At 42.0% G+C, this 71,412-nt stretch overlaps 5 protein-coding genes and 1 pseudogene across 6 annotated transcripts in view; 4 read left to right on the top strand and 2 right to left on the bottom strand.

Moving 5' to 3' along the window:
- LOC117477907 (coagulation factor XI-like) overlaps nt 1–300 on the top strand; it is a 4,236-nt gene extending 3,936 nt beyond the window's left edge. The window contains exon 9 of the mRNA XM_034124705.1: nt 86–300. Within this exon, the coding sequence (XP_033980596.1) occupies nt 86–233 (148 nt within the window). The 3' untranslated portion in view covers nt 234–300. The remainder of the gene's footprint in view (nt 1–85) is intronic.
- A 4,134-nt stretch (nt 301–4,434) lies between these two features.
- heyl (hes related family bHLH transcription factor with YRPW motif like) lies at nt 4,435–8,639 on the bottom strand. Its single transcript, XM_034124397.1, has 5 exons — nt 8,125–8,639; nt 6,079–6,145; nt 5,906–5,989; nt 5,746–5,827; nt 4,435–5,518 (listed from the first exon to the last, which is right to left on the bottom strand). The coding sequence occupies exons 1-5, from the start codon at nt 8,202–8,204 to the stop codon at nt 4,833–4,835; spliced, it is 999 nt and encodes a 332-aa protein (XP_033980288.1). The 5' UTR covers nt 8,205–8,639; the 3' UTR covers nt 4,435–4,832.
- Nucleotides 8,640–20,994: 12,355 nt separating this feature from the next.
- Nucleotides 20,995–24,564, top strand: zbtb8b (zinc finger and BTB domain containing 8B). Of its 2 annotated transcripts, none has more exons than XM_034124942.1 (5): nt 20,995–21,093; nt 21,628–21,820; nt 22,220–23,117; nt 23,303–23,481; nt 24,168–24,564. In XM_034124942.1, exons 2-5 carry the CDS (start codon nt 21,647–21,649, stop codon nt 24,528–24,530), a joined length of 1,614 nt encoding a protein of 537 aa, XP_033980833.1. In that variant the 5' UTR covers nt 20,995–21,093; nt 21,628–21,646; the 3' UTR covers nt 24,531–24,564. The 2 variants fall into 2 exon arrangements, with proteins under 2 accessions (XP_033980833.1, XP_033980832.1); XM_034124941.1 differs by having other exon boundaries at nt 21,625–21,820.
- A 1,682-nt stretch (nt 24,565–26,246) lies between these two features.
- Nucleotides 26,247–29,460, top strand: LOC117478134 (annotated as a pseudogene).
- A 610-nt stretch (nt 29,461–30,070) lies between these two features.
- Nucleotides 30,071–34,673, top strand: LOC117478243 (tissue alpha-L-fucosidase-like). The gene is made up of 8 exons (XM_034125214.1): nt 30,071–30,585; nt 31,164–31,298; nt 31,579–31,716; nt 31,891–31,996; nt 32,507–32,707; nt 33,129–33,319; nt 33,663–33,762; nt 34,104–34,673. The coding sequence occupies exons 1-8, from the start codon at nt 30,245–30,247 to the stop codon at nt 34,236–34,238; spliced, it is 1,347 nt and encodes a 448-aa protein (XP_033981105.1). The 5' UTR covers nt 30,071–30,244; the 3' UTR covers nt 34,239–34,673.
- Nucleotides 34,674–41,854: 7,181 nt separating this feature from the next.
- Nucleotides 41,855–71,103, bottom strand: dlgap3 (discs, large (Drosophila) homolog-associated protein 3). The gene is made up of 13 exons (XM_034125460.1): nt 71,072–71,103; nt 60,591–61,550; nt 60,319–60,560; nt 53,770–53,984; nt 52,668–52,770; nt 52,360–52,576; nt 50,356–50,891; nt 45,477–45,571; nt 44,408–44,627; nt 43,478–43,772; nt 43,290–43,381; nt 42,823–42,969; nt 41,855–42,172 (listed from the first exon to the last, which is right to left on the bottom strand). Exons 2-13 carry the CDS (start codon nt 61,447–61,449, stop codon nt 41,855–41,857), a joined length of 3,339 nt encoding a protein of 1,112 aa, XP_033981351.1. The 5' UTR covers nt 61,450–61,550; nt 71,072–71,103.
- Nucleotides 71,104–71,412: the final 309 nt, after the last annotated feature.

Genomic DNA, 71,412 nt, shown 5'->3' with positions numbered 1-71,412 from the left:
AAATCCTCATTGTAACACACTTTATAATTTGATTACAGCTGTATTTATGGTGCATAATTGAGATTGTGTTGATTTTGTTTTCTAGGCGTCGCTGCTATTTCAAGCGTACCATCACCATGCCTGCTCCGCCTAAAATCACCAAACTTGAGAAGGTTACATCCGGCTTCCAGCTGAGGTCCTGTGTGTATACTGCTTCACCCACACGTCGTGTAGATGTAAGCAGCACCGTTTGATTTCTGTTTAAACTGCAGAGGATTCTTTTTGTGTGTAAACAAGAGTAATAAAACAGAAAGAAAACCAGTTTGCTTTCAGCCTGCTTTATTCAACTAAAAGCGAACTAATCACACAATCACTTTACAGAATTAATCGAGATTTTGAGGAAGATGTATGACAAGGAAAACTGTCTAATTTTGTCAGTTTAGCCGTTACATCTCCTTGTTCTCTCTTGTCCTTTCTCTTTTGAGCGCCGCTCTTGTGCTTTGGTTTGCTGTAGGCCTACATTATTAATGCAAGCTATTCAATTTGTTATAATGCTGCCAAACTTGCTGCTTCTAGCTACAGTACCTATAACTTTGAGGTTGATGAAACGGTAGCTCGTCACGCAAGGTATCACATGACATGAAAGGGAGCAAGGTCATTGGACAGACTAATTACAAATTAATTTAGGTTGCTTGGTTACTTTGAAGACTGCGTGAAGCGGTCAATACCATTGGGGCCCCCCCCCAAGAAAATATATAGCCTATATATTAAAATATATATATGGGCCCCTGGCCGGCTGCACCGTCGATAGCAAAGATATTAAAATAGTCCTTAGTGATTCTACACCTATATTTAGAAATGGTGCGCTGCTTGCGATTGAGAATAATAACACCTAGATTTGTTATCACACTTCAACACAACTTCACAATGTTATCATGGTTTCGTTTTTATTTTATATTCCTCCAGTAATATTGACCTCACTATTACCTGTTGCGTGCAATATTTGACAGCTGAAAACTCAGTGACTCAGCACTTTTCATGTACCTCTGCACACGTAGAGTAAACCAGCTCTGGCAATCATTAAACTGAACAGGCTGCGACTGTATAATGCATCCATGACGTGTTTACATATAATTTACACTTTCTTTGTGTATCTTTCTCTGATTCAGTGTTTGAACTCGAGAGTTTGAGTTGAGTAGCTGCCACTATCAAAGCTGTCATGTTTTGATGCATGAATCACAATTCATTCATTCAGGATCATTCCGAGTTATCTAGGAGGCTGTGGCTCAGTGGATAGTGTGCTGGACTTCGAATCAGGGGATAGCAAGTTCGAGTCCCACTGCAGTCAGCATGTCGTTGTGTCCCGGAAGACACTTCACCCCAAATTGCTCCTGTGGCGATTGTCCACAGTACTGAATGTATGTAAGTCGCTTTGGATAAAAGTGTCTAACAAATGACATGTAATCTAAGATTTGAAAAAAACATTGGGTCGTTTGATTGCACCGATGACATTCTACCTCTTCATATTGTTTCATTGCATTCCTAAAGTTCCAATTTTGTTGTCTTAATCGGTATGCAGGCTGTCTTTAGTTAAACGTGTTTGTCCTGGTTGTACCTCGAGTCCTGCACTTTTGTAGATTTGACAGCAGAGGGCACTGAACCACATGTTCCTGACATTCAGTTCCTCCAATGTACACCAAAACAGGAACTCCAATGTTTTTGCAATGTATATGAGGTCCCCAGTGAGACTCTTTCAGAAGGTTAAAGGTCACCTATTATGCAAAATCGACATTGTCATGTCTTTTAAACATAAAAGTGTAAAAAGATTCAGAAAGTTTCAGGAAAAAAGGTTCTCTCTTTTTGTCCTGATCCATTTATATAAAACCTGTCTGAAAATGAGCTGATCAGATTTTGGCCACTTTATGATGTCATCATGATTTTTTGGCTTGTGTAACCATTAGCCAATCACCAACCAAGGTAACCCCCCCCCACCTTATCACCTGAATCTCCTCCTAGAGCACCATTGTGTTCTTTTTAACCAAATATCTCTCAGAGGGGCGTGGGGAGGGGCTCCTTCTTTTCATCTGAAGTAACAGACAGAGAATCAGCACTTTTGAAACAGGGCTGAAACAGAGGGGATTATGGGATGCTGCAATGATCTGTTTGGTGTTTGGAGCCAAACACTTCAGAGACATGTTTTGTATATATCTGAGACCTATGATATATTGATGAAAAACAATATAATAAGAGACCTTGATGGACCCTTTTATCAACCCAGTGATGAACTGTTTTTTTACCCATATCTTGTCATTTACCCTGGGAGTCAAAGGCATACATCATTACTGTGGAAAAGCTGCTTCTCCCTGGGGTTGTTGTTTTAGTGTGTCATGTTCCAGAGTGCCTGTAGGGGGTGTAAAGGCCAGCAGCATCAGAGATGTGACACACCTGTACAGCCTGATCACCTGTATTTGAGACGGATGAAAACAATGCTCAACTAGTAGACCATGGCACTATACAAAAAGCTTCCTAGTAGAATAAGAAAACTCTTAGTTATGATGTTTGTCTAAGAATGTCCCCTTATACTTGCAACTAGATCCAGATCCTTATTCAATGCCACTACAAAAATGGCGTGTCTTCTTGAAGAACTAAGTGCTTTATACCAATGGTAAAAAAAAACTACACACATATAATCCAATGCATCAGCATGGAGGAGTGTATTTGCACACCGGTGCTTTTCAGGCTCTAGCTCCGAACCGGCCCTGGAACCGCGTTGGTGTGAAAGGGGCATCAGAGGACTTTCTCTTACTTCCGGATTTCAGACTCTTTTTTTTCTCACTTCTGCCTCCTCGCTGCATCTATTTCCTCTTTCAGCTTGAACAACAGTGTTAGTCTATGGCGTACACCCTCCCGTCACAAACACATGCTCACTTCCCTCCTTCTTTCTCCATCGGTCCCTCCCCTCCTTCCTCCCCTCCTGCCTCCCCTCCCCCGTGGGAAACCCAGTTCAGTGTGACTGTGGTTGTCCTTCCTGGAAGCTGTGGTGGTGACTCTGGCTCCTCCACTCAGAGGATAGAAAAGTGCCAGCCAGCCCGTGTGTGTCTATGTCTGAGAGTGTGTGTGTCTATGTGTGTGTGCACGCACCCTCCACAAACATTCCACCACCGTACCGTCCGTCCATTCGACCGCCGTCCGGCCTCGCACGAGAGCCACGCCGCCACCGCGGTTCAGTCTTGACGCCAGCCCTGAAGACTCACATTACACACACACACACACACACACACACACACACACACACACACACACACACACACACACACACACACACACACACACACACACACACACACACACACACACACACACACACACACGTGTGCGCACAACACTGCATAAACAAAACACTTGGCAAGACACAAACACCAAACACACACACACACACACACACACACACACACACACACACACGTACAAGGCAGCGAGCACACGAGACGGGCTTAAGCACACACCAGCACACTCACTCAAATAAACAATATGCACTTTGCAGAACACACACATTTTGGGCCCGCAGACCACAGACATTGCATCCTGAAGTAGATCAAAGCGTTCTCCAGCAGTAAACACACACAAGGCTCTTCTCTGCTCTCTCATCCCCGCGGAGCCGTTCTGGTGAAGCACGGCACAATTATGCTGATCCTCTTGAGGAACAACTCGTTGTCATTCATCATTGTTCGGGGGGTTTTCCTGTGCACCCTGTACGCGTTGGCGGACTCTCTGTGATTCACACTATTCCTCTCCCTTTCCTTTTTAAAACTTCACGATCCCTCTCATCTCTCCTCCACTCTGTCTCCTGCCTTCCCACCACCCTGTTATTGAACGTCTACGCCAAATCAGTCACCCAACCGCAGCCCTTCAGATCTTTTCCCTTTTGTTTTCCCCCTTCGCTCAGTCTCTCCATCCTCCCTCTCGCCCTCTCCTTCACTGTCTGTCCATTGTTGAGGAGACAGTGGCGCAGACAATCGGAGAGAGGAGATATCCGCTGGTGAACCACAGGATTGGAGAGAAAGAATGGCAGAGAGACAGCAGAGGAGAGGAAGATACATAGACTGATATGAGGGTAAAGTTAATTACAGGGGACTGCCAATTAGAGGGCACATTGATGGGTCTGTTTGCCTCGCCGCGGCATCCCAAAAACATCACCAACTCCCACCATGTTTATCCTCTGCAGCCACAAGACCACAGCTCCCATCAGCCATCACTGGAGACAGCGTACATACAGATGGGGTTACGGCTGGAGAACATGCAAGCAGTGTTTGCAGACATGGCTAATGAATGTAAGTGGGTAACATGTAGCTTTCAAACATTTGCATAGCAGATAGCGTGAAGCTGCATGTGCATGTGGCCATTTGTTTAAAGTTGGAAAAAACACGCAGAGAAATACATGAACAAAGGTAAAGGCACTTAGTCTTTATAGAGATTTTGTCAAACATTCTTGGAAAACATTATCAAATGTATAAATGATTTGGGGAAAAAACAACACATATCACAGTTCATCAGTAAAAACTCAACGTCACTCTGTTGAGCGTTATATATGGCTCTGTTAGACACCGTGCATTTGTCAAGCATGATCATAAACAGGAATTTATTCAAATCTTCTTTCACATTCCTTCATTTTCATTATATATGATTGTTTGTGATTATCTGAAACTCCACCCACAGTCTCATATGGCTTTTAGAGTCCCTCAAGGGCCGAGACAATCATCAAAGGTTGAGTCGTCTTTCTCCGACGGGTTCATATTTGCTACGTGGTGAACATGGATAGCTCCATGTCCAGAGTTCATTTGGAAACCAGACCCTCAGAAAGCTCCGATCTCAGTCCCCCACCCCTGGCCCGACTTGGCCGGTCCGCTCAAGCCCCTGCGCTGGGCTGTAGGAGACCCCAGAGGTGCGAAGGGCCTGAAAGAGACCTGCATTGGAGCAGAAGATGAAGAAGTAGAAGTAGAGGACGGGGTAGAAGGAGTGGAAGAGGAAGGGGTGGGGAGGGGAAGAGGCGAGGCCCTGGTGGCGCTGTGAGGGGAGCGCTGGGTCGGTCTGGAGGGGGCCATGGACGCAGAGGTTGCCAGGGAGGGCAACCTGTGGATGGTGGCCAGGGCGGAGGGGGCATGGAGCTGGGGAACGCCCTGATGGCAGCCAGCCAGGGGGCCGAGGCGCAGGGAGGCGTGCGACGGGTAGCTCCCCAGCAGCGCCATGTCCCTCCGCCCGCTGGGGAACGGTGAAGAGGAGGAGACCGGTGAGGCGGCGGAGATCTGAGGGAAGGACGCGAAGGGCCAAGGTGGAAAGGGTAAGGCGGCGGCCGGGGGCGACTGCATGAGGAGGGGGTCGAGCTCACTCGCACAGTGGGAAAGGTGGGAGACCAGGCGCGCTCCTATAGGGTCTGGGGACTCCCCGTCCAGGGAGCTGAGGTACCGCACCACCTCCCCAACACACTCCCTGAAGCCCAGGGTCCTGTAGTCCACTGCTAGGGCCCTCGCATCGAAGTAACCTTAGAAAGAAAGGAGATGTTAGTCATATATTGACTTCGAGTAATGGAATGCAGTTAGTCATGGCAACCATAATTAATCTACTGTGTGCTTTCTCTTTTCCAAAAAGGGTATAATAAATAATTTTACTTGGAATTGGCTTTAGATATTTTCCAGCATTATTCCAAAGGGCCTTTCGTGTCCATATTCCAAAAGACAAAAGAAGAAGCAACAAACTCAGAAATCTCACCTTTTCCTCCCATGGCGTGCAGGAGTTTGAGGTGGTCCACGGTCATCTGCAGGATTTCTGCCTTCTCTAGCTTCGATGAACCCTGCATGGAAATAAGCAACATGTTACCAAGTTGCAGCAGATTTTATTTAGCTGGTTATTTTTTTTTATGAGCAGTCACCTGTTTCTCAAAAGCACTGGGCACCAGCCTCCTGAGCTCCGACAGGCTGTGGTTGATCCGGTCTCTGCGCCTCTTCTCTATGATCTACACAACAAGAAGAGCAGAGGGACGGTCAGGGCCAAACTAAATGACAGGACTCAAAAGATTAAGATCCAAGGCCGTAATCCACTCACCCCTCGTCTCTTCTTTCGGGCCAGGATCTGCGAGGCGCTGCCAGGAGACATGGACCCGGTGACTGGGCTGTACCATGGAGATAGAGAAAAACAGGGATGAGGGAAATGGAGAGATGGTATTGGCAGAGAGAGTTCACTTTGATTCTCCTGCATATTGTTAGTATTACCCTGCTTAATATGACACAGAGGCGGGATGGCACATCAGCTCCCTACAATCGAATTAGTTTTTTGGGCACAGTTGAGCAGAGGAGTGCCCGGGAGAGGAGGGAAGACAAGATTGTTTTTGGTTTGATGAACATTAGTCTCAGTGAAATGACATGCTGTTCTCCTTTCCATCTGAGCAAAAGCACTTTTAGAAAGATGATTATATAGCCTCGGGGCGATGCTTTCGCTCGCATGGGGCTCCAGCGTGCAGCGTGCGGATCTGAGTTTCTCCGAGTACAGTCTCTCAATATGGATCGTGTTTGTTTGTGTGCTTCATCTTGCAGGCCTGAGAGTCGCTGACAGCTTGGAGTTTGCTTCAAACTGCCTCACCAAAGACTTACTGCGTTTATATTAGATTTTAACATGAAGGTTGCCAATTTAGCTGTGTGTTTTTGTTTAGGTTTACGTTTGATGGGCTGACTTGAAAAGACTGTCTTCTGTTTGCATGTCACATGACAATTTGATTTATCCAAACCGTGTTTAGTGGTACTGGCTGGCTGGATGTCTGTGATGTTACCAGTGTTGCTTGGAATGTGTTTTCTATATATACTGATGAATGTTCCCTTTAATCCACATTAAAAGATGAGGAATTTTGTTTTAAATGTGCCTATAAATGACGTGTAAAGAGTGTGTGTAATGTCGGGAGTCATTTTAATTACTCAGACATTTTTCAAGACGCTGTATCAAGTTATGTATATAGTTTTGAGTTATACATCTTGGTGCAGAAGTAATATTTGCATTTAAACATATGTTTTGCAAATCAAATAATAAGTATTTTACTTTCTAATTTGCATTTTTGGAAATTGTCTTACTTTATATATTTAATGATATTATCAAACTATTATTTATTTTGAGACACAAGAATACTATATGTCAAATAATAACCTCAATAAAACTGTAAATAAATTGTCCTTTAGTCCCTCAAAAACCTATATTTTTTATATTTAAATAAATGAAAGTTTTATTAAAATTAAAAAAAGCTCACACAAAGTGGGCCTCAAATATTCTTATGATTTAAAATGTGATGTGCGATTGTCTCTCTCTCTAACTTTTGTGTTAATTTAAAAGTTCAGTTTTAATTTGTTATATTAATATATATATTGAACTGGAAATGTATACAAATCGAATATTTCTACATCACAGTCAGCAACAATAAGATATTAATTAAAACATATTTAATGGAAAAAGTAAATCTTCACTCACAAGACTTTAAAAAATACTTTGATGGAAATATAATTCCTAAATTAAATGCATTTATTTCCAATCATACAGTGTCATACAGGAAATTCGTATTCAAGCCGTTTCCGCAGTTCAGACATGACAGGCCTATACTTATTGTAATGCATGTCATGCGTGCAATGACGACTATAGCTTTTACTGACATGGGAATAAAAAGGATCAGACATGACACTGTTTCATTTTGAAGGGAAATGCAATTCATTTATATTTCATTGAATATATCAGGCATTTGATGCAAGAGGCCTAAAGTTTTGACTTTTAACTGACAGCTCAACTTTGTTTGAAGGTGTGTAAAACTCCTATATTACATCTGTCAGAAAATAGTGAATGCATAAAAACAGTAGAGTAGGAATATTTATTTTTGTTAATGAATTGGTTTATAAACAAAATCAGTTTCTGGGACTTAAAAACTAAAAATGTTCCTGTCTCTTTTTCTACTTTTAACTCTGCAATATTGTGCATGGCAGCATCTAAGTTTCAAAATGTCAATATGCTTTGAGCAGATTTGTATTTTGATATCCTCATTTGTACAATGCAATTTTCCTTTAAAGTGTGACTAGAGGTCATATGTTTGGACCTCAGGTGTGTTTGGAGGATGCTCACCAAAAGCCGTCTTCTTGTCCCGGGTCAATGAACTCGTCTGTGTCCGAGTCCGGGGAGCTGTAGTCGTGAGGTCTCTTCATGTCTGAGCTGGATGACGGATGGACGGAGGGACGGAGGGATTTGGGGGATCCTGTCGGCCGCTCTCTGCTGCGTGGAGGCACTGAAGGCGTATAGCTCTCACCCTGTGTGCCCCTCACTCTCACTTTCTCTTGCGCTGTTACTTATAAAAGCCTTGTTGTCCTTAGTTACTTCTTGTCACTTGGTTTAGTTTTTTTGTTGTTTTCTTCACGTGTCGTCTGTCCTTTTCCTCTGTGAGTCAGCGGAGCCACTTGTTCGACCCCCGAGGGCCCATGACAACTACGAAAATTCACAAGCTGCTTTGGTCTCTCCACTCTGTCACTGGCATCCAATCATGACTCTCGCTCCCTCTGTGTTATTTCTCTCTTGGCTGCCTCTCTCTCTGTCACAGCCACCCAATGACAAAATAGGACTTTGGCAGCTGGGGCAGGGTTGCCAGTTTCTGCTCCCCCGCCTCTTCTCCCTGTCCCTCCTCCCTCCCTTTAATCTGGCCTTCCCCAGCTTGTCACCCTCCCTCCCTCCCCAGGCCCCATCTTTCCACCCCTTTGCTCAGTCATCCTCAGTCAATTAGCCTCCAATCTCCTCCTGCTCTCCTTCCTTCCTTCCTTCTCTCTCTCTATCCTTTCTTTTCTATTTCTGCTCCTTTAATTACACTGCTGTGTAGAACAATGGCAGCGGGAGGGAGGGAAGAAGAGAGGTGAGGAGTGTGGGAATGATGGACTGTGAAACCACTCCATCATTCGCAAGGGAGTGTGTGTGAAGCTCCACTCTCACACAATCGCACAGGTGACTCGGAGAATGGAGTCATTGAGCTGCGTTTTGGTGGTGGGGGTGGGAGAGAAACACAGCAGAGATTTATAAAACATGACTGCAGTTATACAAAGATGGATAACACGCGATGACCTTTAGGCATCTGTCAGTGATCAGCAAAGAACCACAGTATGAAGAAAAGAAAAGAAGGATACACATATTTCCTGTCTACACTATAAAACATACTTCATATTGTTATAATGTGTTAATAGTTACTAAAACGTAAAATCAGTTTTCAAAACAGTCAGGCGTACCCCTACAGTCCTGTCAGATGAGCTACCACTTAATCTGTTGTTCGAGCATTATTTATTTACATAAAAGTGAATTTGCTACAACATAAACACTTTTTTTGTTAAGGTACAGTTTGCCTTTCACATTTTTGCCACAATCATGTTTACATATTGTACTTTAAGGGACAGAAGCTAGACATTTTAATCATATTATCCAGCTATTATAACAGTTTATCCATTTTGTTTAGATACTATTTCCATTGGTTTGCTTATTACTTTTAGCTACTTTTTTAAACATGTATTCCAATTTAATGTTAACGTAACATTTGATGTTAGCTTTTCCATCTTTATTTGCATTACTTTTAACTAACAATTTTAACTATCATTATATACTGCGTTATATTTCAATTGTATAATAGAAGCATCTCTTCACAGAATAATATCATTACGATGAAAAGATGACTTTAGACACAGATTTGGCAGTGTGTTTTCTCAAATCCTCACAGTAAGACATCTAACTTGTTGTTGAGCTCAGATGGAGATTTATAGACCTCATTTCTTCCAAACGTGTGTGTGTGTCAGTGTGTGCAAGAGGGCAGGTACTGAGGGGTCAAGAGAGGAATCATCCTAGTGAGTGTCTGAACATCTGGGCTCTTCATTGGACAAGATAGCGCTCTCTGTACGCTCACACACACACACACACACACACACACACACTCCCCCACACACTCACACACATACGGTTACTTAGCGCTCGGTTCCGCTGCCACCGTGGGAAGATTGCTGGTACAGATTGCCATGGAAACACGAGGCCCAGGCGCCCGTTGTCAGGAGCGATGCCTGACTGACCCAGTGGTGTGTGCATGTGTGTGTGCATGTGTGTGTGTGTGAAAGACGGAGAGAGGCCAAGTGGCATGCCCCCTTCACACAATGCCCAGCTGAGTGTGTCTCTTCCTGCCAGGCAGACTGGAAGGGTGTGTTAGTTTAAACATACTACAATGCACAAGATGTGTGTGTGTTTTTTGAACAAGTCTTTTTTCATGCACTTTTTTGTAGGTCCTGTAAGTAGCAAGAAGCCTTGTATAGAAACACAGGTATATTTCATTTCTATTACTCCAGATGTTTCTTTGTCTCTTTAAAAGATTGGCGTGTATTTCCACATCTTTCCTCTTGTATTAGTTGAGTGTTGATCCTGAACTCATACGTATAAAGTCATAAACGTAAAACATGTGCGTGTGTTTGTAATATCCAAGTGTCAGTAATCAGTGGGACCATCACCAGGGGGCTTAAAGTGCGGTGGTTATGAGTCAGGAGCAAAAAAGAAAAAAGTATCCCTTTTTCTCTGCTTTTATTCAAACAACCCCCGCTCTACATATCCTTTCATTACCCATCATTCCTTAATTCAGATCTGGATCTCATTTCTGCATCAGAACACAGGGAAGAAAGAGTCCAAAAGAAAAGAGACATCTATGAAGTCAGGCTTCAGTCTTTTCCCTTTACTTGTTTTTTATCACCCACCCACCCAGTTTTCTCTTCAAAGAACAACTTTCCTCTCTGTATCACCATCGCTCTGCTTATTTGTTGTTGTTTTTTCGAAATGAAATCGCTCTGGTTTCACTCATCATTTCTACACTCCCCAGTTGTTCCAGGACGATGAGGCAAGTTGCATTAAACAAACATGCACGGAGTGGAAAGTAATTAAGGAGATGAATGAGTTAATAATTATGAAAATAGTTTCATGGTGAGGGTGTGTGATGGAGAGAAACTTAAAGGGGGAGAGAGAGAGAGCTGGCACTGGATGGTGGGATGGAATTCTGGGAGATTTCTGGCGATCCTGGTCGGCCACTTCAAGTCCCCTCCCTCCCATCCCTCCAAACCACAACAAGGCAGCGTCCTTTATTGAAATTAACAAGCTCATACTTTTACAATTTGCACACACACGCTCTCATGCGCAACTTCAACATGAACGTGTGAACGCTCACTCGCTCAGGGACACAACACACAACTGATTCCTATACAAGCACACACACATGCAACCCCTTCACACGAATGTGGACAGTGCATACCCACAATTTATTAGGCACAAACACTCAGCTGCAATTATTGCCTCTGATGCATGACTATTGCTATTGTTTGAAAGGCTGTGAGATGGAACCAGCTCAGCGGGATATTGTGTGTCTGACTTCTCCCTCTGCATTCACGTCAAACTAAATAACTGGTCAGATATGTCTCAATGCATGGGTGACTTTCATTATACAGTACTCAGCAACAGAAAACCAACTCTCCACAACATATTTTTCCGCAAATGTAGCAAGTCTCATGCGAAAGGACACGCGAGATAATAGTTAAAAGGGAAATATAATAAAAGCCATTGAATATCAAAAAGACTCCAAGAGACCGAGAATTGTATTTCTCAAAGGCTTGATCTAACAGAGTATCCCACTCTTTTATTGAGACCCTAAATTATCTTTTTAATAAACCAGTTTTGTAATATTTCACGTTAAATGAATGTAGGCACAAAAACAGGCTTGCAATCAAATCACTTTTTTTTTTAGACCATGTTATAGTTTTATTCCCTGCATTAATCTGCTGAATTTGAGTTAAATCATCAGCCAGTTTATGATAATGGAAGAGGAAATACAAACATGACATACATTTATGAGCAAAGCCTTGATGTCGAGCCATTGGATTGTTTGTCTTTGATTTAGATATTCATTTAAATGCTGTTTTTTTTGCATCCGCCAAGGAGGTTAGGTTTTCGGTTTGGTTAATTGGTTTGTTTATATGTATGTGTTGTGTTTCAGCAGGGTTACGGAAAAACTACTGGCAGAAACTTGGCAGAAGAGTGGAGAAATGTTGGAGTTGCTCCTAATCATGGTACTTATTATTTTCACTTATGGAAGCAGCCTTGGCGTGGGTTCTCTCCAAGTGCCCTTTTCTAAATCCTCAAATAACTCCTCAGATTTTATCAAATAGCATTAGTCAAAAGGAAATGTTTGCACACTGTCTTGAACCCCTGCTGAGAATGTATAAAAGGCCAATTGTGGTCAAAGGGGCGCTGCATGGTGCCCAGCTGTATGCAAGTGCTATTGACATACACTAACCCCCCAAAATCTGTAGGTTTCTTATTGGTTTGAGGCCCTCATGGTAGCCAGCCTGTGTCTGGGCGAGCAGTCACTGGGGTCAAGATTTGGATTGGCATGGGAACTGGCACCGGAGCAGCTTGGCACCGTCTGGGTCGGACCCATGAGGGAATTATTTGCCCCTTCAGACACATAAGGAATGCCTGGGCCCTGTGGCACTAGCCTGCCTGCGGAATAACCTGGATATAAGAGGCATTCCTGGGAACGCCACATTGTGTCCGCCAAATGCTGCATTGTGTTTTTAATGATCTGATTGGGCTGATATAAGCTGTGAATAAACCTCCAGAGAGAAAGCGTTAGACACCGTCGGTATGTTGTGATTTAAGGTGTCAAGAGGGCAGGATGGCTGCAGCGCTGGGTCATGCTGCCTGTCAGAGAGCGAGAGACATATAGAGACAACAGAGAGAGAGAGAGAGAGTCCTCCCTCCTCATCCGGCTCCCCTACACACAGATAAATAAAGAGGCTAAAAGCCGAGGAGAAGAAGCAGAAAGGGACTTTTGTGGCTTCCGAGTGGGGTCCCTTTCATGGCGGTTCCCACAGCACTAGGCCTGTGATGACATTCATGTTTCACTCACTCACACACACACACACACACACGCTGATGGGCCCTGTGACTGCGGTGACTTTCGCTGGTGCCGGGGCCCCAGACGGGACGGCGAGGGCCCCGAGAGCCACAGGCAGCCATTGTGCTGTCGCCGCGGAAACCAGCCTCTTTATGTCAGACATGTTTTTCTGTTTGTTTTCTTTTTTATGTCTCTAATGTGGGCAAGGGGGAATGTTTCCCCTCTCATCTACTCCCCCTCCCTCCTCACTGCTCTGCGTTATTCCCCCCCAATACCCATCTTCCTCCTCCTCCTCCTCCTCTCCCCCTCTTACCAATCCATCCACATTTGTTTCTTCTCTTTTCCTCCCCCTTCCTCTCCCACTCCCTTCTTCCCTTATGTTTTCTCCCCCCTTCTTTACCCTGGAGATCGTCATTTGTAAAGCTCTTTGCTCGGACAGCCCATATCTTTGTCGTGGTGTTGCGGCCTCCCTCTCACTCAGATCCTTTTTATCTTTACTTCGTGAGGTTTTGGCACAAACTGGCACTTTTTCCTCGCTGCGCAAAAAACAAAAAACTACAACAATGCGCACAACCCTAAAACAACAAAACCTATCCCCAAAAGAATTCTGCCTTTCCCACGCTAAGCCAATTTTCTTCACAAGATTAAACAAACCCCCAATAACAGAATGAAAGACACAGGGAGGGAAGGGGGTTTGAAGAAGTATCTGGTTATGATTCCAGTCTCTAAAAAAGCCAGCAGAGGATGCCCCAAAGTCCTCCCAATGAGAAAAACAAACCTGAAAAAAAGCCAACTGTTACTATTTTTAAGTGCTTGAAGAATGTCGTTCTGTGCCATGACTCAAAGGCACGCCGGCCCTCGTCCGTAATCAGTTCATTCTGACTGCACTCCTCCGCCACATCACACACAGGACGCAATCTTTTACGAGCCGCAGAGAAAGAGGAGGAGAAAAAGGGGGGAAAGTGAAAAATGAAAGAGTTCAAGGCTAATCCGCTGTGTCCCCTCAGCCATGCCTGCAACTGCCTTATTTGATGACCGGGGCTTTTAAAACTGGGCTAATATTAGCCGTTGTAAAACTAGTTTTGCCCAGGCGTTTTGACTTGGAAGCTGACTATCATTCAAGTTTATGGAGGAGACTAATTTTTATTGCACTGCGTCATGTGATGCTTAATTCTTCTATCAGCTTTCTATTTTTGCCATCAGGGCCTAAAGAAAAATGTATTTTAGTGTAGAAACTTTACATAATGAGTTGAGAAGTACATGGAAAGGATGTATTCAGGAAACATTTGCATCTGTTCCCTTGTCTGTTTTAAATTCAAGGATTTATTTGTATTAATTAACAAGGTGGGCTCAGAAGAGCTCATAAAGAGCCATAAACCCCGGAGATGGTGCTCCATCCCTGTTTTACGCCCCCCCCGACACCCTTGGCTGCAGCTCTCTGACAGCCTCACACTTTCATAAATCCCTCCTATAACTTTACACCTCAGATTACGGCCTTATCAGGGAGGCGTCCAGCCGACACCTCGCTCCGACGGCAGCTCAGAAGAGCAGGCATAAGCCCCTAAAAACCAGCATAAAAACTTGCCGCCACCGCGCTGCTGGGTAATTTTTAGCGTTCCCAGAAGGGGATTACAGTGAGTGTGCGGGGGAAAGAGAGGAAGACTTTGATGGAGGGAGGATGAGGATAATGACAAACATAATTTGTATATCCTGAGGGAGTTTGTAGGGCTTTTATTGGTCTTGATGCATATCATGAACATTACTAAAACTGAAATAATGGAAGCACTGTGTCCTTCATTCAAAGGTACTTGTTATTTCCCTTTATCCAATTAATTTGAGCTGAATGTCACGATTTGTTTGAGTTGATTGGAGTTTTTTTTTTAGATCACCTGTTGGCTCTTAATTAAGAACTGAGAGCAGATTGATTTACTTACTCTTCTTGGCCAATCAGCCTTTTATTAGGACTTAATAGATGTAGAAAAATGCACACTCAGGTCACGATGACCCTTCCTTTACTTAATGCAAAGCACATTTTAGTAGATACTGTCGGCAAGAAACTTCCTAAGGCCCTTTCCACTATGGTAACCTGCATCAGGGAAAATGTGTGCAAGGGTTTAATGCTTGCTTACAATAACTTGCAGGTTTTATTTCGATAATTTGTGTATTTTTAACAAACCCCCCTTCATACACATTTCCTCATTATCAAATAAACATTTGTTTATTATAAAGGAGGCAGTTTATTATGATCGAAGAGGATATTTGTTTCTCCAAGTAAATATATTTATATTTCTTTAGTTTGCTTTTCTCTGATTATCTCAAATCTAGGGAATCAGTACTGCCAACATTTAATCTTTCCAAACTAATTATGCATTGCTCGGTAAAACTAATAGATTTATAGGTCAGCTAATTTATATACTATAAATCTTATACAATACAATAGCCTGTGTGTTTTAGTGTATTGGAAGGAAACACTTGTCTGATGTACATCCAACACCCTGTCAGGTGAGCTCAAGCACCTCTTCATCAGCACCACCATGTTTCAAATCTGTTCTTGTGAATGTCTTAAAGGGGACCTATCATGCACAATGCACTTTTTTATGTCTTTTATACATAAATATGTGTCAGGGAACTCACGCAGCGTCAGAAAATAAAACCCTCTCTTTTTTCCTCCCCAAATCGCTAAAATCGGGGCTACAACGGAGCTGATCCAGATTTGCGTCCGATATGACGTAATATCGGAAATGTAGGCTGGCTTTACACCCACGGCCCCATCAGAAACGTTGCTATCAGAAACAATGCCCGACTGTTTTGGACGTAATATGGTCGGTGCATGTTTACATTAGCATCGCTAACACTCAGAGCTAACCTGTACTGCACAGAGCATGTGTGTGAAGAAGCAGGAAATAAAAAGGAACTCACCTTGTGGTATAACCGGCAAGAGAGAAAGCCTTTGAGCTCCATACTGTTTCAGAAATAATCCTTGATAATCCATGATATGGCGTTTCATCACCGCAGTATCTGCCGGTAGAATCTCCCGCATGAGCTCAGACCTCCTTTTTTTTTGTTATCAAATTTTTTTTTTTTAAAGCTTTATACCCCAAATCAGCACTTTTGAAACAGGAAGTGAAATAGAGGGATATGAGGCATGGCTAGAATGGGTGATCTGTTAGGTATTTTGAGCAAAACACTTCATAGACATGTTTTTTATATTTTTTTATGTATCTGAGACCTATACTATTGCCTAAACATAGCATGATAGGTCCACTTTAAAAAAAACAGGTGTTATATAACAATATTATTTAAATAAAAGTTGGTATTGTAACTTTTCTATTTATTTGTAGATCTTACTTAGGTCCAGTTTGCGTGTTTTCTACTACCTACCACTGTACAGATAATTAACTTCAAATAAATACTTTTCATCATCTATTAATTCTACGAGTTCACCTGTTCACCATGGTCTTTGACCCCTAACCCATCACAGACCCCCTGCTTCCACTCCTACTGCTATTTATTAAATGTTTTTACTTTATTATTTGCCCCTTTTGTTTGTTTGTTTGTTTGTTTGTTTGTTCACCATGTAAAGCGGCCTTGGGTCTCTTGAAAGGCGCTATACAAATGTCATCTATTATTATTATTATTACGAGTGGACTTTATGTATACATTTGAAGCCAGCTATTTTAGCACTATTTAACTGTAGACTGCTAACAGTTTACTCAACACCTTAAGCTTGCTATTTCAACTGTTTTATTGTTACTTTTTGCTAATGATCTCGTCAGGCATGTCCGCAGTTAATCTCACATACTGGACCCACCAGCCTCATAATTGTTTGTGCTCATTTATGATTGTACGCTCAAGGACCTCTTGTGGATGGTGTTGACTGCTTTATACCGTCGTTGACTGTTGACTCACTTCTTTTAATGGGCTTGTAACTGCTTCAGAAGCAAAAGGCATTTCCGCCTATCAGCTAGACTAAAAACATTTAAATCTGTTTTTTATTTTGAAGTCAAGCCTTTACAGATTAATTTCATGACCTAAATGTTACAATCCACTAAGATTAGGAGATGATACATGATGAATAGATTCCCATTTTAGTTGTCATTGCTGCAGAGATGCAATTCTACTTTGCTTGGGAGGCACACTTGGTTTATTTGGCTATCTATTTTCCTATTTAACACAAATATTTGGATGTATTGTTTGCATCAAATTAGAAGTTTAGTTGATTTAATTAGTTGAGTTTTCTTTAAAACCACTGGTTGGGCATCACAAATCAGATCAAATGTGATGCTAATTATTCTTGTTGAATGCCATGATGCAACTTTCCAGACCACCGTTTTTTACATTTAGTTTTTATATAAACACAAATGCCATCAAACAAACTCAACACAATGCCATGACAAAACTTGACGTACAGCGCAAAGATATATCGATAGACATGAGCTCGACACAGTAAGAAAAGCACACACAACAGATGCTCCTACAGAAAGGCCTTGCTGAAAGGCATACTTGTGTTGTGAACTAATTCCCTAAACTGTGCATGTGGCTCGAGCCAAACACACGCTGTCTTTCTGAGACATGAAAACTTGCTTGAGGTCAACGCTTGAGGACGACTAGCTAACTGTATATAGTACGGCAGGCTTTGATCTTTAGACTTGGCTGTGGCAAAGACAGCCAGCACTGAGGCTCTCTCTACCGGAAGCATGTGGTCTAGGAGGGCTCCATTTACTACTCTGTTCTGCTGCTAAATTTACAATAATAAAAAGGCTGGCAGATTTATTTCAGACTGTGATACATTTCCTCTCCAGCGAGGGAAGAAAGGACAAAGCGAGAGACAGACGTCTCCAGATCACCGAAGAACATTAAGTGATAATTACAGAGAGAGAAAGACAGAAAGAGAAGGACGAGGTTTCCCCCCTTGCGCTGTTCCCTTCCTTTCCCTCTGCCACCACAGAGGAGAGTGGCGTCTTTAAACTAAAGAGGGGCGCCCGCTGTATTAGACTCCCAATGATTGGCAATGATTGCATTATCTGATCCCAAGAGGGATAAAAGGACAGCAACACACACACACACCACATGCCTGTATTTCATTGCTCAATGATCACGGCATCCTCAGAAGTCAAACAACATGTCGCCATAAAAGAAAATATGATTCAAATTCTAACATCATCTTTATCTTTTTCAAGTCCATTTACCGAAACACACACACACACACACACACACACACACACACACACACACACACACACACACACACACACACACACACACACACACACACACACACACACACACACACACGCACACACACGCACACACACACACACACACTCATTCTCCCCTATGTACTCGACTTCACCACCAGTCCACCGCACCCCTCTCAAAGCTCTTTGATCCCCGGTCGAGGGTCCTCTCCGCGGTGCCTCTGTCTGAATTCCAGAGATTCTGGGATAATTCAAACGTTTCACGGCACATACTTGGTCCCCCCAGGAGACAGCGGCGGAGATGGAAAATGCCACCACGGTCTCTCTCCCTCCATTGTCCCTACTCTTTAATCAGGCCCTCTCTGTGGCTCGCGCTGCCACCGTGGTGTGTTGTCTCAGCCTGGGAAAATGCCGGCCTAAGTGGCTGTTATGTGCTGAGGCCCAGACCACAGGGACCCAGAGGGGTGCTGCTGGAGCCCTCTGTGCCAGCCGTGGGTCTCGCAGTGGCTAACACACACAATGAGTGAGGTCTCAAATCTGGATGCAGCCTTACATAACATTCATCGCTGCATCTATTTACTTTTTAGTCTGAGCTTCAAACAGTAAATCATCTGCCATCATAATCATAGGCATAAGCCAAAACCCAATCATAAATCCTGAATATTATTTGTTCCTAAGGGCTTGATGGGTGTAAACCAGCATTAAACCGACACACAGATATGGCGGTATTGTAGAAACGTCAGTGTGAGGGCTTGGCTGTAAAAGGTCTATGGAGAGGGAGTTTCCTGCCCATATGTCAACAAATGACCAAAACAAAGGTCTTGTGTTTCCCTGAGTCAGAGCAAGATGAAGGTCAGCGTCCAGGGCTACCTCAGAGTTCATTTCAGCCTCGCTCCGGGTTGGACTTGTGTGAGGGTTGGGCCGCTGGGTCAAGAGGCGGCTGGCCTGCCTTCAGCCCGACCAACACTCTGTCAGGTCAGGTTTACAAGGACTGAGTCGATCCCATGCTGTTTTATACTAGTTTATATTTAGTGCTTATAAGCATGAATAGAACTTTTACGAGGTGCCATAAATCTCATTTTCAAAAGCGGGTGAGTATGGAGGCTCATGTACGCCTACCCCGTGGTTTCTCCAGGCCACCACGAAGCCTTTGTATTCGCCCTGTTTGCCATGGGAAAATATCTGAAACAAATAACTTGCTTGGTTGGCACCCATCAGTGTAAAAAAACACTTCTAAGAGCTGTGGATTGTGCTGAGAGGGTGTGGCGCAGCGCTGAAGGAACTACTTGTTTACTCTCGCTATGTCCGAAAATAAAAAAGGGGAATTATTTTCTCTCCAAAATGGAAAGCAAATAAACAAGTATTCCTGAGCAGACAATGTGGGCAGGCTGTGCAGCGGCATGCTGGGCTCGGCATGATAGGGAGGGTGACACTTTGAGGTTCTTCTGCACAACATCATCCCCATCATCATCATCATCATCATCATTATCATCATCACTATCAATTAGTTTTTGCAAAGGGGAAAGGCAGACATAACTGAACTGTCATAGAAATTAAACTGCATGAAAAAAACATGTTATTGTCAGAAACAAACAATCATCGTCACATATTCAAGGGACTGATATTGAAAGGGTCACTACTTACAAATATCTGGGTTTTATTATTGACCAGAACTTGTCTTTCAAGTTACACACGGAAAATGTTGTCTCAAAGCTAAAAATAAAATTAGGTTTCTTTTATAGAAACAAATCCTGTTTCTCCTTTCAGACAAGGAAACATTTGATCTCTGTAACGTTTGTACCTGTATTGGATTATGGTGATCTGCTTTATATGAATGCCTCTGACCAGTGCCTAAAGAGTTTGGATACTGTGTACCATTGTGCTTTACGTCTTATTACTGGATGTGGATCCACCATTGCACTTTATATGCTGCAGACTTTCCCACTGGTTGGGTTTTATTTATAAATCTCTGCTTGGGCTTGTTCCCTCTTACATTTGCACATTTATGTGTAAAAGAGAAAGTCTATATGGCCTGCGCTCCCAAGATTTTATTCAGATGCTGGTTCCTAAAGTAAGAACAGAACTGGGTAAAACAGCTTTTAAATATGCTGCCCCCACTGCTTGGAATAATGTACAGAAGGAGCTGCAACTATCAAATTTGATCACCTTGGGGGAATTCAGGTCCATCTTAAAGGACAGAGAACACGACACCATTGGTAGATGTGAGTGCTCGTATGTCAAAAATTGAAGTCGTTTTTTTGCCAGTTTTTAATGATTTTTAATAGTTTCTTTCATTTTGCATATTGACGGGCTAATGTGCCATTTTATTTGTGTTTTACAGCTGTATTTGTCTGCCTGTAATGTTTGTGTTTTATCTGTTGTAACTTTGTTCATGCTGCAGGTCACTCTTGTAAAAGAGATTTTAATCTCAATGAGTTATTTTACCATGGTTAAATAAAGGATATATATATGTTGATCCATTTACTCAAACATAAAATTGTAAAAAGTGTTGTGTTACATTTTTAGCATGTCATTTTATCACATCGTCAACTAGTGATACATTTTAAATTGTTTATATATTGTATGAAGAATAAAGTATATAAGTATATATATATATATATATATATATATATTTATATTTACTTTCCTGAAACAGACCTGAAACCTTTTGATACTGTTGCAGTGTTTGTTGGTGTATAAAATAGGTAGAGAATAGAGAGAGAGACAGAGAAAAAAAATAGGACAGGACAATATAAAAAGTAATCTTACAAACGGGCTGAATGGGCCGCGCCTCCCTCGGCCACTGATTGGTTGAATGTGATACGTCACCGACTCTTGAAACCGGAAGTTCCTATGGACAGGACAATGAACGATGCTAATCCTTGCTAATCAATATTTTAGTGTTATTCTAAAGGTTTTTGAAACTTCGGTCGCGTAATTACAAAGGTGAGAGCGTTATGTTATATATGTGTATTCCACTGTGTGTTTTCATGCTTCAATCGGTGTTGAAAGTCCTTCATTTTAGTATAAAGTATCAACAACTGGCTAGTCTGTGCTAGCATCACAAGATAGCTTGTAAGCAAACAACAGTATAGAGCTACTTGAATGTTCTCTTTGTATTTCCTATTTCAAACGTGGGTATGTGCAGGCTTTGTTTTCTATGGGGTGTAACACGTAGGTAAGTAAAAATGTGTAAACATAATGCGTTTTAGCATCAAGTGAACTCATTGGTGAATGTTTCCCCCTTTCCATTTAACCCATTTTGAGTCAGTACTGTACAATTAACATATGTTTATTATCTAACAGAATGAAGAAATAAACATGACATTTCTGGTCAATTATTCCAAAAGATAATAGAAATGAAATTAGTTTATATTCTAATGTTAAAAAACCAAAAACTCCATTGTGCCTTTTGCTGTTTCCTCTTTTTAAAGTGACACACCCTTAAATGATTCCCCATCTCTCCCCTCTCCCTAGCAGGGCTCATTGAGGTTCAGACATGGAGGTGCCTTGCTACCTGCCCAAACTGCTGTTCGAGCTCAATGAGCAACGTAAGAGGGATTTCTTCTGTGACTGCAGCATCCTTGTTGAAGGCCGCGTCTTCAAGGCTCATCGTAATGTGTTGTTTGCTGGAAGCGGCTATTTCCGGGCTCTTCTGGTTCACTATCTGCAGGTATGACTGGATTATATCAGTGCTTACCAATGATTTAATTTCAAGCAAACGGTGAGAGTGTTTGGCATGTCTTTTTTAGAAACAAATGTAATGTGGTTTAGGGTCTTGTATGTTAATGTGACGACTGATTCTCCATAGTTGTTGTGGCCCATTCATTGCTGATTTTATCAAAGTGGGCCATCCAGTATGTTGCTAAAATACACTCTTGGTTAATACATCTAAAATTATATCTGTTAAATATATCCAGCCAAAATAATTGCATTGCTTCTCTTTCTAAATCATAAAACTGTAACTAACTTTTAAACAGGAAACCTGGCTCAAAGTCTAGTTCAACAGCAACATGTGTATTGTCAAGTCATTAAAGAAATACTGTCTTAAACGTTTCAATACTCTTTTCAGGATAGTGGACAGCGCTGCAGCACAGCATCGTTGGACATTGTGACAGCCGATGCTTTCTCTATCATCCTGGACTTCCTCTACTCTGGCCGCTTGGCCCTGAACAGAAGCAATGTGATCGAGGTAATGTCAGCTGGCAGCTACCTGCAGATGACCGATCTGGTCAACTTCTGTAAGGGCTACATCCGCTCATCTTTGGAAATATGCAACAAGGAGAAGAAGAGCAACGCAGAGAAGGAGAAGCAGACCCAGGATGGGGGGCCGGGTCCTGCAGACAGCGGCACTCCTGCTGCGACCACTTCCAGTGGAGCAAGGGCTGGGGAGCCTCATTCTCAGGCTGGAGATTCGGATAGAGGAACAGAGTCTGGGACCTCAGCTAGAACCCCCTTGTCTATCCCCGTCAACACAACTCCTGGCCCCAACAGAGACATGGACAGGGACTACCACTCTACGGAAGAATTTGCATCTGTTAATGAAGGACAGAAGGGACAAATGGATCAGTCTAACCTCTCATCTTCTTCATCGTCTGCTTTGACCCCTGAGTTAGTGAACCCTAAGATAGAGTATGACCCCGATGAGGATCTTATGGAGTCCCCTGACTCCAAAGACCTGTCGTCATATCCCGGGCACTCTCTCCATAACCCTCATAATAGCAGACTACTTCCTCCCTCTCCCTCCAATGAGCGCTCCCCCTCAGGATACAGCCCCTCCTATAATGCCAGGCAGCTCATGGAGATGCTGGCCAGAGGGGAAGGCCAAAGTCCTCAGGGGGAGAGAGGGGGGAAGCGTTTTACCCAAGGAATGGGTAGCAGCACAGGAGGATGCAGAATGGACGAAAGTTTAGGGTTTGTGGGGTCATCTATCATGGAGATCCAGTCTGATTGGCTTGGAGAGGACACAGGTAATTTAAGATCAATCTAAACTGATGCGAATGGTAGAGATTTGGCTGCGAACCTCATTTTTTACATACTGTTAATTACACTGACGTAACAGAAACATGTAACAATCCATATGTAAGGATGCACAATTTGCAGTGCTGTCCTACTGAGGTTAATCTGACCTGTTGCCCTCTCTCTCCCCCTGCAGGTGATGGTTTGGTAGTGCCAGTCAAACTCCACAAGTGCCCATTCTGTCCGTACACTGCCAAGCAGAAAGGAATCATGAAGAGACACATCCGCTGCCACACAGGAGAGAGACCCTTCCCCTGTCCCATGTGTGGCAAGAGGTTCACAAGACAGGAGCACCTTCGCAGCCATGCCCTCAGTGTAAGAACTCAGTGTGACTGCAAGATAAAAATCAATATGATTTTAATGTGTTTGTACACTTAACCTGCTTTTGATATGTAGACTTCTTGATGAGGTAGTAGGAATTATACAACTACTAAATGCCATTCAGTCATCAACTTTCTGTTAAGTAGTGAGCTCTTTTCTCTACAAATCCTGTTCAACAAAAAACATAATTTAAGTCTTTTTGCAGCTTTTTAAAAAACAATTTTGAATTCCATTTTTCAGTGGTAATCAATGCTGGGTCTTTGATTGGATGTTTTGTTTACAGAATATGCCAAACAGACACATTGAAATTAGTTTGAAAAAATTGAGTTATTATTATTTTAAATCAATTTAGAAATGGGATGGTTGCAAATATATGTCCTCTCGTTGTAGATTGACTGTTTTATTTTGTCTCGGTTGTAGTTGATAGAATTTAATTGACGTTAAAACCCCTCTCAAAGCCAGTAATTGCTGACAGTTAGTTATACGCAGTAATTAGCTCACTCTTAATTTTGTTGTTAGTGCTGTTGAAATCTGTCTCGTTCCCTGCTACTTGTGTGCAGAGAAGAAAGTATAACGAGGACAGTAAATATTTTTGTCCCTTTGTTGATGTTCTTCACCTATAATCTTTAAATTGGGGTTGCCTATATAAGGATGTCTCTCATTGTGCTGACCATCAACAGGTCCACAGACACTACTGGCCGGTGTCCTGTAAGAGCTGCAGGCGAACCTTCACTGGATCAAGCGTTTCTTCTGGGCTCCGGCGCTTCGGCCTCTGTGACAGCTGCAACTGTGTGACCACCACACACGATGACTCTGCTCACCCTGGCCAATCAGAGCCCATGGAGCGTGCAGACGGGGGTCCAGATTGGTCCAGTTTTATGGACGACGTAGATGAGGTGGAGGTTGGCAGAGTGGAGGACTTGGTGGAGAAACAGATTCTTGAAAGGCAGCTGGCTGTCTGCTCTGCACTTGGTGTAGGTGACACAGTAGCCTCATCCCAATACCCCTCCTCGACTCCTCTCTTCCCCTCCTCCGGGACTTGACCCGGAAATCGATCAAGACACGCCATTTTGAAGGACGTCCCAATAGCTGAAATGCACACGGAGGAGTCGAGGAGGGGTGAGGGAGGAGGGAGGAGGGGTGCGGGGTGCGGGAGGAGACGAAAGGGAGGATACACGAGAGCAGACTACGCGGAAGTGTTTTCACTACTCGCGTATAAAAGCCCCGCCCCCACCTTCACAGCTGGTCGATTTCAACAGAGGAAAACGGAGAACTGGAAGAATGAGTGGAAAAGCGTCACATAAATGTCTAAGTGCTCACAGCTCCGTGGGAATTATTATGTGCAATTCATTTCTTAAGGTTATACTAACAATTTAAGTCATGTTTAATGATCTTGAACATCACTAAAACATAGCTATTAAGAAAGCTATTTCATAAATGGCTAGATCTTGATAAATAACAATTATTTGTATTGTTTTTGTTAAGATATTCAGGAGTTAAATTATTTAAAATTCACAGTCCTGAATGTGGGTTTGTGGTAAATGTGGGGATCTACAGGACACACATTTTCAGAGTAAAGGCTTTCACATTACTATAATTATATTTGTATTTAAATGTAGGCTACATTTTACACCAAAACGGAACACAAAAGCAGGACCAACCATCATACATTGAATTCCTTGACTAACAAGAGAAAGATTCATTCATTTAAATAAATATTGAACAACAAATGGGCCGGTTCTAAAGGGTTATTCAGTTAAGCCCGATGAGAGGGGATACAGCTGTGCACATGTCATCATTAACAGACGTCGTTTAAGAGTGACGTTTGAGTGAACGAGGACGTCCCAATTAATACCTGAGGACTCCTCTGTCCTCGTGTCTCCTCCTCGTGTCTCTCGCTCGCATCTTACGGAGGCGGAGCTAAGACGCAAGGAAGGGACACGAGTGAGGGAAAGGAGGAGTCGAGGAGGGGTATTGAGATGAGGCTACTGAATCTGTAGCCCACTGCACCGGGAGAAAAAAACATTCCTTTAATTGCTCGACTGTGACCGTAGATGTTACAGTATGAATTTAATATGGCCTTATTTATTGACTTATGTATTGCGATTGCAGGTCATGAAAATAAGTTTGAGTTGTGGTTATATCGGGGCCATGTAGATACATTTGGTCCCTTTTCATTAGTTTTCCTATGCGTAAATATTTCGTTATCTTGTCATTGGCTTTATGAACATTTCCCTGCTGCAAAATTGGCACAAAGTTGCCATTTGGTGTCATCTAGTGGTTGAAAAGTATAAAGTATTCAGAAATCCTTGAAATTGGTCATTGAAATCACAGGCGTTTTGCATTAATAAAGAAAACTGACTTCTTTAAAATGTATACAGATTTCAATTGAAAGGTTAAAGGTAGGGTAGGTAAGTTTGAGAAACCGGCTCGAGATACACTTTTTGTTATATTCCATGGAATGCTCTTAACATCCCGATAGCAATGAATATCTAAGACTTAAGTGCTTTGACAAAAAATCCATTAAAAAATGTCATCTGTGGAAGCCGTAGTACTGTAAAAAGTACGACCAATCATTTTAGCCGGCCCGGCTAAAATAACTGGATGGCCTACCTGCCTGTCAGCCTCCTATCGGGGCACAAACTTATCGCGTGCCCTCATTGGTCATGTGCGCGTGTGTGTTGGAGGAGGGGCTCTATAAGGAAGTGGCAGATTTTCTCCGGTTGTGTATTTTCAAATTCTAGCGATCTCGAGCCGGTTTCTCAAACTTACCTACCCCACCTTTAATATATTATTTAAGGTAATTGCACAACAGTATCGAGTCATGTTTACTGTAAGTAGGATGTTACAGCACCACCAGAGGGCGGATACACTGACAGTTCTGCCCTTCCCACAACAGAATTCAGGTGTAATGCAAATGATAAAAACAGGCAGAGCTAAAGTCACATCTCGTGTCAGACTATAACTTTTTCGTAGTCAGGTGTAGCTCTACAGGTTAACAAGAAATCCTCAAAATGCGTCCTACATGCATACTCCCTTTTATGTGCGTAACATTTCTCATGTGGATACCTGGATGCACAGCGCGCTATGAAGCAAACTGGAGCTGCCTGGATGCCAGACCCCTGCCCAGGTGGTTCGATGAAGCAAAGATCGGGATTTTCGTCCACTGGGGGGTCTTCTCGGTCCCTGGCTTCGGGCAGTACAGTGAGTGGTTCTGGTACTGGTGGCACTCAGAAAAGCGCGCAGAAGAAGTGGAGTTCATGAAGAAAAACTACCCGCCTGGTTTTAAATATACCGACTTTGCGCCTGAGTTCGTGCAGAATTCTTTGATCCGGAAATCTGGGCAGACATATTCAAAGCCTCTGGAGCCAGGTACAGTCATGAGATCTATTCGTGGTGCCATACAAATGTGCACAAACCTGCTGTATTTGAGTTGGATTTGACTAAGCAAAGTCTCTTGTTGCCAGTGTTTGTATAGCTACAGCTACACCTGCAGGTGTCATGTAAAGGCTTGCCTGCAGTTAGTGGCACTATGTCATATAAAAAGAGTATAGGTCCCTGATCCATTTCATTGCACACAGCTTGAATTGGTCCTTTTTGAATATTGTGAAACCCATTAACTATTTTGTTGTAATTTGAACCTATTTTTTCCAAAGTGTGTCAATGTCCAGTTGACTTTATTTTAACAAAATGCTTTGGAGTAATCTGATTCACTTTTTGGGGTCTTATCTTCTGTTATTATAACTTCTCATTTCCTTGTTCCTGATATATGAAAGGACATTTAATTGTGTGCCTCTACAGGTATGTTGTGTTCACATCCAAACACCATGAAGGATTCACAAACTGGCCCTCAGCAGGCTCCTGGAACTGGAACTCAATGGATGTGGGTCCTCACCGGGACCTGGTGGGAGACCTGGCTGCTGCTGTCAGGAATAGGTGAGAAGATAAGGAGCAGGATGCTGCATCTAAAGAGCTTATGAAGAAAGGGAAGTTAAGTAGTTCACAATAAATAAAATACAACGTCAATAATAATTTACATGTAGGTAAATCTTTCAGGGGTGAGGGAGATCTACAGAAAGCAACCAGTAATGGGATGTAAATAAAAACAAAACAACTTCTAATATAAGCATGAATTCTCTAATCTAATATGAGTCAGAAAGGAAATAGTTGACTACGAATGACAGGGCTAAACTACTTTGTGAATTCACTTGTATCTTTCTACATACAGGTCACTGCACTTGGGCCTCTACCACTCTTTGTATGAATGGTACAATCCCCTTTACTTGTTGGACAAAGCCTCCGGATTCCAGTCTCAGAAGTTTGTTGCCCGTAAAACTCTTCCAGAGCTTGTGGACCTTGTAACGACGTACAAACCCGATCTGATCTGGTCTGATGGGGACTGGGATGCACCAGATACCTACTGGAACTCCACCCAGTTCCTGGCCTGGCTCTACAACGACAGTCCAGTCAAGGTGAAAGAAAACCACAGGTTTCACCAGAGCGTATTTCATTTATCATGCTTATTTGCAGTCTTCATCTGTACGTAACAACCCGTGTGTTTCTTTAGGATGTGGTGGTTACCAATGACAGGTGGGGTAAGGGCTGCTACTGCAAACATGGAGGCTACTACAACTGTGCTGACAGGTACACGCCTGGTCAACTTCCAGACCACAAATGGGAGAAATGCCAGTCCCTCGACACCCGATCCTGGGGCTACCGAAGAGACATGAAGCTGAGCGAAGTCATGGACCTGCCGTCAATCATAAAGGTGAGAGTTCATAGTAGGACATCACCTACAAATGATGGAAGAAAAGTTATTTGGTTAATTGAACTCGCTCATTTCTTAGGACTTGGTGTACGTGGTGGCAATGGGAGGTAACTACCTGCTGAATATCGGGCCAATGGCAGATGGCATGATTGCCCCGGTGTTTGAGGAGAGGCTGAGGGATCTTGGTGCCTGGTTGGGGATAAATGGAGAGGCCATCTATGCTACCAAACCATGAAGAGTCCAGATGGAGAACAGCACTGTCTCTGTGTGGTGAGATTGTGATTTTGTGTTTTTTCACTCCATCTTCTGTCTCTATGTGAGGCCATTGTCACTTGAAATATAGGCATCTATAAAATGTTCTCTCTTTATTATTTCCACTGCTACATGACCATTTGCACTTTTGTATTATGTATATTGCTTTGTTTTCATACTGTGTTGTAGAGGCCAAAGACACATTTCCACTTGGTTTGGACAAAAAAGTAAATGTGATATCATCTTTGTGATGTAACATAAGACTTCTTGTTCCTATTATAGGTACACGGCCAAAAACAATACGGTTCATGCCATTATCCTTGATTGGCCGTCCAAACAGATCCTTCAGCTCACAGCACCGAGGATGACTGGAGCCACAAGTAAGTTGTACACCGTATGCCTTAAACATTTAATTCCAGTTAAACTCAATTGTCATACTGAATAAATCTACATTATTCTCGTTTATATCCACAGGTTACACTCATGGACTATCCTGATGTACCACTGAAGTGGGAACCACTCACACCAACAGCTGGACTCAGGATTGTTATGCCTGCGATGCCAAAATCTCTTGGAAATGCCTGGTGCCTGAAACTGGAGGGAGTTGTCTAACGTCAGAGAGTTGTTGATAATCAATATCAAATAATTAGGTCAAGAAGGGACTGCACCTTCGCCAATAAAAAAAAGAAGAAATGTACTTACTTCTGTACGTAGCACTTAGAAAGGTTTGGCTCATTTGAAGCCAATTCAGGAGCACTTAAAAAGGGTTGGCTTATTGAAAGTTAATGTACTTGCAGGATCTTTTTTTATATTGTTTCTTCCTGTTTGATTTGTCAATCACTTTGAATGAATCACTCCCTCAGGTATCTACTGTAAGGGTAAAGCTGGACTTTCCTTAAACATTATAGAAAGGTCACTCGTACTTGTACTTGGTTTAAATAAATGTGTTTTGTATCGAATGATGTGTACAAAACTATTTGTGTGTGTGTGATTGGGTGTTACTTTAATCTTTTTTGTATGTCCTTTTTTGTTACAAGATTTAATCGTTTTTATTTACAGTTAAAAATCTTTGTTGAAAACAGAAACTTAAGCTTGTAAACTCACAATTATATAGGCCAATGCAGCATTAGGTTAGAATTAATAAATTCATGATATCTGCCCTTTCCTTACATTTGTAATAGATGTTAAAAACATATATAACATGTACATACAATAATGCAAAATGTGTGAACAAGATAATCATACATATACATATACATAAATAAAACAAGTACAATGTTTGTATGTATAGTAAAACATCTTTGTTTAAAACAGTAACTTTAGCTTTAACTTATTATTTAGGCCTAAGCTAAATTTGGCTAGAAATCTAGTTATTTATGATATCTGCCCTTTGCTTAAATTTGCATTAAATACAATAATGCAACATGTGTGAACAAGATGATACTACATATAAATAAATAATACATTTGGAAAAAGCTTGCATCATGCAAAGTTTATGTGTTAAATAAAGTTATCATAAAAAAAATACAGACTGTGTGATCACGTGACACTCATGTGATTTCAGTCATGTGACGGGACCACATTGCACCTGCAGGGGCACAACAATAATAGTGCAGCTGCAGGAAGTGAAACTATTTCGCATTTTCTGCTTTTAAACAGTTTTAAATTAGCTTCCCAGTAGCATTAATGTTCACTCACATTCAGGGGAGTGAACTCTAACTCTAACACTTTAAAACCATGCTCGCTCTGTGGTTCCTCCTCGGTGTTCTGGTGCCTCACACGGCGGCTCGGTACACCGCGGACTGGGCCAGCCTGGACGCCCGGCCGCTGCCTCCATGGTACGACCAGGCGAAGGTGGGGATATTTGTCCACTGGGGGGTGTTTTCTGTTCCCGGGTTCGGCAGTGAGTGGTTCTGGTGGCACTGGCAGGGCCAACAACCTCCGGACCAGAAGTGTGTGAGCTACATGTCCAAAAACTACCCCCCTGGATTCAGCTACCCGGAGTTTGCCCCCCAGTTTCACGCTCAGTTCTTCAACCCGGGGGACTGGGCGGACATATTCAAGGCTTCTGGTGCAAAGTGAGTGTATTTATTGAGCTGGCTTTACAGAGCATTTGATAACAAATAAGATCACTTCCGGTTTCGAATACTTCCTAGCATGCATTCTGCTGCATCGAAAAGTCCCTAATTTGGTATATTACACAGGGTTGCGAGGGTTACTTTAAAAATAGATTCCGAGGCAATTACTTATTACATATAAAACATTTAATCAGGATCCTCATCTACGTTTCACAATATGAAAGTAATGTAAAACAAATGTTACTTTTGCATGATCTGAATTTAAATTGCAATAGGAAAGAAATATCTATACAAAAGCTTATTTAGGTATTTGATGTGCAATAACAGAACAATGTAACCTTAAAAAATAAGAAACGAATTATTTTGTATTAAAAAGATTGAATCAATACTATAATAAAAAAATGGTATTGTAGCATAATCCTCAATAATCCAAATCCAGTAAATGTACCAGTAACGTATTTCCTTTATGTTACTATAAGGGAAAACCTTTTTTTGTATCCTTATTACATAATCCCGTACATGTAATCCAACCCTCCTCAAACCTGATTTAACAGTTCCTTGTTTCCTTTTTTTTGCAGATATGTCGTCCTGACTGCCAAACACCATGAAGGATTTACAAACTGGGGGTCTCCAAACTCCTGGAACTGGAACTCAGTGGATACGGGTCCTCACAGGGACCTGGTGGGGGACCTGGGGGTGGCGGTGCGCAACAGGTGGGCCGTCAAATGCTATAAAGTACAGAGAAAGTGTTATACTTTGTACTTTGTGATGAAATGAATATGATAATCATAATTTGTTTATTGAATAGGAAGTGGTTTTCAGGACAAGATAAAACTGTTCAACCACAATTGAATCAGATAACAAAATATCAACATTTGAATATAGGGTTGAATTTGTGGCTTTCCCAATCACCATGTCATTCAGATACCTTGCTGTCTTTTGTTTTAGTGCCTGCCTTTTTTGGATTCTAAGATGTTTTATTTTCTTGTTTAGGTCGCTGCACTATGGACTCTACAACTCCCTGTATGAGTGGTTCAACCCTCTCTACCTGACAGACAAGAAGAATGGATTCAAAACGCAGGAGTTTGTGATGCATAAACTTCTACCTGAGCTTTATAACATGGTTGTAAGGTGTGTAACACTTAAATTACCTCATCAACAGATTGCAATACAAACATGTTTATTCTACCATGTTATGATAATAAAGTTAGACTTGGTTATATTGACATGTGACTGTATACAAGCATGTTTTAATATAATCTTATGGCAGTATGTTAATACCTTTACCTTCCTGTGGTTCTGCAGGTACAGACCTGATCTGATCTGGTCCGATGGAGACTGGGAAGCTCCTGACACTTACTGGAACTCCACCGAATTCCTGGCCTGGCTCTACAATGACAGCCCAGTCAAAGTAAGTGTTTTAAATAGAGATTAACGGACTGATTGGCCACCGGTTGTCAGATTTACATACAGTTTTTATCTATTATAGATTTGTTCTGCATCTGTTTTCCTCTGGGAAAGTAAACCATGTTAGAGAAAGTGTTATGTACTGTAATACATTTTTAGTGGGATTGTTTTTGTACAGTATTGTGCATCTCTTTGAGTGAGAGAAGGTACTCAAACTTGGTGCAGTATTGGAGGAAATGTATGTTAGTTATTGAGTAGTATTTTTTTTTATTATGAACATATAATTGAATTTCAATTTTCCAAGAAAGAAAAGTAATACAAATATGTTTGCATGCTGTCAAGTATAGTCACAATTGGCTGCTCAAAGATAATACAAATTGAAATTGAAATCAGTGCATCTCTAGTCCTAGTTGAACAAGTGTGCAAATGCTGTATACAGTCAGTGTATTTTTTAAGCAAGACATTCGACTATTAATAGTTCAACTGGGGTTGCATTTTCTTTTCTTCATCTTAGGATACCATCGTGACGAATGACCGCTGGGGCGCTGGCTGTGCCTGTAAACATGGCGGCTACTACAACTGTGAAGACAAATACACTCCGGGCAAGCTGCCCAAGCACAAATGGGAGAAATGCACATCTGTGGACAATCTCTCCTGGGGCTACCGCCGAAACATGAAGATGAGCGAACTGATGGACTTACCCTCCATTATAGAGGTGAGGATAAGTGATGACGGCATCATTGTATTAACCAATCTGTAATGAGAGATAGGTTGGTTCCGCTTTTGTATATCTTATACATGAACATACCTGTACACGTAATTTCTGCTCGTGTGCAGCCATCACGGAGACATTTTGTAATTTCAGTTTTTTTTTAAATTGATTACTGTTTTAATGTTAGCAATCTAATCTAATACATTGCTCTTTCAAACAGCCAATTAGCTGACCTTTAATTGTCTATGTTACAATCAGGTGTGCCTTGATTTTGCAATCATTTTCAAGAGAATCCTGATCCAAATTAAGCAAAGCACTTGATTTTTCAGTCATCTTAATATTCCCTGCTTAAATATGTGCACAGGAGGAATACTGTGATCAGTGAGGTGTCTCTTCCTGACTTGTCATCCTTCTCTTGTTCCAGGATCTGGTTCACACTGTGGCTCTGGGAGGGAACTACCTCCTGAATGTGGGTCCCACACCTGATGGGATGATCCCCGCAGTGTTTGAGGAGCGGCTCAGGGGGGTCGGAGCCTGGCTGCAGATCAATGGAGAGGCCGTCTACGCCTCCAAACCCTGGAGGGTCCAGACCGAGAACACCACTGTACCAGTCTGGTAAGAAGCAGAGGGAGAAACAGTCTGTGATCTTGTAATCCTGTCATGTATTATTGAAATGAATGCATTCACACATTGTATATAGTATTCCTCTACCGAATATTTTGATGCTTCAAAGCTTTCATAACTTTGACATTCAAATGCTCTTCTTGCTTTTTGAGCCATGAATAAGAGTGTACGTGTTAACAGTACTAAAGCATGTTTAATTAACTACTGATTGAAAAGTAAAGAGAGAAGGGGAGAAAATGCAACAAAGGATGTAGCGTGGTTTGCATCTTAATAACTCAGATGCTAGATGCCCTGAAGTGGATCATTGGAGCAATAATCTTCTCCATTTTTCTAGGTATACTTCTAAAGGAACCTCTGTGTATGTCATCATGATCACCAAACCCCCCAAGCTCACACTGCTACTACTGGGACCCAAAACATCTGCCGTCACTAAGGTAATGGGATTGAAATGATGTTGTTTTTATAGATTATACACACATTAGCGGCTTTGTTAGCGCGTTAAAAAAAACACAGTGTTGTTTTCTCACACTGTCATATTGCTCATTACTAATGCAATGCTAATTTGAGTGTCTTGATGGTTTCTGATGAAGGCTACTTTTCAATCAAATGCCAGAATAAACCATAATGACATATGCTGGTTGAGCTGCATTAAATCAAAACGGTTTAAGGTTGTACAACAGACTGGACCTGCAGAACAGTATAGCAACCCAACACTAAAATATACCCTTTCTCATATAATATAACAAACTAAATCACACATTTCTTCCCTTCTCAGGTGACTTTGTTGGGAAATCCGAAACCTCTCCCCTGGTCTCCGGTCAGCCCTAGTGGGGGTCTCACTGTTCTTCTGCCTGAGCTGCCCTATGCCCCCGGGCAGGCCTGGACACTCAAACTGGACGGCATCCTGTAAGCCTTGAACCTTTAAAATGCTGAATATCATGATTTTTAATATCTCAGGTTTTTAATGATCTTTGTGGGATATGGGTGAATGTATGCACTACGTTTAAAGGGACAGCACTTATGTAATGGATTAGTATTTGTGCCAAAAATGAAAGAATGAAACACTCCTCTTCAATGATTCCTTTTATAGCTCTGAGGACTTCAGATTGAATGTGTCACTGCTTGTTAATTGCGCTCTTTTAGATACAAATGTTGAATGAAAAGTGGTATCTTCTGTTCAGCTTGTGAAGCTCTCCTGGCAGCTCCCCAGCTGTCCAATTGCTGTTTCAGAAAGAATTAATTAGGAGGGTTTGTTGGAAAATAAACCGTTTACATACAATGCACTTTTTATTTGTTTTACTGTATACTCTAAAAACAACTGAATAAAAATATTTTCTGATGAATAGTTGTGTTGTGTTGTGTTATGGATTATATGAGTATCTTAAAGGTTCATGTTATTCCAAAGAAGCTCTTAGATGGTTCAGTCCAACATCAAAAAATGTATATTTCCACTTACCTGTAGTGCTGTTTTTTAATCTAGACTGTTTTGGTTGGAGTTTCTGAGTGTTGCAGATAATGGAAATGTGTTCTTTCTTTCTCTTGAATATAATAGCACGATGGCACTCGGCTGTTCCTGCTCATAGCTCATTTTTTTCTTGCAGTGCTTTTAGCCTGTAGGGTTTTTGAGACATTCAGCATCCCTTAAGGCTAGGTCAAGAAACAAAGTTGTCTAGCTGTGTCTCAATGCGCCTAAAGCATCCTTCAGGACTCATTACTTCAGGAACTTCCTGTTTCTTGCTGCTGAGTTGTGCTCAGACACAATAACTGCCTCTAAAACTTAAATCCTATCTGACTTTCTGGAGTCTCGAACAGGATGTACAAACCTCGAGAGTGCTTTTTGCACTCAAGTGTGATCACTTAGTTTTCACACTCCGTCGTATGTTCACGATTGGGCAGCATTTGCTAGCACCTTTTCCCTCCCTGTAACTCCCTTAAGTGCCTCTGGGTGGCATTACTCATTCACGTCCAACATTTTCATATTTGACTAACTCCTGATCTTTGGATGTAACCTGCTTCCCACCCTGAGGCTCTACGCTGAATGTGAAAACCTCAGTGAGACACTTTATATTCCGTAGCAGCAGGATTTCTTTATGAGTGCAGTTTATTTACCACAAATATGGTGTGAATGGACCAAAATATACCCTTACTGTGTCAGTCTGACTGACTGAAAAGTATACCCACAGGGACTGTAATTTACTCAGAATGCCAGAGCTAAGTTATTCTCTGTCCTCTTCTTTAACCTTCCTAAATGGATGTATGTGCTCAGCTCGACATTTGCATTGCAAATTGCGACAGGCAGAGAGAGACGACAAAAACAGGAAAGAAAAGGAAAGTTTTCTTTTGACCTCTGATTTGCATTTTGGATGGCGCTTTCAAATGTGGTTCCACTGCAAACATTTCCATCTACTTAGTTATTTATTTAATTATCAACGAGATGTAATAAGGCCACTAGAGTAGCTGAGTAAACATGGTTTTTTCTGCAATTGAACTATTTTTCCCTCTACAATCTGTACAAATATATTTTCTTAATCAGCTTGTATAAGCAAAACGGTCTTGCATTAACACCATTTTCTGTAAAGTAATTTCAACATTTCAATAGTTGGATAGAATATTTCTGCTGTCATGTCTCATTAAATACAAAGCTTAAGACGCTTAGCTTAGCATCAGGACTGGAAATGGGGAAAGAGCTGGCTCTATCACAATAATAACAAAATCCACTCAACTGTACTTTTACAGCTCACCTTATAATGTTGTTGAAGAGGGTATGTTATCCTCATTTTCTGGTTTCATATCAGTATGTAGTGCCTCTACTGTGACATGTCTCCATGCTTTAATGTTCAAAAAGCTCTTTATTTTTCTCATACTGTCTGTGCTGCAGCACCTCTTTTCACCCTCTGTCTGAAACCAGAGCCCAGTCTGCTCTGATTGGTTAGCTGGCCGGCTCTGTTGTGATTGGTCAACCGATTAGAGATGTCCCGCCCCTTAGCCTATATCAGTACAATGTGTACAATAGAAGCACAGGGGTTACAAAGGGATGTCATTGTGTTACAGAAGTAAACAAAGGAGTCATATTGAGGCCTATTAAGAAAGAGTCAGAAAATTCACACAAAAGAAAGACTAAGTAGACACAGCACCTCTCATTTAACTCGCTAAAATAGCTTTATAATAATCATATTAATAGTAATAATATTAGCCATTAGAAAATGTTTTGACAACGTTGACAGTGTTACATTCTGTGTTGGGGGTAAACCACGTCACAGTGTGCCATCTCTCCGGGCTTCAGCGCTATTGGACGTGCTCCTTGGACACATCTAGATCCATAAAACATACAAGATCAATAAATAAATGTGTATGTACAAAATGAGAACCACAGCACAACAAACAGAATCATGATTTTACACTTCACTGTGCAACACCCTCCACTGTCGTCCAGCACAAACTCAGCATCTCCTCCGTCACCGTGGTGTTCTCATGCATGTTGTGTATCCACTGGTGGCTTAACGAAACAACTTTTATGTCTTATGGCATTGCTATTGCTATATGCTCCAGTCAACTTTTTTTATAGGAGAAAAAAAAGCATTTAATGTTTGTATTTACCATATGCTGTCTTGGCACTGAATCAAACGTGTAGAAAACAAGAAAACTCAAGATAAAGCTGAGCTTAAAGACAGAAAAGCTCGCTGTATCAAACCCGTTTGATCAAAAATGATAGGAGAAATACATGAAAGAAGTGGAGAGAGAAGACAATGAGGGGCTATTTTAGTTTTGCTACATTATAGAGTAGAATACAGAGAGTGGAGAGTCTGCAACAGTTTTTTTGTCCGTGTTTTCCTCATCTGGCAGAACATATTGGGTTAAATGCAAATGGAGAAAGAAGGTCGTAAGTTTGGATAGTCCATTCAGTCCGTCTGTCGAACGCTTACTTTCCAATTGTGATTTCTAACTCCTCATTGGTGTGTCCATCATCGATCCCAGAGAAAAATGTCTTCCCAGAGTTATTGTCACTTAGCTTTACTTCTACCCCATCTCCTCAGTAGCAGCAACTTAAGAAGTATCGTCATGTATTCAACGTTTTTTGTTTTGTTATCGTACACACTACTCACCCTTGAATAAAGAACAATGTTCACCCATAGCTAATTGACAACACCATTTATAATAATGAGAGTGATTGCAATAATTAATCCTTTTAATGACAAGAATCATACTTATAATAATCATATTGTTATAACAATATATGTCATATTGAGAATAGCAATGTCCATTGGCAACAGGTATTTACATGTTTGTAAACGCTAGGGTGGCAGGGTAGGATTTTGATAATTACACAGTAATTGCTCAGTTGTTTCTGACCCACATGGTTACCTGTGTGTGTACTGTAAAGCAACACTACAGTGTAAATACACACACGCACACACCAAACACACACATATGAGCACATTTACACCTCAGTGCTAAAGGCACATTGGAGTTTCAGTTAGACATCTTCTGGGGTTTAAGCTGCTCTGGGGGTGTGAAGTAAAACCTCTAAGAGGAGGGAACAAATACATATTTAATGTAGATTTGGTATAGATAAGAATTAGAGTTACAATTCTTAAAATGAACTATATTTAATATCAGCTTCACTGTTTACTGTTCTACTAATGTGTATAAAGTTACTGCACAAGTTAAGCTGAATTTGAGTGCTAATCAAAAATGCATTTTCCAAACATCATATGGTTGATTTCTTATTTCTTTAATAGTTTGTATATTTTAAATATTGCAGGTACTGAAGAAGAAGCCAGACAAAAAAGGTCCTTTGCTTCTCCCACTGAGGTTTACCTCCAGTGACTTTGCTTTTTCCTCCAGAGCAGCTCTGCCTCAGAAATATCTGAATAACTAAAACTCAAATCTGCTGCTACAGCATCCCTTCTGTTTCACTTTGTTGCAAATGCACAGCATACAGTACAGCCCACACACATTGGCTACAATTGAGCTCTTTCTACGACCACAACATCTTTCACTGCTCTGCCAGTCTCAGAAAATGGCTACAAGAGAATCTGGGCTCAAATGATTGCCCCTTTTTATTCAGAGAATATGGACAACATTCCTGCGGGACTGATCCTGTATTATCAGGGTCCGTCTGTGTGAGAGAATCCCCTGAGCGCAGAGGCATTGGTCGGGGTTGGAGACACTGCTGCTAGAAACTGAGGTACTCAGAGGTGTCCTGTCCGTCTGGCTGTCCACGAGTGGTTTTTGCACTTCTAGAAAGAGGTGAAAGGGTTCGTATAGCAGTCATTGTGGTGTGTTGGTGAGTGCTCAGATCATGTTTGTCCAATATACACCCAGGCTGCTATTTCTAGCTGAGGCTCCTGTATTTATACTGTGAAGATGGGTAAATACGGAATAAAGGAAATCAAAAACCACCAAAATGTGTTTGCTATGGACCTGTTTCAAGGCAAGGTGGCTGGCTAACACCGTAACGTGATCAATAGTATAGAGGACAAAGTCAAGCGAGAATTGAAGAAGAAGTAGTAGTAGTTGCTACGGTGGATAAAAATCCCACTAAGCCTCTTTGATTCCTGGTGTTCCTCAAGGCCGACTCCTCATGGAAAGACCATGCCACCCCTCTGTGTGTAGGTCTGAGGATTGTGAGGGTGGAGTCAAGAGGCCTTCACAGTGGAGTAACAGTAGAAAAGCAGGTATTTGTGCTTTGTTTGATGAGGGCTGTGTGAAACACCACTTTGATGTTGTTGAATTTGAGGGGAACAGAGGAAGATGAGTCGACAAAAAGGGCTGCAACCCACAGTGCTGCAGATGAATTAAACATGTCGACTGATTCTCAGCCCTTTTTTGTAATTGCCAGGGCAGCTTGTTTTACATGGAGGTTGTTCAATTGTTCTTCTGAGATTCAAATCAAAGCATTGATTGCCAAGTGTCATAAGTCCTCCAAGGATGTCTTCTTCGTACAAAGGTATGACTCATTTAATAACGGCATTGTAAAATCCTGTCAATAGTTTTCAATCACAAAAAAGGGTTCATAAGCTACAAAATGTACTCTTATCAGTCAAGATTCTGCAACATTTTTCAAAGGAGGTTTGACATAAAACATGCAGTAGTAACATCAACAAAATCCGTCAGTCTTATGTGTGTATTGCGAGTGACAGTGAGCGAGACAAAGGATGGCGTGTCAATTTGATAAAAACATTTTCTTTAACAATATTCTCTGAAGATTTGTATACTTTTTCTATTTACATATCTTTCTATATATATATATATATATATATATACTGTAAACTGTGTTCAAAGAAAACCTCCACATATAGCTGGTTAGGCACATGTAGTTGGTTCTAAAGGGGAAATACAGGGAGGGGGTACAGCAGTATATGTTGTTAGAACCACAGACAGATATACAGTAGGCCTAAGGAGGATCATACTTGGCAATAAACACTCTTGCCAGTTATACCCTGTGAACCTGACCCAGCACTCACAAACTCAAGATAATATTCATTTGAAATTATTTTTCACATGTACTGAGTCTGGATATGCCACACAGCTGTAGTATCACACAATGCTATAATCTATCATAATAATAATAATACTGTAGTATTTCACATTTGATATATGCTGTTTTTGTACATATACTGTACTCAATAGTCTCTACTAATCTAGAAATGTAGATTATATTATAAAATATACATCTCCCATTAAAATATCCCATTTTGCCAACACATTCCAAATCCAAGTGTTAGAAAAGGAAAAAAACAGGTCATGCTAAAAGGTTCTTACAATTTGTTTTTTTTTCTATTTCAAACTGCTGATTTGGACTTTTTCATTGGGCTTCGTCCCTTATGACACACACACACACACACACACACACACACACACACACACACACACACACACACACACACACACACACACACACACACACACACACACACACACCAGCAAGCCAATGCTCACCATCCATACAAAATACTACTGAAATATCTGTTCGCACATATAAATAAATAAGACCCTTTCATAGCTTAAATCGTGCCTAACTGGAAACACCAGACAACAAACAAATCAATAAAGAGGAAAGGTAAGGAACACACAGTGCAACAAACATAGTATAACTCCATTCAAACCAAGTGTAACCTAATCTCACCAAACACTATCAAGTTGCCTTTTTGTCTATCATTTCACCACAAGTGGTTTTCCTCTCTTTGATGACTCTTTGGACAGGCTTATTACGACTTATTTTGTTTTCTTTCGATTCTGATACATAATTTCCTTTTTCCGTCAGCGGCGTTTGAAACTGAGAGGATTGTACTTCAAGTTAGGCGTGGATTGGATTCTGCTTCCTAGCTCTCCCCACTTTTACTTTGTGATCCACTGCTTTTTATGCAAACATATCAAGTCCATTCTGAAGATATAAGAGAAGAGAAAAAAATTAAACAGATCTTCTTTCATGGCTGTTTCATCAGGGCGTTTGATAATTCCTGACTGAGGTTGAAAGAGCTCTCTGCAGACCACTGTAGTTGGTTTTGGGCCCTCATTTGACCACTCGGTGGTGCTATAATCTCACAGTGAAATAGGGACCATATCAGTAAAGTCCTGAAAAGCCACCAAAAATATCCCCCTAAAAACTCCCCGCAACCCCACCCCTGAACACTTGAAACTTCAGAGAGACTACATAAAAAGCGGAAAAGCAATTTTTGTGTGTGTTTGTGTTGCTCTCTAGCTGTCAAGGCTGTGATGCTACACCGCAAAAGCTCCTTTGGCAAACATGAGTGTGCACACTATGTACAAATAGCACTTGCACATTCAAACAGCCTCACTGCTGAATGATGAGGGGAGGCCATGGATAGGCAGGAGGAGTGAGGGAAAGAGACAGAAAATAGTTTCATATTCTTTTGACTGGCTGCCTGGGTGGACAGATGGTAACTGGGTGAAAAGTGCCAGCTGTAGTTGACTGACTATGCTTGGAGAATGTTCTTTGGGGATTGCCAACCATCTGACTTTAGGGCATTTAAACTGATGGTGAGAAATTAATCCATGTTTATTCATCCATACTGGTAGCATTCAGGAAATGGCAACAGGAGATCTTTAGGGAGGTTCTGTCATCTCCTCGTCTCCGCAGAGGTCATGTTCCCGTTAAGCCCTTTATTTTCAGTGACGGAGAAGTGCTGGGTGAACACGCACAGGCATGCTACTACTGCGTGAACCTCCGCTGACTACTGCTATAAAAGTGGACTGTTTCTTGCTTGTCAGCCAAAAGGAAATTCTTAAAAAAGTCTATAACTCATATCTGCTAGCTACCATTTCAGGTCTAGGCTTCTGTGTCAGTAACATTTCCAAATTTCAAGACACTAAAATGGCTGTCATTGCTTGTTTAATGAGCAAGAGTAGTGAATTGTAGTTGTGATAAGTGAAGTGATGCTCAAGAGAGGGTATCAGATAAATAGCGATGACCTGTAGAAGATCCAAAAACTCAGAGAAAGACTGAGACAGGTCAGCTTCAGGGGGGCTGAGGGTGAGTGAGGAGGTGAGGGGGCTTTGTGTTCAGAGTCGAGTCTGGGCTTCGGGGATGTAGATCTCGATGCTGTCTGCGCTCTCTGTGGCCGAGTTCTGCCTGAAGGAGGCGGTACGCTTGGTCTGCAGGAGCCTCCTTCTCGCTTCTGTCCTCTGACGGTCCCCGAGGTCCAGGGACTTCTCCCTCATGGGTAGGGTATGTCCACCAATACGAGGAACCACCAGGCCCCCCGACCCAGCTACTCCTCCACCGCCGCCGATCACATCCCCAACGCTATCTGCCCGGAGGCTGCCACTCACCCCACCTGCTGGCTTCTTTGGTAAGGGAGGAGGAAGCTTCTTATCCTCCTAACCCGGCCATGGTGAGACGTTGGTGGAAAGGGACAGTGGATATATCGTGTCGGGTGGTGAACAAAAAGGTTGTATGGTTGTACAAAAATTCCATGCAACAAAGAGGAGATATTGGGGAAAATAAATAGAATGGCAAAACAAAAAAGGTATAATTTCAGTGAGGAAGAATCACACACCGAGACATTATGAGAAACAAATAATCATAGTTAACAAAATAAATGGGAAGCAAAAAACATCCCAGCATGCATCGGCATCGGGTGACACAAAAGGAAATGAAATGGGAGAATAAGGAGGAAAACGAAGATGTAAAAAGGAAAAGAAGAGAAGAGAAACAATTGTTAGTTTGTTATCAAGAATAATGTAGTCAGTATCAGAAAGTGAGCTTAATCGACAGTAATGTGAACGACAAGGACTTTTCCTCTCAGCTGCAATAAATGCAGAAAAGCTGATATGTATTTCGATGTTTTATCAGTTTAAGACTCCATGTTCTCCTGTGCAGTTCAGTTCCTCTGGCTGTTGTGTATGTTCACAGTCTGCAAAGGCTTGGAGGCCACGACCATCTGCGCTACTCTTCTGCACACCGCCATCTTAGCTCTGGGGGAGTGGCGTAGGGAAACCAGGGCTCTTTGGACCCCCAGGCCTCTCACCTTCTTTTCAGGTGGGAGCCTCCAACCAGAGTCCTTGAGCCTCTGGAGGTCCTGAAACTTGACCCTGACGTCCTCTATGTTGAGCTGGAGCAGGTCCCAGAGGCCTGCCAGGTCCTGAGAGGTGGGCTGAGGGTACGCTGAAGGGTCCTGTGGGGGGGGCGGGACATGACATGTGATCAGAATCAGAATACCTTTATTCGTCCCACAGAGGGGACATTTGCATTTGCTACAGCAAGAAAAGAGCCAAAGACAGCTTAATCTTAACTCAGAAGCATAACAAAATTATTAAAAAAAAAAAATGGGTGAACAAACAATATCCAAGAGAGAAACACGGTTAAATAATAATTTTTTGCAACTGTTTCTGCAGCGAAGCTTAGTTTGCTTTTAGCTGCTGTGAATCTCAGCAAAGCCATGCACCATTTATAATGTGTGTTGTCATGATCTTCTGTGCTATCACACATACTTACCACACTTTGTTGGCAGAGGCGGAAAAACTGCTGGACCTTCTGAGACATGAGCATCTGGGCACTGCCAACTGCATTTCGTATCAGCTCAAGAACTACGGAAACAGCGCACATGTCGTTTTAGAAAACCAAGAATCATCATTGTTTATTCTTTTCTCTCTGATCCTTTTTGACCTGCTGCCCAGACTCACCTTCCTCTGGCAGTTCGTTCTCCTCTGCCTCTCGCTCCATGTTCTGGCACCAGCCCTCCATCCTCTCCACCTCTGTCTGCAGGAGGCGTAAGAAGAACTCTCCGTCTCTCATGCAGGGCGAGGCGCGGCCAGAGTCGGGCAGGCTCCGGGGGCCCTCCATTGACGGCGTCCCCGCCCACGCTCTCTCAGAGGTGATGGGCAGAGGGGAGTGGGATCGTGGAGGCAGGTGTGGGTGCTGGTGGGGCCGCGGGTCCCCTGGGCAGTCCTCCGTGGTATAGCCACCCTGGATTAAGTCCTGTGATAGCATAAGAAAACAGTTGGACACTGTATTTTGCAAGACATTAAAGATTTTAACTTATAGATATCATCATGAAACTTCCCTAGCTGATAACTTTCATTAAGACACAATTCTTTTGTATTACAAGTTGTCGGTAATGCGATGTTTAAATATACAATTGAGGCATTATTATTCTTTGTCATTATTTTCTAATTTGCATACATATGATCATTTAATAAAGCCCATTTTTAAAAGTTTTTCTCATTTTGTTGACGTATAAGAGTCTATTTATTTTACAGAGAGATTTTTTTGAGATCTCTTTGCCACCATTTAATTAAAAACTGTCAACATCCTTACAGATTTTCAGGGATAAAATGTTTCAATATAAATCAAGCTATACATTATTTATAAACAAACCCTTTTGTAAAAACCTGCAAAACATAGGAATGCATACACAGTATATTTAGAATAAAATAAACACATAATGTGTATTTTGAATGTTTCTTTCCACTAGTCTGAAATAAGACATGTTTGAACCTCACCCTCAATCCTCATATCTTAGTCTAGGTACTTGTAATACCCAACTCTACATCAAAAGATGACTGATAAGATACAGTTCAATAGTTTTGTCCAGCATATCACTGCAGAACTACCTCTCTGTAGGCCCATTGTCCCTGCGTGTGCACGGTGCGTTGGCACTCTGTGTACTGGCTTGCTGACTCCGGCTCTGAGGAGTGCCTTTGGAAAGAACAGCCGAACTGGAGACTCTTGTCCTGCGTTGGCACGGCGATGCTGAGCCCGGGGAAGCCCTCGGGGTCCAGGTCGGCCTGCACGCTCGCCGTCACGCTGTTGGAGCGCTTGAAGCGAGCACGCCTGCAACACAGGGAGTCACAGCAGGCCCAGAACCATCCGGTCACACAGAGTATCGCATGCAAAAGCCATATTCAAATCAGTTTTTTCTGAGTCAAGCTGTCACTGCAGTCACTTCTGCTCACTGGGTTGTGTTAAGCCCTGTTAAATCCTTTGGCATATGACGCAGCAGTGTGTGCAAATGTCATGTCAATAGACTCAGTGATGAATGTTTACTTTATAACAAGTTTATACCTCCCCTCACCCTTGTTTGCTGTGTAAAAAGGTGTTGGATGCGAGTCATCCTTGAAGATGCAGGAAGTGGGGGACATTGGGGTTTGGGAGTGTGTGATGTTGGGGGTGCTCGCATGCAAGTGAATCTGACCCGTAAGTGATGCTGGATATAATTAGGAAAAGGGCTACATGACATGTGAAAATCATGTTGAGTGTATGATTTGCAGTAGTCATGGTTACAGTTGATAAAAACAAGACATTCTTGGAACAAAGTGTTAATGAGTTCAAGCTGTGATCTCTGATGAAATGTTAAATGAAATAATAGGATCTAGCCTAGAAATCAACCATAGGTGGCTGCACTGTTGGGCGCCCAGGAGATGAAGGCTTTTTTTGAACATTATTTATTACAATTATTTACATAAATTAGTGTGCAAAGACCAAAAGCTCTTGAGAAAGCCACATTCTTTCCCCGCAAAGACAAAATGAGCAAATAAACAAAAACATATCATAGTTTGATGGTTTGTGTCCATAATTAAGGCAAGCTAAATGTCAGGCAAAATAAACACATCTCAAGTTTGTAAGAGATTTCAAAGACGAAAACTTTCCCCCTGCTTAGATTTCATGTTGTGTTTCCGTTACCTTTTGTCATCTTCCACTTGGACTCCTATAGAGTGGACCTCTGTCAGAGCTTTTCCATCTGGGTCTGAATCTGACAGAGTCTCTGAGCTGTCCACCTGGAGCAGAAGAAGCCACAAAGCAAAACAGTAAGACCTCATACCTGGAATTTAAGTATTCGTTTTCATAACAAAAGGCTACAGCCAGCATCTGGTTAGCTTAACTTAGCATAAATATGCGAAATAGCTAGCCTGGCTCTGTCCATTAGCAACACATCTGCCTCCTAGCACCTCTAAACCTCAATAAATAGGAAGGTGTGTGTGCATTTCCCCAGGTTTCAAACAGAACTGGGTACATATAAATAAATAGTGTGTTTAGTAGGCATATTTTTTCACTTTGGGAAAAGCAGGGTTGCCAACTTTGGGTACCTACAGTAGCTGGAGTGAGATTTTGATATCATGGGTTTAATTACACATATGCGCACTAAATGACTGCTATCGTGTCAGTAGCGGGACCTTAGCATATATATAGGATATATATACAATATATACAAATACACAATATTGGACACAGATTATAAAGGGCACAAAGTTTCATTCACTAATGAAAGTCAAACACATGTTTGTTTCCACTGTTTTATTGTGTGCATAGGCCTGTCGCGATAAGCAATTAATTGACTTATCGTACGATAAATACAAATGAACTCGATAAATTGCCATTTACATGAGGATGTGACTAGCAGTTTGAAAGGATGTACTTGAATTATTATTATATATTATCATTATGTCAGTGGTCTAAAATGGTCATACAACGGTGCCGACAATATTATCGTTTATCGCAATAATTTCCGGGAAAATGTATCCAACAAAATTAATTATCGTGAGAGGCCTATACATGAAACACACACACAAACAAATCTACAGACTTACTCCAAACTGCCAAATATATTAATTAACACACTCTCACTCTCATATACTCTTTGACTCTATTTTGGCCTAGTAGAACAATAAGCAGCAGACTTTTACTTTTTTATCATTTCTACTGGATCTTAGATCTGCGCATGCGCAATACGGGTCGGGGATTGACCAACCGGCTCCCACTGCTCTGCTGTCTGTTAACGTTGTTAAGAGTGGTGGGGGCGGGGAGGGAGCGGATCGACAGCTTGAGCAGCTGTCAAATCAACATTGTAAATAACCAACCAAAAACGATCGCTGGTTCATCTTGTTTTTGGCATGAGAATAGTTTGGGCAGCGTGAGAGCGTGAGATTGCGTGTGACACACGCCAGATGCGTGGGAGTTGGCAACCCTGGGAAAGGCCGGCTAGCTGATTTACCTGTGACCTGTTCATGCTAAGCTATGCTCATTGATTCATGACTCTTGCTTTGTATTTAACGCACACATAAGGAGTCGGACCTATCTTCTTAAATTACTCCCTGCAAGTCTCTACATGTTTCTTTACCATGTACCTTGTGTATTTTAACTGTATTTTGATTAGTGCTGAAAATACTAGTCATTACATTTAGTTGATCACTAGAAATGTGTCTGTCACTGTGTTTATCTTAAATGTGACAAAGCCTCGATTTCTCTCAGTGTGGGGACATGATTGAGAGCTTATTTAGGGATATGTTTCACGGTTTGGCTAAACTGAAATGTACCAAAAGGGGAGGATTTAGTTGAGGACGCAAATAACTGAATGTCTGTCAAACTAAAGGCATATATTGTATGGCGACTGCTCTTAAATATTTAGTTTACCTTTGACTTTGTAATAAAAACAACAATACAATATTCAGCATATCATGATTATCAATGACCTTCTTGCTTAGTTATGAATTCTTTCAAGGTTGTGATTGCAAAATGCTTATTTTTTATCAGCAAACCGCTTCTAATGGGTCATGGGCATTTTCTCCGTAAATACTTTTTCTACATTTCTTTTCACTCCTTTTTTTATTCACATTTTGCACACAGATGTATCAGAAATGTATCAACATTTGTTTTTTGGCAATGATTGACAGTCCTCTTGAGTGACAGCAGCTGCTCAGCTGGCAGGCTGCTCGTTAGGAGTGATTTGTCTCAGCTGGGTTTGGTAAAGTTTTAAAATCCTGCCACACCCATCTCCTCTGCTCCTTCTCTCACTCTGTGGGTGTTTCTCAATCGCGAGTACGCTTGCTTGGTAGAACATGTCTGCCGAGCATCTTGCTTCAGAAGCGAGTCAAGAATACTTCCTGCCATTCGGAAAACAAAGGGTGTTTCTCAATCGCGAGTAAAGCTGCTTCAGAGCCACTATTTCAAGCATACTACGTCATCGAGTGCCGCCGAAGTACTGTTCCAATCTCCAGTATACTTGGAAATCTACCGAGCCCGGCGTACTCCGTTTGGAGAAATATCGAGTCTGCACATGAGTAGACTTCGCGGTCTTAAAATCCCCACAATGCTTTGCGCACGGACCAATTTCCCCAAATCTGTGGCGGAAGATGTAAGGCGGGGCCTCTCATATGACGCACACCTGCACACTTGCTAGCGTGTTCCACACTTCGTTTTCCGAATGCCAGGAAGTATTCTTGACTCGCTTCTGAAGCAAGATGCTCGGCAGACATGTGCTACCAACAGTGGCGACTGGTCATTAGGGGCAGGTGGGGCACAGCCCCACCTAGTGTCAGCAGAAAGTATTACAAATAATGATTACAAAAATGCAAAAAAAAAAATAAAAAAATATATAAAATATATTTTAAGATCATGTTTAATCATCTGATTCGTCTGTACATTGCTGTTTTAGTCTGTGTTCTTCTAATTAGTGTGTCTACAGTCACAGTGTGTGCCTATTGAGCTGTTTAGAGCCATGTGGGACAAAACCTGATCATGCCCCTTCCTCTCGCTGTGAAGTCAACGGTGACTGTAAAAACTTCACTGCGCATGCTCAGAGTATTTTGTAATGAAATGTGTGTGGCAAAAAAATAATGACCAGAGGGGCATGGAGCTACCATCCCCACCATACGTCATCTCAAATCATTCAGAGCTGATTGGCTGTAAGTACGTGTGCCGCGAAAAGTGTGCTGTGTGAAGAGGAGACGAGAGAGCTGCAGTGACGCGTCCTAAAACCAGGAAGTAAGCACAAAAAAGCAATGAGATTTCTCCAGAGGATTTTAGAAAATAGCTCGAAATAAGATCTGTGGGAAACGTACCTGTTAGATAAATGCACGTTTTGATTAGCCGGATAACATCCACATGTCTACCCTACTTATATAATTTTTTTATCATAAATCTATGGATTAGATTTATGATAGACTTTTGAAACTACAAGAACATAAGGAGGACTTTTACAAAAAAGTAATAGAAATGTTTGTCCAGAAGGATAGGCAAATGGACTTCATCTTCAAGTCAAGGTAAGACCGCCATTTTATTGAAAATGGGATCTTACTAAGAGAGAACAATTCAATATTTAAATGATAAAATGACATTTTTTGGGTATCCTTTTGTTGAACTGTCTGTTTAAAATTAATCGAAGCATCAGACAAAAAAAGCTTTTGAAAATAATATTATATTTTGGTTTAGGTCAAAATATAATATTTGTAAACCTGAAGAGTCAGTGCCAGTGCCTCACCAGCCATGAACCTCACTGCACGTCACTGCAGAAGCTTATATATAGACATCTAAGTTTTTTGTGCCCCACCACTTTTGTACATATAAAAACGCCACTGGCTACCAAGCAAGCGTACTCGCGATTGAGAAACACCCAAAGAGTGGAACAGGCTAGCAAGTGTGCAGGTGTGCGTCATATGAGAGGCCCCGCCTTACATCTTCCGCCACAGATTTGGGGAAATTGGTCCGTGCGCAAAGCATTGTGGGGATTTTAAGACCGCGGAGTCTACTCATGTGCAGCCTCGATATTTCTCCAAACGGAGTATGCCGGGCTCGGTAGATTTCCAAGTATGCTGGAGATTGGAACAGTACTTCGGCGGCACTCGATGACGTAGTATGCTTGAAATAGTGGCTCTGAAGCAGCTTTACTCGCGATTGAGAAACGGCCTGTGTTTGGTTTCCAGAGGGTGAACACCTTCAGTTCACCCTCTGGTCCCTAGTTTGTGAAAAAGCCCTTAGGAAAGCCCTTTATATCATCATTAGTGACCTATTACTTTAATTATGCCCCTTTGAATGCAATTTGTAAATTTCGTTTCTGAATATTTTGATATTGCACTCACTTCTTTTATGCCTTGGACCTCATCTTAACTTTTAACAGCTGTTAGTTTGTGGGAAAGCCACAAAAAGATAATTAAAAAGAAGACAAAGGAAAAAAGCCCAAGGCAGTAACAGTTAACAGTTATCAAAGCATACAGTTCAAGGCTGTAATTTCAACAGCTTGCTCAATATTTGCACATTATTATGGACAACAAGGTTCAACTCAGGAGAAGGGAATGCTCTGACGGAGGGAGCAATTAGTACAAAAGCAGTTTCTCTGACAGTTGTCTTGTGCTAATCACTGCAGAGCAGCCAATTGGTGGGCAGTCACCACATGGCTTGCATTTTTGCAATTATCTTTTCGTTGGTATATTTTCACATTTTTTTGTACATTGTATTCCATTCTAACAAAACATTTATTGTAATGAATTTCCTATATGCACCATCCGGATTTTGAGTTGATCAGAATAGTGAAACAACAGCTTAAAGCTCTCCAACACGTCCACATCTGGGAACAATTCAGGATTTGACAGAAGTATTGGAGAAAAAGATTTCCCTGCATTAGTTGGCTATACTATATTGAATATGCTTGGTATAGTTACTGTCTTCACACAAACCAAGCAATTTGCATTATTTTCGACATTTATGTATTAAACTATTATGGACTAAAAGGATTGTGACTAAACTAGTTAGTCACAGACTTAATTAAAAAGGGCATTTCCTTCCTCACCTGCGTGGCGATGGACGGCCTCCACTTTCTCCCCCCACGCCCGTCGTCCTGCCCCCCAGCTTTGCTCAGCACCATGCTGTTCTGAGGCAGAGAGACGGACTTCCCCAGGCTGCCCGCGCCCCGGCCGTCCCTCTCCCTGGCCGGCCGCGGTGGCCCCTCCAGCAGACTGTCAGCCGAGCTGCTGTGTTTGGCCCTCACTCCGACTCCCGGGGCCCCTCCGTAGAGCACTAGCTCCCGAGAACCCCTGACCCCATCCAGACTCTCTGCAGAGTTGCTGTGTTGTCGGGAGCGTGAGCCTGTGGCCGTGTAGTAGCCTCCCCTGGAGAGGCGACCCGAGGGGCCGTCAGAGCTGCCCAGGTCCACCGAGTTGCTGTGCTGTTTGGGGCGCCCAGGGCCTGAACTCGGGGCCATCTGTCCACCGCCCTGGAAGTAGGCATCCTGGGTGGACTCTGTGCTGCTCTGTGCTCGCACCGAGAGAGAAGACTTGGACATGCGAGGTGGGAGTGGAGGAGGAGCACCTTTACGATAAGGAAAGACTGAAGTGACAAAAGAGCGAGAGAAAGGAAGATAGAGGCAAAGTGAGCAGTTAAAAGCAAAATGGGGACTACATCACCAGGGAGAAGGGGAGGTGGATACTTACAAAAGGGACAGACTTGAAGGTGAAATGAAAGAGAGGGAAATGAGTCATAAAAGTAGGTAAAGCAATACAAAGAGGGAGAATAAAAACAACATAAATCATTAAATAATAATGCCAACGCAAAATGTGACAGACTCATAAAGGCAACTCAAAAGCTCTATTTCTTTTCACCCCAAAATTCAGCTTTTGGTATGAATTTCAGTAATAGGCAGGATGCAACGTGGTGAAAAAAGACAGATGTGACAGAAGTAACAAAATGAAACCCTTTCCCTTGAGCTAACCTGACGGTGCTTCTGAGGAAGATGAAGCAATTTCCTGAGAGAAGTATTAAAATGAGCAGCGCACATTCTGTCTCTTTCTCCTCCCTCACAGCATATTTCAAACGCACATGCGACTGCACACAGTGTATTTACTGTGAATAAAGGATCAAACTTTAATGGATCTTTATCACAGTCTAGAACACCTACCAGCTTATCACAGTTTACACAAAATATCAGGAAGCTCTGAGCTCCAGTGTGCAGATGTGGGTATAGATATGTGTGGGTCTTTGAGTTTGTGTACAGAGAATGTGTGTTTATCGATGATTTATATGACACTTCACAGAGGCTTTTATAAATATCAGGAGGGATTTGCTGGTCTAAGCTTAGACATTTGTGTCCTGCAAGCTAGTTTCTCTGCAGTCTCCTGCACAAACACACAAGACTTCAGATTATTGACTGTGAGTGCTTGAGAATAGTTACACAAAAAATTATCAGAACAAAACAATGCACAAATGACATTCAAATAAATGATGATTGATATGGAGTAAAAAGGCAAAAGATTGAGAATGCACCAGTGAGACATACGGAAGACAGAAAGACGGGGGGGAAAAGCAGCTGGAGACGCTGAGCTATAATCATAATTATAAACACTCCTGTACCTATTACTGAGCCTGTGGAGGGTTGTGGGAGAGATGAGATACAGAGATGACAGAGAACAAAGAGAATGCAGAATAACATGCATACGATTCTGTGCTTAGAGCATGCACACATTTACACAAACACAAAGAAATACTGCAGAATGATTAGGGGGAAAACCGAGATCATAGAGATTGAAAAGAATAGAGAATAAAAAAATATAAAAAATGGATGCACAGATTGCACACATCTGTGCAAGGGTGTAGGGTTTGCGGTTGTGTGTGTGTGTGTAATTGTATAAACTTGCTTTTGTGTAGGTAAGCTGACAAACTCTGTCAATAGGGAAGTTACTACTCCCACTTTGTCTCTCACCAGGTGGCCACCATATAAAAGGTAGCCACACACACCCTTACAAAACACAGATGCTGCATAATGGTACGCCAAAACACACACAGACATGCATACACTCACCCGCCCCGGCCTTGATGCTTCCCTGGGGGCCCGACATGGAGAAGACGGAGAGGCAGTCGTCGTCTTGGGAACAGCCGGCCTGGATGGCACGGACGTAGCTGTGGCTGCGCGTGCGGAAAACACCGGGAAGGTCCAGGGCCTCGACAGCTTGAGACTCCACCTCCCCGAACATGGTCTCACACACCGCCTCGAACTGACGGTTCAACGTGTCTCCCAGCTGAAGGAAAGGACACATTGCTGAAGTCTGGACACCTCAACTTAAAGAAACCTGTGAATACACGGTTTACACAAATGGAGCACATTGTTACCTGTGAGCTGGTCAGAGAGCGGGTGTAGCTACGAGAGCGCGTTTGGGTTTTGGGTGTAGTTCGGCTGTTGGGGTAGGAGTCTGTACACTGCTTACACGAGTACCTGAATCAAACAAATAATGCACAAAGTCAGCATTTCTGACGACTGTAAAAACAAAAGGGGACGACGAGAGACAAAAGTAATTTTTTACTGACTTGATATTATATTCTTGCTGTGTGATGATGTCTAATCTAGTTGTGCTATTTTTGTAAATAACTCACTGCATCAACACACATTTAATTAACCAAAACTATCAAATAAAGATTCACTGAGTCTGTCTCTGTAACTGCCAGCTGGAGTCACTTGAGTGTTGTGATGCTGCATTCCCATGTCGAATAGGAACGACCGCAGTGCATCACATTATCACTAAAATGGGTTTCTCTTGTTTGAATCCTACTCAACATTTCAGTAAATTAATTATTTATGTGTTTTTTTTCACAAGTGACAGTTAAATCTGTCCAAAAACAAATCCCAAGTCTCCATTCTATTAATTTAATATGAATTTGAGTTTTATCATAATAGGAATATACTTTTTTGTACAACATAATATATGAGTTAGCACTTATGCACTTCCTGTTCCCTCATCTCAATGTCAATCTTTTTTTAATGGGTTTTCGGTTAGATGACCGAAGTGAGGTCAGTGGATAACAGAAGCTTAATAGACTTTGACCTTTTGCTGTGTTACATAAAATGTCGGCAAATACCCACTTGCTTTTAGGTATCATACAAATCACGATTACTGTCAAATGTTTAAATGAGACTTCTTAAAGTCATCACCATTTCGCTGTTAGCTATGTGGTGGTTACTTTAGGGTATGCGACCGTGGTGTGGTTTGTTGATAGCCTCAACTTAGCTTTCAACTTCTTACGATTGCATTTGTTCAAAAAAAGTCTCAAAACCAAATGTGAAAATGCTTCGGGTTTAGCCTGCACAACAACTTTATCCCAGCACTCTATAAAGGCCAAAAAGTGGCAGTTTGGAGTGTGTATGAATATTTCTCTATGCAAAGCAGCTGAATGGTCTTTCGGCATTCATGCAAACACTACATTTGTGACGTTTGACCTTTGATCCATGCTGATGGACCGTCTGAAGGCATCCCTCTGGGCGATCAGGGTAGATTTGGGCGAGGCTTTTGGGCTGCTGTCTGAGTCAGCGCTGTCATCGTCACCCATGGCCTTGATGTAGCTGCCGCTCCGCATGCGGCGACAAGGAATCTCCCCTCCGCTGTCTGTCCCACTGCCAGCGCCATATCCCCCACCCCAGTCATCTGAAGGGACCTGAGACACATCACATCCACACAATCATTCACATAGTCATGGATAAGTATAAAAAGGGCAGAGGAGGATGAATCTGGGACATACAGTGAGTAGTACAATCCTGTATAATAAGGTCAAACAGCTTTAGTAGGTAGTCAGTCTCAGTGTTAGAAGTATAAGTATGTGTTAAAAGTAGATTTGCATTCTTCTTCTACAAAACTGTTAAGGAAAAAGCAATTGATCACAGTGTTAATAATGAGAGTTGTGATATTGAAGGTGTTAGCACTGCACTATTGGCAGCGTCTTCTCAATATCTGTAATTGAAGTCAAAGGGTTTCTCGAAATATATATATATATTTCACACCTCGAACAGAAGGAGAGTGATGAATCAGACGTACAGTCATGGCGCACATGCACACGGTGTGAAGCCAACACACTGGCCAAGATGGCTCAAGCATGCTCATACACACAATGAGAACACACACACACACACGCAAACACACACACATGAACGTTCATAGGAGAGGATGATGAAGAAAGAGAGAAAGAGACAAAGTAACTTACAGAAAGAGAGAAACTCTGACAGCTGGAGAAACACTGATACAGAGAAGGAGAAACAGCATAAAGCTAAAAGCTGACAGACAGAACAAATAAAACAATGCACAAAAAAACTGGCAAAATGTAGGGGGACCGGCAGGAAAAGTGGCAGAGAGAGGCACAGACAGGTGTACAGAAAGGAAAAACAAGTAACGGAGAAGCTGAATAACAGAGTGGGAAGACAGATGGGCAGATGAATGAGAATATGATGAGAAAAGAAAATGAAAAAAACACAAACAGAAACACAGTCAACACAAGAAAACGACACATAGAGAATTGATAAGAAGCAATAAGATGAAACTAAAACAATTAGGTTCCCACTGTGGCCGTCATGTGAAATGTATGACTTCATAAGTCAGGACGCTTTCTTAGCTCTTCAAATGACCCCTTTCTGGCATGTTGTTGTTCTTAAAGAAAAAGCATAAGACCAAATCCAACTCAGTGGATTAACTGATTGTCATATACTGTCATTCCCTGCATAACATGTCCCTAGGAAATTCCATGATATTCCAAATCATGACATGATTTTTGGGGAACATCACCAATGAAAAACAGAAAGCCAGGCAGTTATAAAGAGAGAAAATGAAACACAGTTTATTTCTTTAAAGCTGCATTAAGTTGGCCACAAACTAGAGGATAATTGGACAGATTTTGGGTCGGATTTCTTCTCTAAAGAATTGCAGACGTCAGGCTGTCTGGATCCTGTAGTGTGTTCTTCTTAATGTTACCAAACTGGATTCCTCCCAATGTTGAATTGTATATATATATAACATGGAAATCTTTCAAAATAAGCCCTAACATAACCTGAATACTCATTATTTTCTAAATGTTCTCACTTTGTCTTTGTGTACTTTGCTGCAGGGCAAGTAGGGTATGGTGGGGTTTATCTTAGCCTGGAAACAAATTTGGAGTTTATCAACCAGCAAACCAAAACGATAATCTAAAAGAGGCTAAAAATCTCTGCAGCCATGCTGGGAACTGCAGGGTTAGGTGATCACTTTCTGTGGGTTTGTTTGCCTTTCATCAATATCATTTGATCCATTACTACTGCCATTGCTACTCTTAAAGTACAATACAAGTGCAGCTTTAATAATACCCATCAACCTTGTACAGAGTTCACATTCACACAAGCATTTGCACGAGTTGAGTCATACATAAGAATACAAAGGGTGAAGGAGCGAGCAAGGATTCAGCAATTGCATCATACATTGAGTACTAACATCATGTATCATGTATGGTGAAACGGTCATGGTAAGCTTTTCTGTAAATTGGTGCATTATTATCCTTGAACTGTTAAGGGAAAAGCAATTGAATAGTGTGAATGAATTATTGTTGCTATATTGTAGGTGATAACACTACACTATTGGACCAATATTATATTTGTATTCAGTCCCAACAAGCTTATGAGAGGGAGAGGGAATCTGTCATGGCAAGGACAATAGTGGTGGGGATGAATTGTATTAATGGTTATGGCAGTCCCTCATTATTTGGTACTTTGCAACACATTTGAGGTAAATGTGACTTCAAGAGTCGATGAGAAGGGTATTCAGATCACCTGTTGTGCAGGTTGTCAGCACGGACTCTTAATTAAGAATGAAGTGCAGTTTGGTGCATCAGGGGGTGACAAAGCCCTTTCTTTAGGGCTCAATAGAGGTAGAACTGCACACCCAGGCCATTGTGATCATTTCTTTATATAATGCAAACAGCTTTTTTTAGCAGATAATGTTATCTCAAGCTTCCTAGAAAAACAGTAGAGCATCATGGGAAATTCAAAGAAAATCCATATAACTTTGACATTTGTTGAGAATGTAAAATAAGTCTAGATTCCGATAAGGATAACAAAGCTTAATAGCCCTTAAGAGAGCACATAAGGTTAAACGCTATTAAGAGCAGGGAGGAGGCCTTTTAAGAGGCTTCAGAGTGAACTAAGCAGAGGAGGAAATGACGGAAAGACAAAGGGGTGAACACTAAATATAAGTGAGTTAATGAAATGCTACAGATTAGATTGTGCTGGGATAATGTTTGTGGTGGATTTCATTAAAGATGCACTCACATCTCCCCACCACAAATAAATAACGCTGTTACGCCATGAAAGTGATTACAGCACTAACATATTTGGCATTGATTAAGAACTTAAATTACCAGCATGGGAAATAAACATAGGAAAAACAATAAAGAAAAACACATCAGCATGTGAAACTATGTTTTGAAAAACAATTTTAAGCTGCTTTTGAAGAACGGCTTCCAATTTATTAATATTGATTACTTGAAATACTCTTTTTAATAACACCATGTCTTAATATAGAGCTCAAACTTAATATCCATTCTTTGCCCAATGAATGTTTTTTCTCCAACTAATCAAACCTTTAACAAATAATTCAATCTCCTTTCCATTAGGTAACCTGCATCAAGGCATATTTTAGTATTATTGTATAACACATACAGGCTTTATTTGTATTGAAAGCCTCTTCATACACATTTCATATTTTTTAAAAGGCATTTTGTTAATTATCAAAGAGGCATTTTACTACAATTTAAAAGGGCAAAGTGTGGAATCACAACAGGAAGTACTGTACCAGCGGAAAGACCCCTTTCAACATTCCAGTATATTGCAAATGCTGAGTTTTGCAGTCTCACACAAGAATGTAACCAAATAAAAACACCTACACCAGTTGACACACACACAAACACACACACACACACACACACACACACACACACACACACACACACACACACACACACACACACACACACACACACACACACACACACACACACACACACACACACACACACACACACACACACACAGTCAAGGCCCGCGGGGTTTGGCATCCAGCTGAGTCTGTGTTTTTAAGGTCATCACTTAAAATATGATTCAGCCTAATCTCCTGGTCCCCCTGGCCTTCTACTATCTCTCTCATTTTCTCATCCTGCTCTGTCTCTCCTCCTCACGCCTCGCCCCCTGGCTACCATCACCTCCTTTATCTCCTCTCTATCCCTGAGCTTGCTTTGCTATCTCCACGTCCCTCTATCTTTTCACCCCCCTCTTCTCTCCCGCCTATATTTGTGTCTCTACTCCTTCGCTGTTTCAGTCTTCATTTCACTCTTGCACCATACTCTGTTTTTTTGTATCTTATCTATCAGACCCAGGCCCAGGGAAAAGGAGAGGCTTAGGAAATGGAGAGCGCCGGGTTCAGATGCGGCACGTTGTGATTGGCGTGGACAACGGGGGAGGAAGCCTGTTACATGTCCTTTTGACTCTGATCACAGTAATTCAGACCTGTGAAGAGTCACTTGTTCCTTTGCTTTAATTTTCACTTTGAGCTGCCATACTTTTTTCTCATCTTTTTGCAGAAATCCTGAGTGATGCCCCAGCGTCGACCTGTATGTGCATGTTAGTGTCACAAAGTGCCCGTTGGTACCTTGAAAGCAATTTTTGTGTATTTCTGACTTTAAGGAGCAGTTGAAAATGCACTGTATTTGTACGGTATTACAATGTCTTCCCTGTTCTCTCCTTCTCAATATTGTAAGATTAGTCTATCCATGACTTTGTGAACACGGCTCTTTGTGATGCAAACAAGGAAGATCTAATTAAGGGTCGTCAAACCAACAAACTTGTGCCACAAGGATATTTACTTTAAACTTTTGGAAATAGGAATATTAGCATTCATTTTGAGCCCTGTTTCTGACCACCTAATCCAGTAGTCCAATATTTATTCTTCTTTAAGCTTTGTATCTTGTTGCCACCAATACCTGAGGGAAATATGTTACTCTTTAGCTGCACAATGCTCCACTGGGTAGCAAAACAGTTGTAAAGCTCTCTAAAAGGTAAGAGGAACTGCAGAGCTGAGTGTGTGATTTCATATCCAAGTAGAAATGTGATCCACTGTTTGAATGACAATATTTATAGACGCTTTAAACCCGTTGTTGAATATGTGGTGTCGATTCTTTACACAATCTGTCTGCACTTGTCTGGCAGCAATCATTGTCAATTTTGCTTCCAGAGAATGAGGCTTCAGTTTGGAGTTGATGCTTCACTGTGGCACCTGTGCTGCCATTTGTCCTGAGGTCTAGTACTTCTGGAGTAGACCTGAAGAGCTCTATCTCTGCAGCTCCAGGAAGCTGTCTGCTCTGAAGCCATGGATCAATCAGGTTGACTCTAGCACATCCAAGCACCTCACATAAATTCACTCCACAAACTCTCTCCACCTTTTCCTCGCAAAACTGCAAGTGACGCCGGGAGATATGAGGAAAGTTGCAATGTGGAACTTCATTCCTTGTCCTGAGGTGTGAATATGACGCTAGCCCAAGGCACAGAGGCACATTTGTGTGGGGTTCGTCCTTTTGAAAACACCCTGCTCTCTCTCTCTCTCTCTCTCTCTCTCTCTCTCTCTCTCTCTCTCTCTCTCTCTCTCTCTCTCTCTCTCTCTCTCTCTCTCTCTCTCTCTCTCTCTCTCTCTTCTATCAGCAGACCTCAGCTGTGTCTGAAGGATGAGAGTTGGAAAAACACCAGGGACTCCTGTGACTACCTGCTGTTTCCGTAGAAACACAGCCTGCATGGCAGCGCTACCTCCGCACAGCTGGAGATGTTACTGAGTGTGTGTTTGTGTGTGTCTGTTGTTCTTCCAGCTGTCTTTGCGGGTTCAATGTAACAGCCATTAGATTTTCATTTTTAAGGAATTCACGTATACAAAAAAAGGGAGGGCAAAGGGACAACTGCACATGTAGGATTTGGAGATCCATCACAGGGAATGAAAGTGGAACAGTTGGGAGAGACTTTAAATCTCAAAATCTATCAGAAATGGTAACGGTCCATGTTTTTATGATTCACCAAAGAAGTCCATGGGGTCTCTCAGGTTGACATACAACTCCTGATCATGTTTGACATCTTATCTTCTTGACACTTTTTAGGAAAAATATACAATTCATAATTGTTGAATGAAAAGGGGGTTAACATCAAATACATGTATATGATATAAAGAGTTTATGTAGTCAAGTTTTCATCGAAATGTATTGCGAATTTCATCCAAATTCATATACATCCAAATGTATCTGTTAAAGATGTTTCCATTGCAATTTGTCACATTTCCTTCCTGTGTTTTGATCGATACAGGACATTTTCTACCTCAGCCCGGCTTAAAACCCTTTTTTTTGTGGTCTCAGGGTTTGTTTCACTATTTGAAATTGTACATCACAACGCAGGGACAGAAACGCTGCTATTTTCCTGGTGAAATATATGAGTCATGTCTTGTACTGGGTGTATATTTATTTTCTTACTCTTTCTTCTTCTGGGATAAAAACATTTCAAGTTTTTGGCAATTCTTTGAGTAATGCAAACAGTATTAAGTTGTCAGGTAGCAACACAAAGCACCATTTTAGCCATTCGTTCCTTCAAATCTTAGAGCTCTAATCATGAATAGACCATCATAAGGATGCATCTTGAAACAGAAGAAAAAGTCAACATTTGAAGATCATTAGGTGTGATGTTAGACCACTTTTTAACATCATTTTGAAATGGATTTTAGAACATTATCCTCAACTGACGTTGGAAACACAGCTATCACTGTAAAGAGAACTATGCAGAGTTATGACTCAGAGAAGAAGGTGTAATATAGTTCATGCAAATGTGTAAACAAGAGCTAAAGGTTAACCTGCATGAGACATGAGAAAGGTCAGCATGGAGCAGCAAACACTAATACTAATTCCCTGTACACAGACACATAATAATTGGATAACATGCAAGCGTACACACCTGCAAGTAGTGGAAGCTCCTCTCCTTCAGCTTACTCTCCAAGGGCACCAGGGCTTTCTCGTAGCTCACCCCCCTGGTGGAGGGGTACACCTCTCTGGCCTGACTCACTGTCATGGCTGACCAGGTGCTTCTTTTCAGAGAGTGGCCGTGGTGGCCGTGGTGCCCCCCTCCTTCACTCCCAGCCAGAGCCATTGTGGTACAAGCCATGCACTCTGGAGGTCCAGGCCCACCACCACCACCCCCTCCATCACCACCACCACCTCCACCTCCACCTCCACCTCCACCTCCACCACCACCACCACCACCACCACTACGCTCCTTGGGCCTCTTCATGGTGAGCTCCTGGATGGCTGCATCCAGGCTCTCATGCCCACTGGGATACCCTCGCCGGCCCCCGCTGACCAGGTAGCTGCTGTCGCTGTCCAGGTTGTCGTCAGAGCTCCACCAGCCTGCCGTCCTGCTGCGATGGCGTCTGCCTGACTCATGCCTGGAGTCTCCACTCTTGCTACGCTCCCGAGACTTGCTCCTCCTTGCAGAACGAGGCTGGTGACCTGAATAGTGACCCCCGCCGTCCTCCCCTCCACTTCTGTGGCCTCCTCCTCTCTCTCCTCTCTCTCCTCTCTCTCCACGGTAGTCCCCGCCTCCTCTCGTGCCGTTGAACTCCCGTTTGGCCGGCGCCTCCAAGGACTGGGACTTTGCGAAGAGGCGCTGCACAGAGTTGACCAGGTGGCGGATGCGTGAGGGGCTCTCACTGCGCGGCTCAGCCCCCCCACTGGACGCGCGCTGGTACTGCAGTGTGTGGAAGCCGTCGGGATGAAAGGGCACCTGCTGGTCGATCATGTTCGGGGGAATGCGGTGCATCTTCCCTCCATGACCTGAAGACAGGCACTCTTCGCAAGAGTCAAGCGACTGGAGAGGCGGGTGCTGGCTGGGGTGGGAACGTGGAAAGGTTCCCCCTCCAGAGTGGCCGTGGGAGTGGGAATGGTGCCTCTCCAGCGCCAAGGCCTCAGCCTGGCCTGGAGGGTAGTAGTGGCCATCGCTGTGACCCTGGTAGTAGTCCCTGCCCGGGCCCTCACCATCCTCAGGCGGGCAGTGGCAGGGTCCGCTCCCACCGGAGGAATGCTGCGACATGCTACGGCTGACATGGTACCCTTTCACAGGCGCCGGGCCGTGGTGGGCCGTCCGGGCCGAAAGGGGGCGCTGCGGGCGTGACAGGGCTGCACCGGTCTCACCTGGAGGCACAAAAAGAGGAACAAATTAAGTCTTGTTGCCAAGGAGACAGGAGTTGTATTCGTGAAGAAAATATGAATCTTATCAAATAATTGAATCAAGTGGTTCAGTCTTGCAATCAGTAATATTGTACTGTCTTATTACAAGGAGTATCTGGGAGATGATTAGTAGGTGTGTCTGATCTCTGCTCTTACCTTTACGTTAACTCAATAGCTCTTAGCATTTTTAACAGGCACACATGATGAACACATAGGAAAGGGCTATAACTTGTAGGGACATTGATCTCAACCTTAAAATATATGGTTGAGAGTCCGTACAGGTATAAATAACTTGTTATTAGTATTTGTAGCGTATATGTTTAAAGACACAGTGGTGGGAGGTGCAGTGGACTGAGATGAAGGTATGACTTGACAAATGAGTCACATCAGAAAGAAAGGGACTTGCAGATTTATATCAAAGATAGTTTTCTCGCATCTATCAAGTGGCCTGTTAAATTGAAAATGAAAAGAATATGTTTTTCTGATTCCTCATGATTACCATTTTTATTGATGTTGCTCTTCAGTTTTTTACCCAACCAAAGACAAACAGTGCAATTGTTTGCGTTCATCCTGCAGGCCGCAATGTTAATGGGCCACAGGCAGCTTTCTTTTCCTCGCTCATCTCTAAGGCTGCGGTGCTGATAAATCAAGAATATTAGTATTTCTTTCTCTCTCAAGGTGTTTCTTCATTTTCTGCCTCGCTCCCCATTTAACACCCCCATCGCTCCTCACTCTTGTTTATTGTTGTATTCATCACCCCAGCACTTCTTGTTGTCTGTCTCTTTTTTCTTCCTCAATGCCTGCACAGGAGCTCAGAGCACTTGCATGATTTACAGCTGAGGAAAACAGTACATTTATCGATCACTTGCATCTTAATGCGGGAAGAGAGAGTGCCGGCAAGCGTCCAAGCAAACTCAAAAACCTCCGTGCTATCAATGACTGAGCGAATTCCCTGTTATAATACCTGCTGAACATGAAACCATTCACAGTATCCAAGAGATCAGGCACAAGCCGACCTTGCCGTTGCTTCCAAAAGAACAAAAGTGCAGCCGAGGACGAGTGCTTCTCAACAAAACATATGCAGGAAATGAAATCGATACACCAAGCTGCAGCAACAATGTGGCACAATGTAAACCTTATCGCCCACACACACTCGAGTATCTGTAAGTTAAAGTGGACCTATCATGCTATATTTGAATAATATATTATAGGGCCATACCTATATAAAACATGTCTGTGAAGTATTTTTTTCAAAATACCAAACAGATCATGCATTTTAGCCATGCCTCATTTCGCTCTATTTGCTCTATTCCAGCCCTGTTTTTGCAAGGGCTGATTCTGTGGCAAATGAGCTGCAGCTGACCACGCCCCCCTGCAAAGGAGGGGGGCGAGGCACGAGTGTCATGTTACCATGCTGTTACCATGCCACGGCAACCTCTCATTCCCCTGATAGGTGGAGAGTTGGCCATATAGGCGGAGCTCCCTGTTTCTGACGTCAGAACAATTTCAAATCTGTATCAGTCTGTATCAGATCCGTTGCAGCCCCGTTTTTAGAGATTTTGGTATGGAGGAAAATAGAGAGGGTTGTGTTTTTTCTGACACTTGGTGAGTTCCCTGACACACCGGGGACACATATTCATGTATAAAAGACGTACAGAAGTGCATTTTGCATGATAGGTCCCCTTTAAAGTAAACAGAATGAAAACATGAAATCTACGTGTAGCCTTTTTTTTCCCTCACACGGATAAAAACTGAGATTACCTTCCAAATGTGGTAATAATTTATTTTATTGGACTGGCATTAATTGCTGCTCATCCTCTATTACGCACGTTCTCCTATAACTATATAATGAATCAAGGGCGCACGGCCTGTTTGTAATGCACACGAGCATTTCTAGATTGGATTAAACTGAGCTGATATTACTCGACGAAAGGCTGAATGAAGCCGCTCGGCTGGATGGGATTCACTGAGCCTTGTGTTTGTCGGCCTGCTCACAGAGATGAGAGATAGGGGACAGATGCTGGGATAATCATTAAATGGAGTGTGGCGTGTTAGCCTTGATTGGCTGAATGAGAGCCGCCACCCAGGAAGCTCACCCACATCCAGCCGTGTCATTGGTGTAGCCGTGACAACGGGCCTTTCCAAGTCAGCATCCCAGTATTGCATATGTGTGTGTGTGTGGCCCTGCTTATGATAGACACAAAAGTGAGCAGCGCCGCTCTGCCTGGAGGAGTACATTAAACCTTTTTCTGTTTATTATGAAGTCTTTGGCTTTGGAGCAGGCTGCTGGCTAAGAGCTGTCACTCACAGTGGCATGAACGCAAATGCCTGAATGTGGAGTTACGCTCACACCCATTAAAAAAAGACACCCATGTGCAGACAGGAAAGATAGACGCAGCTGAACGTTGGCTGTCTCTTTCCTTTATTACCTTCCCTCTATCCATCCCGCCACATGTCTCCCTCTCCTCAGTCTCTCCTCCTGACCTACTTCTATCCATCCTCCAGTCAGGTCGCTCCCCCCCTACGCTCTCCTCCTTTCTTTCCGTTATTTTCTGAACCTGTCAGTCCTTCTGGCTGTCAGCACTTCTCACTTGAGTTAATTGCAAAGTTTGTTTCCATTGTTCATCTTTTGGCCTCTACTGATCTATCCGTCATCCATCGGTGTTCTCGCTTCATCAATTTTTCTTAGATTATTGAAGTTTTGTAGTATTATGTACACACAATTTGAACAACAAATAAGTGCTTTTGTGTTGTTTTTTGCATGTTTTCAGGTATCTCTTCTAATATGGAAGGGGGATGAATGTTTGCCGTCAACAATCTTTTGGTTTTCTCTATACATTTCAATTCCTGTTTGACAGCCCCCCCCCCCTCTTTCTCTCTGTGTAGGCAGAAATATTCTGCAGCTGCTCAGCAGGGAGTTGGAGCTGTACAACATGCTGTCATTGTTTAACACGGCTTGGCATCAATGTGATTGTTACACAGGCTTCAGTCTGGAGCTGCTTCATTTTAAATATTCATGCGATCATGCCAGCTGCTCTGACCCACTTTCCTAACAGCTGACTCTGCCCGCTCTCTGAGAGTTGTGGGTCAAAAGATGTTTCACATCAGTGTTAATCGTACTGTTAAAATGTTAAAGCTGGAATTCCAGAAATGGCAAATGCATTTGGGTATTTATCGTCCTCATTTAAGGAAATGTTGGTCTGTCTGGAGAGAAGAGAGCTTCTCATGGAGTTCGGAGTACACCATGATATTATTGGATGTGAAAGATGCCACCAACAGAGAATACAATATCTAATGTGAACTAATTTAGAACTTATAGTTTGTAATGTCATACCTATTTGACTAAGCACAAATGGCTTTAAAGGAATAGTTCAACATATTGGAAAATATGCCTTTTGACTTGAAATTTGATGTCACACGGTTAATGTGAGGCTACTGCCAGCAACTTTGCTCAAAGTCTGGAAATGGGCCAACCCAAAATCTAAAAATGTTTACTGTATAAGGCATTAAAGGTGGGGTAGGTAAGTTTGAGAAACCGGCTTGAGATACACTTTTTGTTATATTCCATGGAATGCTCTTAACATCCCGATAGCAATGAATATCTTAAATGCTTTGACAAAAAATCCATAAAAAAATGTCATCTGTGGAAGCCGTAGTACTGTAAAAAGCACGACCAATCATTTGAGCCGGCCCGGCTAAAATAACTGGATGGCCTACCTGCCTGTCAGCCTTCCATCTGTGCACAAACTTATCTCGTGCCCTCATTGGTCATGTGCACGTTCGTGTGTGTTGGAGGAGGGGCTCTGTAAGGAAGTGGCAGATTTTTTCCGGCTGTGTATTTTCAAATTCTAGCACACTCGAGCTGGTTTCTCCAAAATTACCTATCCCACCTTTAAGTAATCCTGCCATAGAAACACTTTTTCTTTATTATACATTCAATGTCATTATCTATAATACAAAATACAGTTTGAATTTGCTACCATTTTGAAAATGTTAAATATGCTTGTCAATTACCTTTTTTTTTCTATGACTAAGATACGAGGACGAGAAGATAATAGTGACATCATAGGACAATAACTGTGACAATAACAATAAAAACTGTAGCTTTTCAAAAAAATAAAACAAAAATATTTTAGACAACTTTAACTCAAGGTAAAATTGTAAATCACAAGAACAGGGCTTGGTCAAAATAAACAAGGGGATATTTTGGCTACAATAGATTGACTATAATCTAACAACTAAAAACTAAAATGCCCGAAGTTTTTTCTAACTAGACAATAGTTCGTTTCTTTGACTAAGATAAGAATAAGATGCCCAAACGTCTGGTCATCGAAAACAGACTGATGTGCTTCACTATGATAACAAAACAATGACATTTGACTTATGAGTAAGACTACTGTATATAGAAAGAATAGCTGGCAAAATCAACTACCAATGTGGGAGACAATAGAGAGAGACAGTCATTTGGACGAGGCAGCCGCAGTCTCGGCTCTGATTGAAATGGGGTAAAGCTGCAAGTTTGACTGCAGATACAATGAACGACTGCAGATACAATGAACGACTGCAGATACAATGAACGAAGCCACAGTGTGGTCAGAGCCAGATATGTCGACTCATTTAAGAAGACGAGAAGTTGAGCTGAATAGAGCCCCTATAGAATTGTACTCAAACAATGGGAACGTTTTCATTAGTCTGGTATCAGTCCCTATGTGCCAGTACAGTAGACTTCAATGATGCACACCCATAATGGAGAGAATGATAGACAATAGTGTAAAAATGGGGATGGAAATAATAGAGGATTGGCTCTGCTCTGTGTTGGCTGCACTTCCCTCTTTGCCAGCCAGAGAAACATGCATGCTGGGAAACTGGCGGAAGGACTGATTTTCTCTTCTCAGCTTTTAGCCATGAATGATCTATTTTCTTACACACACACACACACACACACACACACACACACACACACACACACACACACACACACACACACACACACACACACACACACACACACACACACACACACACACACACACACACACACACACCACACACACACCACACACACACACACACACACACACACACACACACGCAGCCATATGACTGCCGTAGCTAACCCATAGTGATCCAGAGAGAATCAAGGATGATTGGAAAGAAGGAACATTTCAAGGGCGATCCGTTGAAGAGGACCATGCGGCTGCAGCTTGTCAGCCCTGTTCATACAGAGAAAAAGGCTCATGTGGAATAAGTGGAAAGAAATATAAAGAAGAGAAGAAAAGATAATGGTTAAGGGTTAGAAAAACACCTACTGGCACATGCTTTCATATCGTTTTTGGAAGAAGATGTTTTATAGATGCACACTCTCAGGTGGGAATTGGCAGGAGCTTATATACAAGAATGGTGGTGCAGATGGGTACGCTGCACCTGCTACCTCCCATGCACACACATTCTGGATAAAAGGGACATAAATAGGTGTTGGTGATGTTGGCTAAGAATTGACTTTACCTTGAGATGTCTATAAGGAGCAGCGAAGAGCGAGGCTGAGGGACATGTGGTAGAAATGCAGCACGAAAGACAGATTGGAAACGATGGAGTGAGAGACTGAGAGAGTGTGAGAGCAAATGTGTGAGAGAAAGAGTGGGAGATGATGGCCACAGCACAGGGGAAATATGCTCCCATCATAAGGGCACAATTGAAGAGTGCCTAGGGGGCAATTCCTCTATCTATCTCTCCTAGTCTCCTCCTCCTCCTCTTGCCCTGTTTTCCAATCTCTTATCATTCCCATTCCTGCTTTTTCCACCCTCCTCCTATCTCCCATCCTCTTACAGCACATTTGAGCAGAAACGATTGTCCATAAGGCCGGGGTTAAACTTGTTCAACGCCTAAAGTTAACAAAATGGTCAGCAGATTATTTAATAAAATCACAATAAATTCAAGTTTATGTTATGAAACTTTAATTTTGTGTGTGGTGGCGGCACTCAATATGAACAAAAACATTAAATCAACCCAATAACTATTCAAGAGCACCATGCCTTCAAGGTAACACCAATATGATTTGCAAACAGATACAAAAGGCAGCTACGAAAACATCAAGTCTTCCGACAAAAACAACAAATTAGGTTCGGTTTCCTTGCCTTTACAAATACCCATATGGTCTTTGCTCTAGTAGTGTCACCATCAAGCCACCTCTGTGTGAGTTTGTAAAGATTAAGACGGGGTGTTAGGTACCAAAAACTTGTTTAAGGCTTTATTGTGTAGATCATGGTTAAACAGGGCTTCTGTATCATCCACTATGTTTAATGTATAACATGTTTCACAATCTAATAAATGTATGGAAGCTGGGAAACAAACTGAGACTATATGGCCATATTTATTACTTTATCATTATTGGGTCATTCCTCTCCAGCATAACAATATAATCAATACAATTAAAACAACAAGGACCGTGACAAGCGACAGAAAATGGATGGGTGGATTAACCAATTAAACTGATTCATTCATTTCAGTTCAATAACATCGACCATTATGAGTCCATAGTTTCCTAGCTACTGTAGCTATAGCGACAGTGACCGTTTGTATGGTGATGGTGTAACAGTCACATTTCAGTAACAGTGTTTACGGATGTATAACTTCAACCTATACGGCCTGATATTGGAAACAGAAACTATCTAATAACCTTACTGTCTACAAACAGCAAGAGAAACATATTTTACACTTTTGTTCCTTTACTTGAATACATTTCACACCTTCAAAATATGTTTTAGGGAAACCTAATTTATTTTTCAAACCTGCACACAGTGACGAATGTTCAGAAGAATCATTTGTGCACCGATCCATCAACCCGTTGCCCTTTAAATCTTAGCTTAGAAATACGATATTCAGTGGTTGTGCATTACATCTAAATCTAAATATCTACTGTGGATGTTGTTGTATTTACTGTAAGCTAGCTCCAATCAGTTTTTAGTCAAAATACTATCTAGTTTAAAATCTATCCAGATCCAAAATATCATCACTTTTTAGATGTTTGAGTGCAATTGTGATAGTAAGCACATGATTTGTGAGGTCACAGCAGTGGCGAGCCGTCAGGGCCCTCTAGGACCTCTCTGAGGGCCTAAGATATTCTAAAAAAAAATATTTGAAAACTTTGAAGAAAAGAAAAATATTAAAAAAATATTTATTTAGTTATATTTTGTATTAGTTTTACCAAAAATAACTTGATTTAATTGTATTTAAAAGAACATTTCCAAAGAAATAAATCCTTCGAATCTGCCTGTTCAGTTTCTGTTGGAATGTGAAGGGTTAAATGAAAGAATCTCCTTTAGCCGTCTCTGCGAGTTACTGTGAAGACAGGAGCTGATTGGTGGTCCTGCTGTACATTCACAGAGGGCCCGCTATAGTAACTCAATGAGAGAGTAATGTCAAATGACAGTACAATTGACCAATCATATCTTCCCTCTAAATGGGTGGGCTTTATTTTCGCGGACTTTATGACAAGTTCCGCCCGCTGTGAAGTTTATGCATGTGTGTTATAAAGTGGTGCAGTGACGCGTCCTAAAACCCGGAAGTAAGCTGCGCTCGGGTTCCCTCGACAAAAAAGCAATGGGGTTTCTCCATAGGATTTTGGAAAATAGCTAGAAATAAGGTCTGTGGAAAACAAACCTGTTCGATAAATGCACGTTTTGTTCAGCCGGATAATATCCACATGTCTACCCTACTTTTATAATTTTCTAATCATAAATCAAATCGATAGATTTATGATCGATAGATTTATGATTAGCATAAGTTTGTTCATGATGGCTCATGTCAGAGGGCCTAGGTATAAAAGTCACGGCTCGCCACTGGGTCACAGTGACCTTGCTCTTTCAACTACAAAAACGTAATAAGTTCATCTTTCATCCAAGTCAGCATTTGTGCCAAATTTGAAGAAATCCCATCGCGGCATTCCTGAGATATAGCGTTCACAAGGATGGGACTGACGGAAAACCCTGAAAATAAATTGCTTCCGGAGCGGAGGCGTGAAAACAGATACATTATCAGAAACCTGCAGAGCAAGCAAATGCTGTTTGAACAAGGATATCAAGAAGAGGGAAACTGAATAGGAAGATATTTTCTGGAGTCTGAGTCATTTTCCTTAACTGACAAGGAATTTGGTACATTTTTATGTTTTGTTCTCTTCTTGCATGTAATGAAATCACATGTCTTAATGTATTCTTCTCTGTTAGAAACAGTCTTTCAGCCAACTTTCATCAGCTTGATTGAATTAACGTGATGGAGAAAACACATTTAGTATAAAGCTGTATGTTTACAGCCCTAGAAGGCTTCTGACTGTGACTTAATGAGAAGGAAAATACCAACAGCACTTAGCAGAGAGCTGCTAGCTTGTAATTAGCCTGCGTTTTCCCTCCTTACCTTGGTTAGCATGAGAGGACTTTTAAGACGAGGTCGACAAGAGATCAAAAGCAATCAGAGAATAGACTAAAAGGCTCATTCACACAGACATTAGACATTAACCTTCTGTAGGAGGGCACTTGCCATTCAACATACACTGTCGTGCTTGATCATATGCTGTGTTTCTGTAACCTCTCTCCTTCCTTTCAGGTTTGTATCTCTTATTTTGTACTGTATGTCTTTCTTATTCCCTCCTTCCTCCTGTTCCTTTCACTTCATAACTCTTTTTACCTCTTCCCCTCTCTGTCACTCTCTCAGTGCGTAGCTTCTCCTTCTCTCTTTCCCTAAATCCCTCTAGTCACTCGTGTTATGTTGTATTACAAACTCTCCTGACAGAAAATCAAAGGTAGATGCAGCTCAGAGGAGAATCAAGACACACAGGCACAAACTGCAGCTCAAAGTGTTTCTCCTCCGTCATAAAGTAAGGTTGCCTTAAGCTGTCAATGTCCCTGACATGGTTTTTAAATTCCTCTCTTTTTCACACAACTGAGATGTTTTTAGAAGAACGGTCTAATTCACATTAGCAGCAATAGCCACCATGGTTGAATAGATACATCAAATAGAGATCAATAAACCCTGTGGAGATGTCAACTGCTGCTTTCCAAGGTCATAAATTGACTTTTATTATCAACTATGCCAAACATGCTAGTAGACTGGCAGAGGAAGTGGTTTGCTTTACTCAGTTTCTAAGCAATGATACATTTGAATTTGTTTCTGACATTTCTTCTACTTCTTCTCTTATTTTCTGTTTAAAGGTCCTTTAAGAATCCAATAAAGACATTTGTAAAATCCCTCCATGACAATCTGTTGAATAAGACAATGTGATATGATCAAAGGCTTAAGAAAAGTTTCTTAAAGAACTCTGTTGGACAAGACAATTTCATTTTCCGAGATAAAGAATGAACTTTACCCGGAGAAACTCAGCGCTGATGAAGTTTCAGACCCGATGTTTGACTGAGAGGTGATCACAGGGAAGGAAAAGTCACAGCAGGACGTATGAAAGAGCAAAGATGTAATCAGAAAAATAAATTACTTACAAATGAAAATCAGGCAGTGTGACGTATCACTCCATTTTTAATTCATGACTTTACCAGTTTATAGACGTATTCCCAAGACGGGGTCACTTCAAAACTCCGAACGCTGCACATACATGGATACCGGCTGCAGCTGTGTCCACAGATGCAAATCACAAACACACAGGGGGATGGACACACACACACACGCACACACACACACTTCTAACCAGCTGACTGTAGTGTTGCTAGGTTACATAGTGAACTAGGTTACTACATGTAGAACGTATTTGCATAAGTCTCACATGGGTGTTCTGAGAAAGAGAGAGTATAGTTTACTACGGGGATCAGTGATGATGATCAGG

The sequence above is a fragment of the Trematomus bernacchii genome, unplaced genomic scaffold, assembly GCF_902827165.1.
Source record: "Trematomus bernacchii unplaced genomic scaffold, fTreBer1.1, whole genome shotgun sequence".
NCBI lineage: Eukaryota > Metazoa > Chordata > Actinopteri > Perciformes > Nototheniidae > Trematomus > Trematomus bernacchii.
This window is presented reverse-complemented; position numbering and strand designations above follow the sequence as displayed.

Coding starts and splice junctions, on each gene's coding strand:
- zbtb8b (XM_034124942.1), top strand. CDS start 21,647: ATGGAGGTGCCTTGCTACCTGCCCAAACTGCTGTTCGAGCTCAATGAG. Junction 23,118..23,302: donor TTGGCTTGGAGAGGACACAG/GTAATTTAAGAT, acceptor CTCCCCCTGCAG/GTGATGGTTTGGTAGTGCCA. Junction 23,482..24,167: donor TTCGCAGCCATGCCCTCAGT/GTAAGAACTCAG, acceptor GACCATCAACAG/GTCCACAGACACTACTGGCC.
- LOC117478243 (XM_034125214.1), top strand. CDS start 30,245: ATGCTCGCTCTGTGGTTCCTCCTCGGTGTTCTGGTGCCTCACACGGCG. Junction 31,997..32,506: donor ACAATGACAGCCCAGTCAAA/GTAAGTGTTTTA, acceptor TCTTCATCTTAG/GATACCATCGTGACGAATGA. Junction 33,320..33,662: donor AACACCACTGTACCAGTCTG/GTAAGAAGCAGA, acceptor CCATTTTTCTAG/GTATACTTCTAAAGGAACCT.
- heyl (XM_034124397.1), bottom strand. CDS start 8,204: ATGAAGAGACCTCACGACTACAGCTCCCCGGACTCGGACACAGACGAG. Junction 5,990..6,078: donor CCCGAAAGAAGAGACGAGGG/GTGAGTGGATTA, acceptor CTTGTTGTGTAG/ATCATAGAGAAGAGGCGCAG. Junction 5,519..5,745: donor GCACGCCATGGGAGGAAAAG/GTGAGATTTCTG, acceptor TTTCTTTCTAAG/GTTACTTCGATGCGAGGGCC.
- dlgap3 (XM_034125460.1), bottom strand. CDS start 61,449: ATGTCGCAGCATTCCTCCGGTGGGAGCGGACCCTGCCACTGCCCGCCT. Junction 50,892..52,359: donor AAGCATCAAGGCCGGGGCGG/GTGAGTGTATGC, acceptor TTGTCACTTCAG/TCTTTCCTTATCGTAAAGGT. Junction 43,382..43,477: donor GAACGAACTGCCAGAGGAAG/GTGAGTCTGGGC, acceptor CTGTTTCCGTAG/TTCTTGAGCTGATACGAAAT.